This window comes from Anguilla rostrata, chromosome 17 (assembly GCF_018555375.3).
Source record: "Anguilla rostrata isolate EN2019 chromosome 17, ASM1855537v3, whole genome shotgun sequence".
NCBI lineage: Eukaryota > Metazoa > Chordata > Actinopteri > Anguilliformes > Anguillidae > Anguilla > Anguilla rostrata.
The window spans coordinates 800,408-872,496 of NC_057949.1; the positions used below are offsets into that span (position 1 = coordinate 800,408).

Genomic DNA, 72,089 nt, shown 5'->3' on the forward strand with positions numbered 1-72,089 from the left:
CGGAGCTGGTCTAGTAACCTAAAGGTCATGGGTTTGATTCCTAGGTAGGACACCGCCATTGTACCCTTGAGCAAGGTACTTAACCTGCATTGTTTCAGTATATATTCAGCTGCATAAATGGATGCAATGTAAATGCTATGTAAAAAGTTGTGTAAGTCGCTCTGGATAAGAGTGTGCTAAATGCCTGTAATGTCTTTTGCCATAAACTTTTGTATATTTTATCGGATACCTTAGCTTTCCTATCATACCTTCTTACCTTGCAATGATGAGGTGCATTGCTGCACATACAACTTAGTAATTGCACAGGCGATTATAAAAATAATACATCAGCAGTATCGAAGGTAGGTACATCCAAATGAAAATGCTGTATGTGTAACTGCTAAAGAAATAATGATTATAATTATATACAATTTTTAAAAAAAATACTTTTGCCTATTAGTGGACAAGATACATACATAAACATATGTATTTTTTATACATATATGAAAATATATTCGCAATACATTTATCAAATAAATGCATTTTAAATATATACACTGGAAATACATTACTAAAATATATGAAATGGCTCATTTTTACATATTTTGCCATGCATTAAAAATGCATCTTAAAATGTATTTTTTTTCCCCAATATGAGTTGGGGCCAAGGACTCACAGCCCCCTTATCTATTAGGAGCAAATCTGAGAAGAGGACACAACTGAGCAGGTATTATGAAAACTTGAGTAAAAAGCACATCTTAACAGTACATCAAAGTAAATTGCAACATTGCAATTTACAATTAAAACAAAATTTGCTTCCGCTGGAGAGGATAAGACACAGCTGATGGGACAGTACCGCAGAATGTGCTGCACTGCTAGACACCATCGGAGGATAACGGGCTGCAAGGAGAACAGAATACGGGAGTTGGGCTGCAATTACGCTAATGATGCTTCGCCAGCTCTTTCAAATTGGACAAATCTGTACCAATTTTCAGCAATTAAAAAGGAAATTGGTCTAATGTTGCAGGGAGATGGTGTCTTTGCACAGGGTCCTGCATTAACAGAATCACATTTCCCTCCGACTGTGTCCACTGGAAATAATTAAATAACAGCAAGCAAACAGCATTGGGCTGAGTCAGCCTCATTGCACCGACAGAAGTGCTTATGTGGTAGGGAAGGGGGGGGGGGAGGAGGGGGAGGGGAGGAAGGGAAGGGGAGGGGAGGAGGGGGAGGGGAGGAGGGGCATACCAACGGGAACATGTTTACAGTAGGGGGTGCTGCGCTGTCAACCGCCCCCCCCCCCCCACAGTATCACCCTCCTTTCCTTTTCCGCTCCACTTGTCGTTCACTTGTCACCAGACCACAACATTAGCTAGATAGCTAGCTGACTGCATACAGTGACTGTAACCATAGGCGATTTTAGACAAATCAGTCAGGGGTGGCCAAGTCTGGAGTCGGATCATCACGACGAAAAATATCAGCATAACAGCGCAGAAAAGGGTCGGAGGCTGTACTGTAGGAGGCTCCATACAACATTGTAAATCACAACGTGACAGCCCGATGTCAGCCAAACAGTATGACGGCATAGTTAAGAATGTACTTTAATAATCAGGATGAACACGCTGGCATAGCGTCGAGTCGTCACCCATGACAACCCACACACCGTCGCTGTAGACCGCACAACAACAGCAATATCACGGGCTCCAGTGCATGTCACTGTCAGCGTAGCTACAATGTCAACCATGTACAATATTATCGCAGGTTTAAAATATGACTAAATAGAAACAACTCAAAGCCAAGGAATAACAAAACATCCAAGCAGGCAAAATAATCAACTTTAGCCCTACCTTTAGATGGTAAACTGGAGCTTCCTTCTTGGTTGCTGCATACTTTTGAATTACTTTTGATGTTGATCATATATGGGCCTTTTCAATATGAAGGATTGCCAGGTTTGAGATGCGTGTCTGTCTTTGTAGTGTGCAGAATCATTGCAGCTAACGTTGGCTGTGCTGCTATCCTCTGTGCTTGAAGTAGCATTGACGATGGCATTGTATTGTTGCTAATTATTTGGACCGAAGTAGATGTAACTTTACTCACAACAGCTGCTACTGCATCACCGGCAGGGGTTCCCGGTTTCACCTTTTGTTTTGTTTTTTTATAAATAATTGTTGTGTGGATTTTGGGCATTTTGCCATCATGTATAAGAGTAACTAACGTTAGTTAAACTGCATGCGTAGCACCCATGGATGTATTATTGAAGGTAGCACCCTATTTTTATACAGTCTCTGGTAGCACCATGGTTGAATTACAGAAGCTTAGCACAGGTCCACTGTAACAGCAGCAAGCTCGCGAGAGTTCAAGAGGTCAAAAGTTCAACAAGTTCTACAACACAGTTCCTAGCCATGCTTGTTCCGTCCAATGCAAACAAAGATCCTGACGTTAATGAAATACTATCCTAATTTACTTCTTAAAAAAGAACAAAAATAAGCTTTAAAATTCGTATTATATTATTATTATATGATCAATAAAGCCAGGATACTGTTTTGAAACCACCATTTCAAATTTTGTAATGGCAGGCTACCACATAATGACATATATTGTGTTTCTGGTCAAAACTGACCCCACCGCCCTAGTTGTGGTCACAGACGTCGTCGATCTGTCCCGGATATCCTCCAGGGCTAGTAACGACTTGCTCTGTGTCACAGCTGATGATGAGCCAGTTGGGGTAGTAGTTTCAGTGCTAGTCGTAGTCGCAAGTTTTTTTGATTTGGGCTTACTGAAAAAATCTGACTAGACTGAGCCTGAGCCATGGTGTTGAACTTGAGGTTCCTTCACCTTGATGCTAGCCATAGCCAATGACCGGAAACAGTCACAGTCGCCGCTCGCGATACATTTAAAAAAAAAAAGATTTGTCAGTCGTACAGTTTAAAATAAATATATTTATTTCTCTTAAATATGCAACATGCAATGTGTTTTTTAACTCCCACATCCTACCCTGGCACCTGGCTCGGTTTTGCACTGGGAGTGTAATCCTACGGGATAGTGGGAAACTCGGTTTTGCACTGAGAGAGTACTCCTTTGGGATAGTGGGAAGCTCGATTTTGCACTGGGAGAGTAATCCTTCAGGATAGTGGGAAGCTCGGTTTTGCACTGGGAGAGTAATCCTTCAGGATAGTGGGAAGCTCGGTTTTGCACTGGGAGAGTAATCCTTTGGGATAGTGGGAAGCTCGGTTTTGCACTGGGAGAGTAATCCTTTGGGATAGTGGGAAGCTCAGTTTTGCACTGGGAGAGTAATCCTTTGGGATAGTGGGAAGCTCGGTTTTGCACTGGGAGAGTAATTCTCGGGATTGTGGATATACAGTTAGGGACCAAAGTATTAGGGACCGTGACACAACTTTTGTTGTCTTGGCTCTGCAATCCTGCAATTTTGATATCAAATATAACAATGAATATGAGGCTAAAGTACTGACTTTATTTGAGGGTATGTACTGTACATCCATATCAAGTGATCCGTGTAGGAATTCCTGCCTTTTTTATACATACATAGCCCCCCTAGTTTATGGGGAGCAAAACTAGGGGGGCTGCTCAGCTGTTTTTAGGCCAGCATTGCATTTGCAGTTCAAGCATAAGAAGGCTGTCAAGAGTTGTCTGGAGTTGATTCAAGGTGTGGCATTATTTTGCTGCCCACTCTGAATATGAGGACCAAAAAAGAATCAATGCCAGTAAAGCAGGCCATCATGATGCTGAATAATCATGTGACCACTTGCCTCTTTTAGGAAACAGGGAAGGAAACAAGGCAAATTGTCTTCATTAAGTGGAACATATTTTATTTTTACTGAGATATTTCAGTTTTATTTATTGATTTGGTTCAGGTTAGAGACCCCTTGAGGTGAAACATTGAAAATTTGAGGGGGTTCTGTTAGGTTCAAATACATGCAGTACCAAAATAAAACAAATTTTTAAAAATCAGACAAGCAATCAAAAATGAGTATAAGAGCTTGGTATAAAAATAATACCACAAATAAAATCACAATTTATCCACAATCTTCCAATAAGCATAAAAATAAAATAAAATAAAATAAAACAGAATTTAAATTTAACAAAATAGACTATTCACAAAAAATAACATTAAAACATCTTGGTAAAAAACAGGAAAATGAAAATTGCAAAAAACACATATCAATACAATAAAGAGCGGGCTACATGAAAGCATGAACAATTGGAAAGGGCATGTCCAGTTAATGGTCATGTGTAGTGTGTGTAAGGGCATGTCCAGTTAATGGTCATGTGTAGTGTGTGTAAGGGTATGTCCAGTTAATGGTCATGTGTAGTGTGTGTAAGGGCATGTCCAGTTAATGGTCATGTGTAGTGTGTGTAAGGGCATGTCCAGTTAATGGTCATGTGTAGTGTGTGTAAGGGTATGTCCAGTTAATGGTCATGTGTAGTGTGTGTAAGGACATGTCCAGTTAATGGTCATGTGTAGTGTGTGTAAGGGCATGTCCAGTTAATGGTCATGTGTAGTGTGTGTAAGGGCATGTCCAGTTAATGGTCATGTGTAGTGTGTGTAAGGGTATGTCCAGTTAATGGTCATGTGTAGTGTGTGTAAGGGCATGTCCAGGTAATGGTCATGTGTAGTGTGTGTAAGGGTATGTCCAGTTAATGGTCATGAGTAGTGTGTGTAAGGGTATGTCCAGTTAATGGTCATGTGTAGTGTGTGTAAGGGCATGTCCAGTTAATGGTCATGTGTAGTGTGTGTAAGGGTATGTCCAGTTAATGGTCATGTGTAGTGTGTGTAAGGACATGTCCAGGTAATGGTCATGTGTAGTGTGTGTAAGGACATGTCCAGTTAATGGTCATGTGTAGTGTGTGTAAGGGTATGTCCAGTTAATGGTCATGTGTAGTGTGTGTAAGGGTATGTCCAGTTAATGGTCATGTGTAGTGTGTGTAAGGGCATGTCCAGGTAATGGTCATGTGTAGTGTGTGTAAGGGTATGTCCAGTTAATGGTCATGTGTAGTGTGTGTAAGGGTATGTCCAGTTAATGGTCATGTGTAGTGTGTGTAAGGGCATGTCCAGTTAATGGTCATGTGTAGTGTGTGTAAGGGCATGTCCAGGTAATGGTCATGTGTAGTGTGTGTAAGGGCATGTCCAGTTAATGGTCATGTGTAGTGTGTGTAAGGGCATGTCCAGTTAATGGTCATGTGTAGTGTGTGTAAGGTTATGTCCAGTTAATGGTCATGTGTAGTGTGTGTAAGGTTATGTCCAGTTAATGGTCATGTGTAGTGTGTGTAAGGGTATGTCCAGTTAATGGTCATGTGTAGTGTGTATAAGGTTATGTCCAGTTAATGGTCATGTGTAGTGTGTGTAAGGGCATGTCCAGTTAATGGTCATGTGTAGTGTGTGTAAGGACATGTCCAGTTAATGGTCATGTGTAGTGTGTGTAAGGGCATGTCCAGTTAATGGTCATGTGTAGTGTGTGTAAGGTTATGTCCAGTTAATGGTCATGTGTAGTGTGTGTAAGGACATGTCCAGTTAATGGTCATGTGTAGTGTGTGTAAGGGCATGTCCAGTTAATGGTCATGTGTAGTGTGTGTAAGGGCATGTCCAGTTAATGGTCATGTGTAGTGTGTGTAAGGACATGTCCAGTTAATGGTCATGTGTAGTGTGTGTAAGGGCATGTCCAGGTAATGGTCATGTGTAGTGTGTGTAAGGGCATGTCCAGTTAATGGTCATGTGTAGTGTGTGTAAGGGTATGTCCAGTTAATGGTCATGTGTATTGTGTGTAAGGGTATGTCCAGTTAATGGTCATGTGTAGTGTGTGTAAGGGCATGTCCAGTTAATGGTCATGTGTAGTGTGTGTAAAGGCATGTCCAGTTAATGGTCATGTGTAGTGTGTGCAAGGGTATGTCCAGTTAATGGTCATGTGTATTGTGTGTAAGGGCATGTCCAGGTAATGGTCATGTGTAGTGTGTGTAAGGTTATGTCCAGTTAATGGTCATGTGTAGTGTGTGTAAGGTTATGTCCAGTTAATGGTCATGTGTAGTGTGTGTAAGGGTATGTCCAGTTAATGGTCATGTGTAGTGTGTGTAAGGGCATGTCCAGTTAATGGTCATGTGTAGTGTGTGTAAGGGCATGTCCAGTTAATGGTCATGTGTAGTGTGTGCAAGGGCATGTCCAGTTAATGGTCATGTATAACGGGTCAGCTACACATAATACCTTTAATCAAACAAATTCACAAATCTGGCAACTGCATTACCGCAACAGTCCACAACCCATTCAAAACATTTAAATACGTGGATTTCATGATATTTACCTTTGAAGGCTATCCCGGGTACTCCAAGAAAGTGCATGTATTTCCTGGGTGTTGTGCATGTTTCCATCTAATAACGCGGTAAGTGGTAGGCAGAAGTGAACCACAAAATGCCCCCACCCTCCTCACACCTTCAGATCTGCCCACTGTGTTCTCTGACCCCATGGCCTTCTGCTACACCAGTCAAGAGAATTTCTACTTTTATTTACTTCCTGTATTTAGACTAAATTTTGATGGGACACATGTCCTATCCAGTGAAGCCTTGACCACTCCACTCTGTAGGATGGTCAGAAGAGTTAAAAATCTCTTTAGAAACTTACCTTGCAGTGACATCATATTCCTCTGGCCCTGCATCACCATCGAGGAAGAATGTTATTTGGTCAGATGAATTTAAATGGAAAAAATGAAAGATAATAAAGCTGGTGCAGCATTGACTGTTATGTGCAGTTGGAGGGTTTGACCCAATCAATCTGACCCACATTTACCTTTTTAAAAACTTTTAGGTGAGGTGACAACATAATTTAAGTGACTTATGTTATTTTTCTATAAATGTATATACATGTTTTACCCATAATATAAAAATAAAAATCTTAAAATCAGGACCAGAAGTCATGCTATATCTCAGAGCAGGAGTGCTGATCTATATCCTAACTTTTTTAGATGTGATTTCAATGCTCTGTTCGGAGTGTAAGGACTGAATCCATTCTGCCATGAGCAGCATGCCACCACCACGTAGCATAGCTTCAACTCATAAGTGATAACAGTGACTAATAGCTAGTTATTCACCAACTACTGACTATATTAAGACAATTAGTTATGCAAAGAGGTCAAGGGTTAGCAGGAAGGAAAGATTAACACACAGATGCATGATAATCTCATGTAACCCTATGGTAAACTGTAGCTACTGTGTTACTGAGAGCCTTCCACACGCACTGTTCTCTCCGGTGGATGCTGTTGGACCCATGGTAGCATGTGGTTCTGGAGCTGTGAACTGTGGAGGTTTTCCAGCGATGATGCACTCATGCCAGGGTCCTTTTGTGGTGCAGAAGGTGATGTTGTCTTGTCTTGTGCAATCAACTGAAGGCGTCCCTTTCGCTGGGAAAGTTTGTTTTATTGCCGGTAATTGAGGTAGACTAGCACAGCACTGGACATCTGTTAGTCTCCATGTGGGATGAAGTAGACCTAGCAAAGCGGGCTAAGACAGCAGCGCCTACAGTACATGGCCAAAAAGTATGTGGACACCGTTTCTAATTAGTGGGTTCAGATACTTCAGCCACACCCATTGCTAACAGGTGCATAAAATCAAGCATACAGTCATGCAATCTCCATAAACAAACATTGGCAGTAGAATGGGTCATGCTGAAGAGCTCAGTGACTTTCAGTGCTTCTTCTCTGTACTATGTGGTCAGTATGCCCTAATCCTTCTCCTCTGTACTATGTGCCTAGTGTGCCCTAATGCTTCTCCTCTATACTATGTGGTCAGAGTGCCCTAATGCTTCTAGTCTGTACTATGTGGCCAATGTGCCCTAATGCTTCTCCTCTGTACTATGTGGCCAATGTGCCCTAATGCTTCTAGTCTGTACTATGTGGCCAATGTGCCCTAATGCTTCTAGTCTGTACTATGTGGCCAATGTGCCCTAATGCTTCTCCTCTGTACTATGTGCCTAATGTGCCCTAATCCTTCTCATCTGTACTATGTGCCTAATGTGCCCTAATGCTTCTACTCTGTACTATATGGTCAGTATGCCCTAATGCTTCTCCTCTGTACTATGTGCCTAATGTGCCCTAATCCTTCTCCTCTGTACTATGTGCTTAATGTGCCCTAATGCTTCTCCTCTGTACTATATGGTCAGTATGCCCTAATCCTTCTACTCTGTACTATGTGCTTAATGTGCCCTAATGCTTCTCCTCTGTACTATGTGCCTAATGTGCCCTAATGCTTCTCCTCTGTACTATATGGTCAGTATGCCCTAATGCTTCTACTCCATACTATGTGCCTAATGTGCCCTAATGCTTCTCCTCTGTACTATATGGTCAGTATGCCCTAATGCTTCTACTCCATACTATGTGCCTAATGTGCCCTAATGATTCTCCTCTGCACTTTGTGCCTAATGTGCCCTAATGCTTCTCCTCTGGCCATACAGACATAGGCTATTGTGTGTGTGTTGTTTTCATGACTGGTGTGCCAAGATATTTAAAATTATTTTACATTTTATATCATTGTGTGACAGTGGGTATTTCCATTGCAGCCTACAATAAAAGCCAATGGGCATTGTATGCAATACTTTTCAGAACTTGATTGTGATTGGCCATAAACCAACCTAATTATTTTAGGCCCACCCACAGACACATTTCTGGCCTCACCAGTGCTCCCCAGCAATAATGCTTTGAAAGTCTCTGTTTTAACAAAGAGTTTAGAAAATGTCTTACATCGCAAAATCAAAGGTCATCTTAAACAGCTACCCTTTCTCTAGCACTGTTGTGCTTAATCTAATTTCATTTAACTCAATTATGCTGATAGATCATTTTAATTGCTCTCAGCAGTACAACTGCAGCAAAATAATACCCCTGGTGTCTATCTCATAAGTGGCACCATCCATTTAACTAAATCAAATTTTATATGTATAGTGTGTTTACAGAGACAGTCACACAGATGCTTTACTGAGGAACCGGAAAGGATAATTAAGCAAAAACCAGGCCTGAACAACGAAAAAGTGAGCAATTGAGGTAAATAAAAAAAAAACTCCCCAGTTTGAAGAAACATCAAGAAGAATCCAGCTGTAGAGGGGAGCCCATCCTCAGTGTAAAGATGCAGTAGTCGAGATAGAATGAATGGTAACAACAGTAATGAGGGATCTATCAGAGCAAATTATAAAATAGGGTGGACAGGTTAAAGCTGGTAAAATAGGCAGACCGAACAGAGAGATGAATATTAATATTTTTATTTTTATTTATTTAGGATCCCCATTAGCAATACACAGTGTGCAGCTAATCTTCCTGGGGTCCGAACATAAAATACATACAATACATACAAGATTATATAGTGAGACATAAAATCAAACAAACAGACAGGATAGTACGAAACAGTAACATTAGAACAAATAAAATAAAAATAGAAATAAATGAAGAATAATAATAATTTTTATTTAAAAATATATATATACACTGTTAGGATGCTTACACAAGGACAAATAAGTTAAGCCACCTTATGTAAAAAATGAAAGAAAAAAAATCTTGTATATTTAATAACAATTAGAGTTCATCTTCAAAGCTTGGAGCTGTGGTTATAAATACCTGAGTGCAGATTACAGACATGAAGGTTGTATTAATGTGTAAGTATGTGTGTGTGTGCGTGTGTGTGTGTGTGTGTGTGTGTGTGTGTGTGCCTGTCCGCGTGTATGTACGTGTGCGCGGGTATGTACGTGTGCGCAGGTATGCTGCTTATGTGTGCATATAGGTTTGAGTACTGTCCAGCCATTTTTGCCAGATGATTTTTTACATGCTTTTTAAAAGTATACTTGCTATTGACACTTGAAATTATATACTTTGGCAGTGAATTTCATATTGAGATTGATCTGTAACTGATGGTCTGTTTAAGTAGGTTAGTTCTTGGTTTGGGTAGCGCTAGGTGACCATCGCTTGCGCCTCTTGTGCTATAACCATACTTTTTAGATACGCTTACTAACCGTCCAGCAAGGCCAGCAGGTTCATCAGAGCTTATTACTGATCTAAGGAACATCAGGAGACTTAGAGAAGCCTCTTTAAGAACCGAAAGCCATGAAAGGCGTTAGTGCGTTTGTATGGTACTAGTATGAATGGAGCAGCCCAGTGCCAACCGGGCTGCTTCATTCTGAGCAACCTGAAGTTTTTGCAAATCTTTTTTTGTTGCTGATGACCAGATGACTGGACAATACTCGAGTTGCGATAAGACCAGTGAATGTATAACTTGTTTCAGTATAGTGGGTGTGAGATAGGATGAGCATTTTCTTTTCGTACCAATCCCTCTACCCATTTTAAAGATGATGTTGTCTGTGTGATCGGACCAAGACAGCGAGCTTACAATTGTGAGACCCAAAAGTTTTATTGTCTTAACCTGTTGAATGATTGTGTTACCTATTACTGAGTTTAACTGTGGTTTATTTACCAAGGAATGTCTTGATCCGAACACAATAGACTTTGTTTTGGCAATATTAAGTACCAGTTTATTGCTCTCAACCCACTTATACACATCTGTCAGTGTATTATTTAAAGTGGCAGTAAGCTCATTAGTCGATGCGGCAATGAATATTAATATGCAGTTCAGAGGGGCGAGATGATGTATCTAGGCCTCAGCTGCATCATGGCGTGGGCTTGAACCAGGAGAGAGACGGAGCTGGAGCGGTCTGTAAACTCAGGAGAGGGAAGGGCTGGAGTGGTCTGTGAACCAGGAGAGGGACAGGGCTGGAGCGGTCTGTGTACCAGGAGTGGGACAGGGCTGGAGCGTTCTGTGTACCAGGAGAGGGACAGGGCTGGAGCAGTCTGTGTACCAGGAGAGGGACAGGGCTGGAGTGGTCTGTGAACCAGGAGAGGGACAGGGCTGGAGCGGTCTGTGTACCAGGAGTGGGACAGGGCTGGAGCGTTCTGTGTACCAGGAGAGGGACAGGGCTGGAGCAGTCTGTGTACCAGGAGAGGGACAGGGCTGGAGTGGTCTGTGAACCAGGAGAGGGACAGGGCTGGAGCGATCTGTGAACCAGGAGAGGGACAGGGCTGGACTGGTCTGTGAGCTCAGGTGAGGGACAGGGCTGGAGTGGTCTGTTTACCTACAGAACATCTTTTCTCATTCTGCATTAGCTATTGCAATACCATCTGTCAGTAGATGGCAGTAGCCATCAATCAACAGGCACAGGATACCTTGCTTAGTAGCAAGTTTTGCCAGATACTAACTAGCTAAGCAAGTTAAAAATGAGTGTCAGCTACAAACAGTTTTATATTTTACTTGCAGGTAAGAACATATTAAGCATGAATTTCTCATCGTTTTCATTACCGTTTTATATGTACAAATTTCTGTTGACTGTTTTACATGGTTATAAGTGGAAATGTTGTTAGATGACCCAATTAGTAACATAACTAGTTTGCATTGTGGTAAAATTAAAAAATCGTAAAAATTGAAGAATGCCTGACTTGTTTACATTCTGTACAGATCTGGCTGCTAAGTAAATCTATTGCTGTTTCTGTCACAGCACTTTTGACATATTCAATAACGGAAGTGCTGTCCTAAAATTTCTCCACTGTGGCATTATTATATCAACAAATAGCACATTTGGAAAAAAAAATGTTGTAGCATTTAGATCAAACCAACTATGCATCAAAAAAAAAGAGAATAAATTTTTTTTAAATCACACTCAACATGTTTATAATGGCATCAGAGTGCGGCGTGTTTAAAACCATAAAGCGCTGCACCCCTTTGGAAAAAAGGTAAAAGAAAGAAAAATATAGGCTACATGTGAACCTTAAATATTCACCCAGTAGTCTGAGTTTGATAACTGTGGGACTAAACTGACTCACTTCCTAGTTCATAAAACTTAAAAGTAACTGAAACATCCCATCAGAACTCGAGGCTTTCAACTACTTCAGTATTATAGCATCATTTACTGGAGTATACTTGATGTACTAAAAGTTGTAAAGAAATTCAAGCATGAGCTTAAGTATATTTTCATGTAGTGCATAGGCCTAATAGTTCACATGTTAACCAAGTACACTTTGTTTTTTTTAGAAAGTATGCTATATTAGTGTGCTTATAAAATTGCTTTATGATTGACTACAAAACAAAGTGGGCAAAGGCATATCCACTAAAGTCTAAGCAAGCAGAATATGTAGCACAATGCTTTGTGGAATTTTTCTAAAGGATTGGGGTTCCTAAAAGAATACTCACTGAATAAGGAGGGCAATTCAGAAATTAGGTGCTGTCCTATTATCAAATCAAATCAAATCAAATTTTATTTATATTGTGTATTTCACAGACAACCCGGACCTAAATCACCACAGGAGCAGGCCTAAAGCAACAATGGCAAGGAAAAAGCACATGGCTCTTAAAGGGAATTTAAAAAGGTCATTTGATTGACTACAAATGACTCCAGCAACACACCCACTAATAATATGTTTAGTATAATCCAGCCCATGTTCCACCTGTGCCCTGCCCTTTGAGCTGTGCGCTCCTTGCCTCTGGTCACCAACATACCAACAGACAATAGCTAGGGCTAGTGTGCCCACCCACTGCACCACTGACTGTGCCGTGTCACATTGATTCCAGAAAATAGAGCCCTAACAGTCAATCCTAAATTTAACAGGCAGCCAGTGAAGAGAAGCGAGCCCTGGACTGATATGCTCACATATCTTATTTCTTCTTAGTACCCTAGCAGCTGCATTATGTGCAATTTGGAGACATTTTAAGGCTGAATTAGTGAAACCAGACAATAAAGAATTACCGTAATCCAACCCAGAGGCCTGAGCCCTCCAGCACCCTGCAGGGACAACAGTTTCCCTGGTTTAGATGTGCCTCCGGTAAAAGGAGGCTACTTTTGTGATAGTATCAATGTGGACCTGAAAGGACAGATCTGAATCAATAGTCACACCAAGGGTTTTAACAGATGCATTGGTTGAGACAGTGAAGCTAACTAGATTTAATGGAAAGTTCAAGAATGTATCTCTAAGAGATTTGGGGCCAACTACTAATTGCAGTCTTATCGGATTTCAGTAAGAGGAAATTTTGGGTCATACAGGCCTTTATTTTTTAATACAGGGCTTTTGTTTGGCAAGCTGGATAACTTTGCTGGGTTTAAATGATATATAAAGTTGTGTGCCATTTACATAGCAGTGGTACCTAGTGGTTATGCTGTGGTTATGATGTCCCCAAGGGGGAGCATTTACTAAGAAAAGAGGATGTGTAAAATGCTGCCAGAGAGCAGTGAGTAGCAGGGCTGAATGTGACATGCAGTACACAATCCACCGGAACTGTTTGATCTCTCCAAACCCAAAGAATGGCCAAAATGGACTCAGAGGTCTCAGCATCCTGCATGAAAGCTCAGAAGAAAATCAGGTGAATGCTCTCATTTTTTGTCTGGGAGACGAAGCAGACGATGGTCTGCAGGGCTTAAATTTAGTCGCGGATGAGGATAAGCAGTAAAGATAAATGGCTTCCACTTGTTTTTTTGTTGTGAAAAAGAATGTGATCTACAAACGTGTAATTTAACACATGGAAACGAAGAGAGTGAAATTGTTGATACAATAAAACCCTTTTTGTTGCTTTTATTGTACCTCCTGTGTTATAATTTTATACCTTATTTTTATCTGTTTTGCGAAGCATTTTGTGCTCTATGCTTGTAAGGTGCTGTATAAATAAAATGTATTGTATTATTATTATATAAATATTATTATTATTATAGCAGGACATTGCCAGTATGGAACTTTGCACGATGAGCTAAGAAGGGATGGGGCTGTTGGTTTCCCTGACGTCAGGCTTTCAAAACGCATGCAGCCAGATAAAGACTTACCCTTGAAAAAGCAATTCATATGGAGAAACAGAGGGAAAATGAAATGACCGCAGAAGAGATGGGGGGGGCAGGTAACTGAAGCATGGTAGCTAAACCAGCTCCGTAGACAGAGTGGTTAAAGCCAAATGGCGTGGGGCTAAGTTTCAAAAAGCTAGAACCTCTTCACCCAGCTCAGAAAGCAACCAGCAGAATTATCCTCAAAGCACACAGTGCCGTAACTGTGGAAGCTGTCCCCAACACCCAAAGCGTGAGTGTCCAGCACAGGATGTGATGTCATCCCGGGGGGAAAGCATCTGCACCTTGTCCAAAGCAGTGCGTGAAACTGAGGAGGGAATCACATTTTCCTGGGGTCCATGATGGCCGACAGCTATCCATGGATGGTCGACATTGACATTAGGGGAACCAATGTTTCCTTTAAGACACAGGCATGGACGTTACTAATCTTCCTCTTCGGAAAGTCCTGTTATGGCCAGGGAGGGCTCCTTTAGAGATAACACGGGTGACCAGCTTCATGCTTAAAAGGGGAAAAAAGGAATTGTTAGAGAATGTCTGAGATTAGAAATGCACAAGCTTTCCTCGGCACACCAGCCGTCACAAAGCTCGAACTAGATGCACATCTTAATACCAATAACATGGAGATGCTGAAAACAAGCTACCCAAAGCTCTGCAGCGGGCTTTGATTGCCTCATGCCATTAAACCTGTTGCCATGCCCTTCTGACTAAAGCCCCCAGGTGAATTTTGTTTCCATTGATGGGAAAAGTCAAGGAAGACCTCCGACGTATGGACAGCAAGGGAGTGGTCAGCAGGGTAGAGGAGCCCACAGACTGGTGCGCTGGCATTGTTGTCGTTCCTGAAAAGACAGGAGATATGCATGTATTTGTGTATGCATCGACCTGATCAAGCGGAACGAAGCAGTTGCGAAAATGGAAGTATATATTAGTATATATTGCCATCAGTGGAACAAACTCATGGAATGCTGGGTCGAGTTAAGGTCTTCAGTAAATGGAATGCCATCATGGGATTGTGGCACGTTCCCCTGACTGAAGATTTGGCAAGCTACACAACTTTCATCACCCCCTTTGGGCAGTTTTTCTTCAGCTGTCTTCCAACACCTTTCTCTACACAAATTGCAGTCTCATCACCCACAGTGGCACCGTTGTTCATCCCTGAATTACCCTTATCCTCCCAGAGTCAGGTCTGGAAGACCTGTATTGAAACCAGTAAGATTAGATCTGTGAAAGAAAATGATCCTTTTATAATATGGGAAAAAGTCTGATCCTGTTTAGAGGTGCATGGGAATAAAATGGTTTGAGTTTAATATTCTATGATTGAATGAATTTAGCATATTTTCAGGATTCAGATAGGAACCAGCCTTCCTGGAACAGGGTCAGAATAATGTCCTGGTGTGAGACAAAGGCAGTCGACCCTTTGTTCTCGGGAAATTGGAGATGCAGTTTTGGTAAAAATGCAGTAGCCAATCATATGCGGCTAGTTTTGTGGCGACATGTTTAATGGAGGCTGGTGAGAAGGATGCAACAGTTAAACATGTAGTTGTTAAACATGTGGTTTATTAAAGAACTGTACTCCACACTTAAAACTCATGCAGGATGCTTTCGATAACATGACGTGCAATTTATCTGTATAAAATAATTTCAAGGGAAATTGAATTTTAATTTACATGCCTCTGCATGCAAAATTAAAACATAGATATTAGCCAAATAAAGCTGACTTCAACGTGCTGCTTACTGGTATCTCCCAGGCAGTCTGACTAAATAGACTGAACTAAAGTATCACCTGCGCATTTGCAGAAACACAATTAAACACATATAAATCTCTTTGTTTTTGAACATAATGTACTGATTATAATTATAGTGTCTGATTTTTCATAAATTGCAAACAAAAAAAACAATGTAGCAATTATTTCTGTTAGGGTCATACATGAGCCTTGTAGAAATGTCCTTTGTGTGTTGGTGTGACCATAGCCTGAATGCTTAGGCCTGGTTAGAGACTGTGAGCTGAACACTGGTTGGTTTAGATGCTGTAAACTACACTGAGGACACAGGCCAGTATAGAGACCGGAACACACAGGTCAGTGTATTGACATTAAACTGGGTCATGTCTCTGCACATATCAAAAGCAGGGCCAAGCAAATAGAGTCTTGGCTGAACAAGGTGCAAGACGACCAGACGTGTCCCTGAGTTTCCCCCAGACAGCGGCCCTGTGGAAGCACTGACTCAGCAGTCAGCGGGGTCCTGTGCTGTCAGCACACATTAGGCCCCAGTGTGTCTGATGGCCTCAGGTCCCCGCCGCTCTTCCACGAATCAGCCGCATCTGGGCCGACGGCATCCTGTTCAGGTCCCACAGATCTGCACGTGTCTTACCCAAGAGAGGAGTCGTGCATAAACTGCATAAACACTGCATAAGGAAAACAGCATAAACACTGCATAGGAACACTACATGAACTGCATAAACACTGCATAAAGAAAACAGCATAAACACTTCATAGGAACACTGCATGAACTGCATAAACACTGCATAAGGAACACTGCATAAACTGCATAAACACTGCATAAACTCTGCATAAACTGCATAAACACTGCATAAGGAAAAGAGCATAAACACTGTATAGGAACACTGCATAAACTGCATAAACACTGCATAAACTGCATAAACTGCATAAACACTGCATAAGGAAAAGAGCATAAACACTGTATAGGAACACTGCATGAACTGCATAAACACTGCATACACTCTGCATAAACTGCATAAACACTGCATAAGGAAAAGAGCATAAACACTGTATAGGAACACTGCATGAACTGCAGAAACACTTCAGAGACTGCTGTGTCTGTGTGCTGTGTGTTCTGTGCTGTGTGCTCTGCACTCTGTGCTGTGTGTGTGCTGTGCTGCATGCTGTGTGCTCTGCATTGTGTGCTCTGTGCTCTGCACTCTGTGCTCTCTGCTGTGTGTGTGCTCTGTGCTGTGTGCTGTGTGGTCTGTGTTCTGTGCTGTGTGCTCTGCACTCTGTGCTCTCTGCTGTGTGTGTGCTGTGCTGCATGCTGTGTGCTCTGCATTGTGTGCTCTGTGCTCTGCACTCTGTGCTCTCTGCTGTGTGTGTGCTCTGTGCTGTGTGCTGTGTGCTCTGTGTTCTGTGCTGTGTGCTCTGCACTCTGTGCTCTCTGCTGTGTGTGTGCTTGTGCTGCATGCTGTGTGCTCTGCGCTGTGTGCTCTGTGCTCTACACTCTGTGCTCTCTGCTGTGTGTGTGCTGTGTGCTGTGTGCTGCATGCTGTGTGCTCTGCGCTGTGTGTTCTGTGCTCTGCACTCTGTGCTCTCTGCTGTGTGTGTGCTCAGTGCTGTGTGCTTGTGCTGCATGCTGTGTGCTCTGCACTGTGTGCTCTGTGCTCTGCACTCTGTGCTCTCTGCTGTGTGTGTGCTCTGTGCTGTGTGCTCTGCACTCTGTGCTCTCTGCTCTCTCTGCTGTGTGTGTGCTCTGTGCTGCATGCTGTGTGCTCTGCGCTGTGTGCTCTGCACTCTGTGCTCTCTGCTGTGTGTGTGCTCTGTGCTGCATGCTGTGTGCTCTGCGCTGTGTGCTCTGTGCTCTGCACTCTGTGCTCTCTGCTGTGTGTGTGCTCTGTGCTGTGTGCTGTGTGATCTGTGCTGCATGCTGTGTGCTCTGTGCTCTGCACTCTGTGCTTTGTGCTATGTGCTCTGTGCTGCATGCTGTGTGATCTGTGCTCTGTGCTGTGTGCTCTGTGCTCTGCACTCTGCACTTTGTGCTCTGTATTCTGTGCTGTGTGCTGTGTGCTCTGAACTCTGTGCTGTGTGCTGTGTGCTGTGTGCTGTGTGCTGCATGCTGTGTGCTCTGTGCTGTGTGCTGTGTGCTCTGCACTCTGTGCTCTGTGCTGTGTGTGTGCTCTGTGCTGTGTGCTCTGTGCTGCATGCTGTGTGCTCTGTGCTCTGCACTCTGTGCTCTCTGCTGTGTGTGTGCTCTGTGCTGTGTGCTCTGTGCTGTGTGCTCTGTGCTGCATGCTGTGTGCTCTGTGCTCTGCACTCTGTGCTCTCTGCTGTGTGTGTGCTCTGTGCTGTGTGCTCTGTGTTCTGTGCTGTGTGCTCTGCACTCTGTGCTCTCTGCTCTCTCTGCTGTGTGTGTGCTCTGTGCTGCATGCTGTGTGCTCTGCACTGTGTGCTGTGTGCTCTGTGCTGTGTGCTCTGCACTCTGTGCTCTGTGTTCTGTGCTGTATGCTGTGTGCTCTGAACTCTGTGCAGTGTGCTCTGTGTTCTGTGCTGTGTTTTTCCAGAAATCCAAGGCTTAGGTTCTGCTCAGTAGCTCTCAGCGAGAGTTGGGGTAAAGCAGGATGGCTGCTTTTTAGAGCTTGGCTAATTAACATCTTTTTTTCTGTTCACCCCCACCACTGAACCATGCAGCAAAGTCAACAGAACAGTCACAGTCTGATTCCCGCAGAATACTCATTGTAACAGAATGTACTACTTGTAAAAATCTCATACACAGCTTTATGCAGGATGTGTTGCTGTTTTACTTGCATAAAGCATAATTAAATACTGAAGATAATTTGTCCTTTTCACTTGCAACACGCGCCTCTCAGCCCCTCGCCCCATCACCCCCCCTCTGGCCCCATCTCAGCCCCCGTCTGGTCCCATCTCAGCCCCATCTGACCCCCCCTCTGGCCCCATCACCCCCCCTCTGGCCCCATCTCAGCCCCCCTCTGGCCCCATCTCAGCCCCCCTCTGGCCCCATCTCAGCCCCCCTCTGGTCTCATCTCAGCCCCACTCTGGTCCCATCTTAGCCGCCCTCTAACCCCATTTCAGCCCTTCGGCCCCATCTCACCCCCTCTGACCCCATCTCAGCCCCTCTGGTCCCATCTCAGCCCCCCTCTGGTCCCACTTCAGCCCCTCTGGCCCCATCTCAGCCCCCCTCTGGTCCCATCTCACCCCCCTCTGGCCCCATCTCAGCCCCTCTGGCCCCATCTCAGCCCCCCTCTGGCCCCATCTCAGCCCCATCTGACCCCCCCCCCCCCCTTGCCCCATCACCCTCCCCTCTGGCCCCATCTCACCGCCCCCCCCTCTGGTCCCATCTCAGCCCCACTCTGGTCCCATCTCAGCCCCACTCTGGTCCCATCTCAGCCCCCCTCTGGCCCCATCTCAGCCCCTCTGACCCCATCTCAGCCCCCCTCTGGCCCCATTTCAGCCCCCTCTGGCCCCATCTCAGCCCCTCTGACCCCATCCCAGCCCCTCTGGTCCCATCTCAGCCCCCCTCTGGCCCCATCTCAGCCCCCCTCTAACCCCATTTCAGCCCTTCGGCCCCATCTCACCCCCTCTGACCCCATCTCAGCCCCCCTCTGGCCCCATCTCAGCCCCCCTCTGGCCCCATCTCAGCCCCCCTCTGGCCCCATCTCAGCCCCTCTGGCCCCTCAGCCTGCTAGTTGTTTTGTAGGGGGTTTCGAGACCCTGGAGATTCATGCTTAATTGAGCGAGACCAGCTTTGAGCACTATTAGAGATAAGTCTGTTAATTGAAAAGGAGGCCGTTGTCATGGGCACCCTGCCCGTTTCAGCAGATGGGAGCGACTCCATTCCTAAGAATCATGGCTCCCGTCAGATTGCTCTCTGGCTCTGTAGTGTAGACCTGAGTTATTTTCATTGCTTGCTTTTATTTGTTCCTTTCCTGATTTTAATTCCTTAATTTTGTACCTCTTTGTACTATTCTTCTTTTGGCACATTATAATTTCTTTTAAGTTTTCATTCTGTATGAAATGTCGTCTTGAATGGATGCTTGTCGTGTTTAATATGTCCTCTGTACTGCTTTATAGGCTCAGTGCTACAATATGCTGCTCTGTGCTGGTCTGTGCTGCTATGTGCTACAATATGCTGCTCTGTGTCTCTCTGTGCCCCTCTATGCTGCTCAGTGCTGCTATGTGCTGCTCTATGCTGCTCAGTGCTACAATATGCTGCTCTGTGCTGGTCTGTGCTGCTATGTGCTACAATATGCTGCTCTGTGCTGCTCTGTGCTGCTCTGTGTCTCTCTGTGCTGCTCTATGCTGCTCAGTGCTGCTATGTGCTGCTCTATGCTGCTCAGTGCTGCTATGTGCTGCTCTATGCTGCTCAGTGCTACGATATGCTGCTCAGTGCTGCTATGTGCTGCTCTATGCTGCTCAGTGCTACGATATGCTGCTCTGTGCTGCTATGTGCTGCTTTATTGTGCACTGTGCTGCTTTGAGCTGCTCTGTGTCTCTCTGTGCTGCTCTGTGCCACTCTATGCCGCTCTGTGCCACTCTGTGCCGCTCTGTGTCACTCTATGCTGGCCTGTGTCATTCTGTGGTGCTCTGTGCCACTCTGTGGTGCTCTGTGCTGCTCAGTGCTACAGTATGCTGCTCTGTGCCACTCTATGCGGCTCTGTGCTACAATATGCTGCTCTGTGCCACTCTATGCTGCTCTTTGCTACAAAATGCTGCTCTGTGCTGGTATGTGCTACTCTATGCTGCTCTGTGCTACAATATGCTGCTCTGTACCACTCTATGCTGCTCTGTGCCACTCTATGCTGCTCTGTGCTACAATATGCTGCTCTGTGCCACTCTATGCTGCTCTGTGCTACAATATGCTGCTCTGTGCTCCTCTGTGCAAATTTGTGCTGTTCTGTGTAACTACTGAGTTGTGTAACTGTGTTGTGGCTGAGGCTGATAGGCCTATCAGTGTTTGAATGGGCCCCATAGTCAGGCAGACTGAGGCTGATTGTCCTATCAGTGTTTGGATGAGCCTCACTGATCTCACCCCCACCCCCCTGAGGTCCGCCTCAGCCAGCGCCTAACACACCATCATCAATCCCACCCATCACCGATCTCAGCACCCGAGCTGCGTCACCTAACACACCATTATCAATCCCACCAATCCCCAATCTCAGCCCACCCTTCTGCGACAGCCTGCGTCTAACACACCATCATCAATTCCACCAATCACCAATCTCAGCCCCTGAGTTGAGTCACCTAACACACCATAATCAATCCCACCAATCACTGATCTCAGCCCCTGGGTTGCGTCACCTAACACACCATAATCAATCCCACCAATCACTGATCTCAGCCCACCTGTTTGCGTCAGCCTGCGCCTAACACACCATCATCAATCCCACCAATCCCAAATCTCAGCCCACCTGTCTGCATCAGCCTGTGCCTAACAAACCATCATCAATCCCACCAATCCCCAATCTCAGCCCACCCGTCTGAGTCAGCCAGAACCTAACACACCATCATCAATCCCACCAATCACCGATCTCACCCTCCATGTCCTCATCAGCCAGAACCTAACACACCATCATCAATCCCACTGACTCAGCTCTGAACTCTTCTCTGACAAACCAAAGGGCTAAGCCAGAGCCCTATTGATTCATTGATTCCTTACAAACAGACCTATGACCCGTGGACCCTGCAAATGGATCAATGATGCGCAGACCATGCACTTTACATAAAGTTTACACTTCTTTCACTCTGTTGTAGAAAATGTAGTGGGAATCATGAATATAGAAACAGAGCTGAGACAAGTTTCTCATTCCTAAACTGGATATTGAGTTTTCAACTCCCAAAACCAGAGGAAAAGTGTGGCAGGAACTTCTACTGAAATGTCTCAGAAGATTACACTGAATGCATTCAGAACCTTCGTTTGGATTCAGATTAAAGTGTGTCAAGATCAGAGGTACGAACATCAGGAGACTTGAGAATGGTTACAGACAAATTTAGGCACTGTTGGAACCAAAGACTTAGATGTTTATTTCAGCATTTATTCTTGTTTAGAATGCATTCTCCTGAGATTCAGTCTACATGCAGTGAAAGCTCTGCAGTCAGTTTGTTCAGCAAGGCTAAAACTTCATGGCTAAAACCTGACCCTTTGCTTCATGGGCTTTGTCTTTCTGTCTTGTGTAACTTAATGCAGATGTCTGCAGATTTTTTGGGGTATATTTGTAAAATAATTCTCAGTGTACTTATTGTTTGCAGGTAGAGGCATAAAAGAGAACAGAGGTGATCAGATAAGAGAAAAAGGTGGGTAGCTGAGGATTGTATGCAGTGGTGTTGGCTGTTATTTAGGGATGTGAAAGACACTGAATGAAACCTAAATGTAATAGTAATATTTAGCATTGAATATGCTTATGCACTGATTATGTTTCTTTTGTCCTCTTATAAAGCGCAAGTGCTAATCAGTGAGAGGGACCTTGCAATGGTTCCACTAGCCCATCCCAGCCCAGCCCCATCCCAGACATTACAAAATCTGCCTTTTTCACTAATTCATTTAGTTCTGATAAAAATAGCTTTTTGCCATAACATGCCAACTCTAAAATAACACAATGAATGTATGGCCTTGATCATTTTATTATGAGACATGTATCGGAAGTGAGATGAAACCTCAGGATTATCAGAAGGATGAGATAAGATACAAATGTTTGGCATTCTGATCAAAATTAATCTCTGAAAATCGATTGGTGGTTCCAGCCTGGGTCATCACCCGTTTTAATCTTAAAAAACAACCTTGGAATGCCTGTGTTTATAACACACAGTGTATTTCTTTCCCTGCGTATTGAGTTAATGTGACTACTGACCTTGGTTTGGTAAGAAGGTACAGCAGAAAAAGTGACATTGGTTTCAATTTCCTGAAATACAATGCAATCATATATTTATATGACCAGGACACTAGGGCACCTTATGCTGTTATGTATAGGTTAAAAATGTTAAATGTTAATGGACTGCATTAAAGTTTTTCCAGAAAGTCCTTTAGAGTGAAAGGGAGGCAAACACACTTCAATGCCATTTTTTGCTGGAGGAATAGTATTTCGCTAATTAAACTGGGGGGAAGAATTTGATGGACAGATTGAAAGAACGAGGCTGTGAATTTGTTCCAGCATAATGGGGAGTCATATCACAGTGTCCCCACCGTTGACACGGGTATCGGTTCTTCTGCTTGGTCCAGAAGGAAGGCCATCCCCTATTGAACCACCAGCACTATTTGCAGCAGAAACGTAGTGATTCCTAGGAGTTCCTACCCCAGCACTACCTGTGCCTGGCCCTGCTTATCTTCGGCTTTAAAACAGCGACAGCAGTGGGCACACTGAAGCCATCCTGAGCAGGTGCTGGAGCAGCAGGTGACTGAAAGAAGCCATGGAATAAAAGCAGTTGTTGGATCCCTTGCTTTAATGGGTCTGCTGTTTCTACCGGCTGCTGAAGACACTGCGAGTTGCAGTTATTAGAAAATCTTCATATTGGGATGGGACCCCAAGGAAAGATATTTAACCTGATTTAGCTCATTTCCTTCCATATGAAGGCTAACAAATGTGTTTTACCAGGACAGAGGTACCAATCAGCAAAGCCAGTCGGGGGTGAGAAGCAGCCCTTCGGTGTGCATAGCCAGGGCTGACCATAAAAGACCAACCAATAAAGGCTCTTACAGGGATGGGGTCAACACCATTTCAATTCAGCAGAGCTGAATTTCCAACTGCCAGCTGATTTCACTATCATTTCTACCTCCTGGCTGAAGAATTGTGCTCAGAAAATCCCGGTGATAATGGGTGATAATAAAAAACTAATGGGCAGGACTTGATCTTTCTGATCCAGGATTTATCACCTTTGCTATTCAGTCAATTCAGGAAATTCACCTCTCAAACTGACTGGATTAAAATGAAACCCAGCCCTGATTGTGATACAGGTACATCAGTGAGGCTTTTTATGGGGTAATTGGGAGTAACTCAGCCACTTCAATTTTCCAGTTCCATAGAGGATTTAAAAGGCTTATCTAGCAGTGGCGAGGTTACATTGGCAGAAGTAACTGCGATTGGCTGCACCAGCTGTGAGTAAGTTAATTCATAGCCTGGTTATAATGTAAATGTCTGTTGCATGGAGGTTGCGTGCTGCAACATCCAAAATAGGTCCAATTTATGATCTTTCATTGAAAACTAATTCCTACAAAGCACACCACCTGTGTACATCTGCGCAAAGACTCAGGCAAAGCATGCGAGTATTCTGGGGCGGCATGTCAACATTTGTAAAACAGTGTTTAAATACAGCACTGACATGGTGCCCTAGAATACTGGTGTACTTTGGTGGAGACAGTGCAGATGTGCACAGGTGGTGTGCTTTGTAGAAAGTAGATTTCAATGAAACCATGCCCAAATTAAGCTCAGTGGATGTGTGTGACTAAGTGTGGCATTATATTTGTAAAGAGATGTTGTTTTTGAGTTTTTGAATGTACATTTTGAATGCTTTGAGACCACAAAAGCTAGGGACAATGTTGAGGTCCGTTGTGTTAGGGTGAGCTGTAGTGGATATCTGGAAAACAAAAATTTTAGGGAAACTGTCTGGATGGATAGATAGAACTCTGGGTGGAAACAAACAGTGCTTTAATTTCATTTTTGAGTGAACTGCCCCTTTAAGATTACTGTTCATATTTCATATATGCACAATTAAAAAAAACATAATTAAGAATAAAAGTTACTGATAATACAACTTTATATCAGTTGTTAAGAAGACCAAGACGCTCATATCATTAATCAACTGTTGAAGTTGGAGCAACTGGAAGGAATTGTAGTTTAACTCAAAAATAACAGGACTGAATGTAGCGGTTCGTCTTTTTTTTTGACCATTTATGTGATCTTATGTTTTGATTACACATTATACAAAAAGTGGCCTTTCCATAATAAATTGCCAAGTACAGGTCTTCTTTGTTCCGAAAAGTTTGGCGCCAAGATGTTAGGTGACTGTGCAAAGTCACAGTACCTAGCAAGCTACAGCAGAATTTTAGCATGCTAAAAGTATGGGAGTGTAAACTAAGCAAGACGTCACTGTGATAATGGATTTTTACAACTCAGGCATGTCATAGATCTAAAAGCATTTACTACCCTAAAAGACAAAATTATACTCTACATACTCACAATGATTTTCATAGAACTGCTACACTCCACAATTTACTTACCATCATTTTGTCACAATTTTCAGATTATGGAGAATCCTTCCTTGTGCATGCATTGTCTAAAACTGCAAGCCAAGAACTGCGGCTGTCTAAAATTCATTAACCCCACACTGGACCACCTCACACCCACCCCACACTGCACCACCTCTCACCCACCCCACACTGCACCACCTCTCACCCACCCCACACTGCACCACCTCTCATTCTACCCCACACTGCACCACCTCACACCCCACCCCACACTGCACCACCTCTCACCCCACCCCACACTACACACCTCTCACCCACCCCACACTGCACCACCTCTCACCCACCCCACACTGCACCACCTCACACCCACCCCACACTGCACCAACTCTCACCCACCCCACACTGCACCACCTCTCATTCTACCCCACACTGCACCACCTCTCACCCCATCCCACACTGCACCACCTCTCATTCTACCCCACACTGCACCACCTCTCACCCCACCCCACACTGCACCACCTCTCATTCTACCCCACACTGCACCACCTCTCACCCACCCCACACTGCACCACCTCTCATTCTACCCCACACTGCACCACCTCTCACCCACCCCACACTGCACCACCTCATCACACCTGCACCCTCACACCACCCACACTGCACCAACTCTCACCCACCCCACACTGCACCACCTCTCACCCCACCCCACACTACACCACCTCTCATTCTACCCCAAACTGCACCACCTCTCACCCACCCCACACTGCACCACCTCACACCTACCCCACACTGCACCACCTCTCACCCCACCCCACACTACACCACCTCTCACCCACCCCACACTGCACCACCTCTCACCCACTGCACACTGCACTGCCTTACACCCACCCCACACTGCACCACCTCTTACCCACCCCACACTGCACCACCTCTCACCCCACCCCACACTACACCACCAATCATCCACCCCACACTGCACCACCTCTCACCCCACCCCACACTGCACCACCTCCAACCCACCCCACACTGCACCACCTCACACCCACCCCACACTGCACCACCTCTCACCCACCCCACACTGCACCACCTCTCATCCACCCCACACTGCACCACCTCTCACCCCACCCCACACTACATCACCTCTCATTCTACCCCACACTGCACCACCTCTCACCCACCACACACTGCACTGCCTTACACCCACCCCACACTACACCACCTCTCATCCACCCCACACTGCACCACCTCTCACCCCACCCCACACTACACCACCTCTCACCCACCAAACACTGCACTGCCTTACACCCACCCCACACTGCACAGCCCCTCACCCCACGGTGCACTACCTCTCACTCACCCCACACTGCACCACCTCTCATCCACCCCACACTGCACCACCTCTCACCCCACCCCACACTGCACCACTTCTCACCCCCCCCCACCCTCACAGATGGAAATCTCTGTCAACCAAACTTCTCTCCTTCATTTAAAATGCCTATTTTTATTGAGTTCCCACCATTTTTTGCCAATTCCTGGAATTGATTCATATTTAGAATGTTTCCTTCTCTGCTTTTGTTTATTTTTTCTGAATATTTTGAGATCCATAACACCATGCATACTTTCACCTGATGGGGAAGGCTCTCTTGTTCTGCCCTGCTCCCAATATGTCTAATGATATCAAGTAATACATTCTATTTTAATGTACCTTTCATATATTATTATTGTATTATTACTTTTTGATTGATTTGTATTCTATATTTGTGACCAAAATTTCAGTTTGAGCAAACAGAAAAGCCATGGCAATTAAAAAAGAGTTTGTTCTGTGGTATAACAACGACAACAACAACAACAACAACAACAATAATAATAACAACAACAACAATAATAATAATAATAATAATAATAATAATAATATAGCCATCACCAAAAACTCATGAAATGGACTGCAATTTCAAAAGCATTTGTTATTTTTGTTCTCATACTGACACAAATAATTCATTAGAGGAAAGAAGGTCCAAAAAAATCCCATTTATTTAAATGTATTCAACAAATTTTTAAGACAAAATAATATTTGCAAAACCAATGTATTTAATCTACAAGCTGTTTGCATATCTCTGATCACTCGAAAGCTGCTCCACCTCTTTCTGCTTGCTGAATGAAATATATTTGATACATTTTTTGAGCTGAATGAAATATATTTGATGAAGCCTTTGGGCTGAATAAAATATATTTGATAAATCCTTTGAGCTGAATGAAATATATTTGATAAAGCCTTTGAGCTGAATAAAATATATTTGATAAATCCTTTGAGCTGAATGAAATATATTTGATAAAGCCTTTGATCTGAATGAAATATACTTGATAAAGCCTTTGATCTGAATGAAACATATTTGATAAAGCCTTTGAAAGTACATTTGAAAGTAATGAAAGGAGCAATGGCACATGCACACACAAAAAACACAAACACACATGAAGAATACACATATATGCATGCACACGTGCACACACACATACATGTACAGATGCACACACAATCACATACACACACATCCGCACACGCACACACACACGTGCGCGCTCACACACACATAAATGTACAGATGCACACGTGGTCACACACACACGTGTACACACGCACGCCTGCACACACGTTCAGATGCACACATGGTCACATACACATCCACATACGTACGCACGCGTACACACACACACACGGTCGCATGCACACACACACACACACATACGCACGTACACGCACACACACACATACAGATGCACACATGGTCGCATGCACACACACACACACGTACAGATGCACACGCAGTCACATGCACACACACACACAAACATACAGATGCAGGCATGCACTGTTGCATACACACACATGCACACACTTGCACACACACACACACACATACAGATGCACACGTGGTCGCATACACACACACAAACGTACAGATGCATGCATGCACGGTTGCATACACACACACACACACACACACATCATGAGATCTAATTCCTTGATCAGTGTGCTTAGTGTTAAAGGCTTAAACCTTCAGGCATGAATAAACTCTAGCAGAATGCATCTTTCAGACAATATGCAGCCTATGATTGCTGTGTGCTAGGGTTGCAACCATGTTGGGTCTTAGTTTCAAGTGCCATCATTGTCTGAAGCTTATAAGTTACATCATTACAAGAACAATACTGTCAAGGATTTATACATCAAATGTTAACATCTATTGTATATGAAGTCTCCCACAAACCCATTCGGTAGTTCTGCATTAGACACAACAAACAGGTCCAAACCTCAAATAGAAAGGCCAGGACTGATGGGCAAGACTTGGCCCTTGTTAAAATAAAGTCTGGAAAAAAGAGTTCCCGTTATGTTTCCCTCAGTTTTTCGTAACCAACATTCAGCTATGACATCATGTGTTCACAGGAGACAAGACAAGGACAATGCGGATCCAAGAGGTGGCCCTGTGTCCAGTGTAAAATGGGAAACGTGTGTCCCCTCTGCAACACTGCCACGCACGTTACTCAATCTTAAGGGTCCAGATCTGAAGCTCCGTCTAATCCCCAGCCACAAAAATGACTGTGCTAAAGAAACAGGTTATTCCCACAAGAGACCAAGAAGCAGAGGAATTAGAGGCAATGACTTTCACCTCCTCATTTAACATGTCTGGACATATTAATACACCGATACATTAAGTAGTATACAATAATACAAACACATCTCAGTAAATCAATTGAGCGTGGGATGAAATACTTATGTCCCTTTTTGCATTTGAAAAAAAAACAGCTGACTTTTTTTTCTCAAAACCAAAAGCAGAGCTGAGAAAAATGGAAAATATCTGGGTGTCAGCGTACAGTGTCTGACCAGGATGAACCGCAACACTGGACTTCCCGCCATTTTGTTGGAGAGAGAGGCCGATGGAGCAGGTGTAGAGAGCCGGGCTGAGAGTCTCACAGAGGCCTGCCTTCAGTCCGCGTACAGGATGAACCCAGAGAAGGTGCTGTACTTGTTGCTGTTCCCCCCGTGGGCCTTTCCGCCGTCCAGCTTGATGTAGACCTCGTCCCCGGTGTCCAGGTGCAGGATGACGCTGTTGCTGGCGTAGTCGTAGTTCTGGTCTGCATCCTGAGCGATGGCGCTGGCTCGCACCTGGGGAGGGGGGGGGCGGTCAGCAGGTCAGACTCAGAACGCAGATCTCCAGAGATCTTTCACCTGATAATCGCACACTTACTGCAGAAGCCATAGGCATGCCAGAGACATGCCAGTGTAGACACTGCTCAGATTCTCAGAGTGAATCACTTTTCAATCATTCCTTGTGTGCTAGAGTTGAATCACTTGTATGAATCACTCACCTTAGAACCGCCTTGAGAGGACAGGACATATTGGTAAAGCCCTGAACAATAGGGGATGTTTATGGTTCTGAAAGGTACTGCTGTCGGCAGGCTTCTGCAAGGCCTGGGTGAACTGTAGCATGTATCTAATTATGCACCTGCTCCCCTTAAAAAGCGCTCCCTCTCTCTCTCTCTCGCTCTCTCTCTCTCTCTCTCTTTCCCCTAAGACTCTTTACTCTTATACTCTTCCTCTTTGATAGTAAGTGAAAAGTAACTGAACTTTTAATTGATTTTGAATTTATATAATTCATCAAGGTCTTGAGATTAAATGAACTTCACCTAAAAACATTAAACGAGCATGAACAACTTCAGCCCAGAAATTGGAATTGGAACCTACAAAATTAAGTGGTCTTTAAAATGCTTTTTTTATGTATGCTGTGTCCAACTAAGTGCTTAATACCCAGAGAAGAATGCTTTATGTCCTGCATGACATAAGAGAGAATAGTCTGAAAAATTATGACATAATTCTCTGCATTTGAATTTCAGAGGCCATAATACTATGCAGACCTGGGTCAAATAACTATTTGACCCAGGTCTGGTACAATGTCTTCTCATATAGAAATACAGTATCACAACAAAAACGTTTTCAATGAAAAAATGTTTTCAAAAGTTACTCACACATACAAAGCACTGTCTATAACTCATTAACTAAAACTTCCAAAATATAGGCCTGCCATTAAAAGGATTGATATCAAAATGAGTTACAACAAACAATATTGATATTATAGCTCACACAAATTAAACAAGCTATATTCCAAAGTGATGTTTCCTAAATTTTTAAATGTAACTTGGCCCTGTGTTTTTTCATCTTACCATCTGAAGAGAAAGTGGTCATTCAAACTTCATGTGTCGCATTATGTGTCGAAAGTGTAGCGTAACTAGCTAATAGTTTACGTTAGCTAATGTAGGTAGTGTTTGAAAGAATAAATTACTTTGCTAAGCTTCTCCAAATGAGTAACATGAGTGTATGAGGATGAGTGTGCTTAGTCAGGGTTAGGGAATGTCAGTATGAGGGTGCGTAGTTAGGGTTGGGAAGTGTCAGTATGAGGGTGCTTAGTTAGGGTTAGGGAGTGTCAGTATGAGTGTGCTTAGTTAGGGTTAGGGGTTCGGGTTCGGGAGCCTCAGTATGAGTGTGCTTGGGTAGGGTTAGGGGTTAGGGTTAGGGAGTGTCAGTATGAGTGTGCTTAGTTGGGGTTAGGGAGTGTCAGTATGAGTGTGCTTAGTTGGGGTTAGGGAGCGTCAGTATGAGTGTGTTTAGTTATCGTTAGGGTTGGGGTTAGTGTTAGGGAGCGTCAGTATGAGTGTGCTTAGTTGGGGTTAGGGTTAGGGAGCGTCAGTATGAGTGTGCTTAGTTAGGGTTAGGGAGCGTCACTATGAGTGTGCTTAGTTAGGATTAGGGTTGGGGTTAGTGTTAGGGAGCCTCAGTATGAGTGTGCTTAGTTAGGGTTGGGGTTAGGGAGTGTCAGTATGAGTGTGCTTAGTTAGGGTGTGTCAGTATGAGTGTGCTTAGTTAGGATTAGGGTTGGGGTTAGTGTTAGGGAGCCTCAGTATGAGTGTGCTTAGTTAGGGTTGGGGTTAGGGTTAGGGAGTGTCAGTATTAGTATGCTTAGTTAGGGTTAGGGTTGGGGTTAGATCTGTGGCTCAGCAGGTCAGCTGTGTGTACTGTGCAGAGCACTGAATGTTCCAAACACACAGCAGGCCTGTCTTTGTTACATTTAATTAGCCTAATTGGTTATCGAAATGGAGACTAATAAGTCATAGCTTATAGGTACCCTACTTAACACTTGATACAATATTGTTCAAACCTAGGTCAGGGTGGAGCACAAATGTACTACAATTCATGCTCTAATTACATTTGGATTGAATGAATGGGCTCAATTGTGACTAATTAAGCTACATAATAGTTTCATGATGTCGCTTCTGTAAAGCAACATTATGCTCTTCTTATTGACAGGGCAATTAACCATTATTGTTACATATCCACAGCAGCGTTAGCACAGGGAACAGTGGCTGAGTGTTCTCAAAGGATGTGAATACTGCCATTAATTCCTAGGAGCTTCTAAATGTGTTAAGACTCTCCCCTTCCTTTTAAATTCAGATTACTTCATTGTTCTGAAGTGTTTACGTCTCATTTTATTCACTAAAACCGACTAAACTGATTTTATTCCAAGCCCAGCATGTTTAGAGAATGCAGATTTCTGACTATGCTCACTGGGCAAGGAGGGTCGTACCAGTTTTCTGGATTTCATGCAAACTTCTGCTCTTAATTATCACAAAAATATCTTGACAAGCCTGTGGATGACAGCTGCATGCCATGGATGTCACATGACCATATGCCATGGATGTCACATGGCCGTATGCCATGGGTGTCACATGGCCGCATGTCATGGATGTCACACGGACATTACCAAACTTCAAGGGTGAAAGGCAGAGCTGCCAAGCGCATTGGGAGGTTAAAAAGGCACCGAGCATCTGGGAGAAGAGGAATGGCTGGGCTGCAGAGTTCGTTTCTGGAGTCTCATCCCAGGTGATATCTGACATCAATGAAACGCATGGTGAAATGGTGAAAATGCATTATGGTGCTTGCACAGTCTGGAAGATAACACAGGTAACAAGCAAGTTTTTTCAATAAAAATGACAACAGTAAAAAAGATGTCCTGCCAACTGTCTTGACATAATTTGCCTGTGGAGGCTTGTTTGAAGTGTCATAAATGTACGTGTTGTGACTCTGCACCTTGCAGATGAGTGTATCAGTTTCCCCATGCACCTTGCAGATGAGTATATCAGTTTCCCCATGCACCTTGCAGATGAGTATATCAGTTTCCCCATGCACCTTGCAGATGAGTATATCAGTTTCTCCATGCACCTTGCAGATGAGTATATCAGTTTCTCCATGCACCTTACAGATGAGTATATCAGTTTCCCCATGCACCTTGCAGATGAGTATATCAGTTTCCCCATGCACCTTGCAGATGAGTATATCAGTTTCTCCATGCACCTTGCAGATGAGTATATCAGTTTCTCCATGCACCTTACAGATGAGTATATCACTTTCCCCATGCACCTTGCAGATGAGTATATCAGTTTCCCCATGCACCTTGCAGATGAGTATATCAGTTTCCCCATGCACCTTGCAGATGAGTATATCAGTTTCCCCATGCACCTTGCAGATGAGTATATCAGTTTCTCCATGCACCTTGCAGATGAGTATATCAGTTTCTCCATGCACCTTACAGATGAGTATATCACTTTCCCCATGCACCTTGCAGATGAGTATATCAGTTTCCCCATGCACCTTGCAGATGAGTATAACAGTTTCCCCATGCACCTTGCAGATGAGTATATCAGTTTCCCAATGAAAAAAGTTCTCCTGAAGAATCCTTGGTGCTGGCTCATCATCAAATCGCCAGGATGCTATGGCACTGACGCACTGATAACTGAGAAAATGCAGCTGATCTATCTATAATGAAACAAAACTCTTTCCACACTAGAGCACCAGTATTACGTTACATTGTCATCGGAGTCTGATAAAGTGTGATCTCGATCTGTAAAGCCATACCAATGACAAACATGTTTGAACATGCAAAGTTTTGTTTGGGACTTCTTAGATATTTTTAATACCTTTTTGGCACTGGAGGACCAACTAATATCAATATTTAACAGAATTTCACCTATTTTTACACAACTATTTTAATTTTGAATTTTGGTAAATAGTAGATTTGATATTCAGGAATGTGATCTTGGTATTAACTCCATTTCGACTGGATAGTGGTTTTGCAATGCTTCTGGCCTCTCGAGCAAGAGAAAAACATGTATCTCAAGCCCAAATAGGCTGACATTTATTTTTCTTAAACCAGCCTCTATGAAACTGTAGGACGTGCTTCTGTGTCTAGAAACCAACTAGAAACTGAGTTGGACACAGTGTAATTCACCAGCACCTAAAATTTGCATCAGTGGCTAAACTCGTTTCAAAAAGCCATGCCCAAACTTAAAATAGGCTTATTTTAATACAATCTGCTTTAGTGAATCACAAAGAGAAAGCAAGGTAACACGAAAGAAAATAACAAAAGATTCTACTCACCAGGAAGTTATGCATCTACCCTGATCTCAATGTAATACAATATTTTGAAGAGAAATATTGGCACTTACATTACATGGCCAAAAGTATGTGGATATGTGACATCCAACATCTCATCCAAATTATGGGCATTATTATGGAGTTGGTCCACCCTTTGCTACTATAATGACCTCCACTTTTCTGGGAAGGCTTTATATTACATGTTGGAGCATTGCTGCAGGGACTTGCTTTCATTCAGCCAGAAGAGCACTGGTTTGGTCGAGCACTCATTGGGCGATTAGGCCTGGCTCGCCATTGGCTTTCCAACTGATCCCAAAGGTGTTGGATGAGGTTGAGGTCAGGCCAGTCAAGTTCTTCCACACCGTTTTTGATAAAAAAAAATTTAAAAAACATTTCTAAATGGACTTGGGGGCATTGCCATGCTGAAATAGAAAGGGGCCTTACCCAAACTGTTGGGGAAGCACAGAATCATCTAGAATGTGATTTTATGCTGTAGCATTAAGATTTGCTTTCACTGGAACTAAGGGGCCTAGCCCAAACTATAAACAACAGCCCCAGTGCATGGGTTTCCAGATAATTTTGGTCATACTGTGTACATACCCCCATAAAAAAAGTATTTACCCACTTCCTGATTTCATCTATTATTGCTTATTTGTCACCAGGGCTTGACAACTTTCTGGCTCAGCAGCCAGTGTAGCCAGTGGCTTTCCAATGTCACTAGACACTCAGAATTTTCACCAGATAAACCAATTTTTTTTAAATTAAAAAATTATATTATATTGGGGAATGTAATTGCATGGAATGTAACTGCACTTGTATGGACAGAACATTTCATTTGAACAGAAACTATTATTGCTATCTTACCTGAGTAAACTGTGTGTGTGTGTGTGTGTGTGTGTGAGAGAGAGAGAGAGAGAGAGAGAGAGGGTAGACAAATCAGTTTTAATCACTAGACTACACTTAAAAGCAGAACCTACAATAAAGGCTGTCTTTAACTGATAATTTAACTTATAAAACCTGCAATATATTGCCATGAGTTGCCATCAATATTCTCCAAGTGTTAGTGCAGAGAACAAAGAATACAGTACATGTATACACAATTTTACAGAATAGCAATAACGTGGCACGCCGTTTTAGCTTTAATTCATTTCTAGAGGATATCGCAAATTCAAATTCTAACTAGTTAGAATGCAAATTCTTGATATCAGAAATTCAATTGTAACTAGTTATAATGTGTATTTCTGATATCAGAAATATCAGAAAATGAATATTATTGATATCGGAAATCATATTTTAACTAGTCAGATTGAAAACATTTTTCTCATCATTTCAATGGAAGTTGGAATTTCACCTAGTTAAAAAGCCAATTTCTGATATCATAAAATCAATTACTGATATCAACAATATAATTTAAACTACTTAAAATACCTATTTCTGATATCATGAATTCAGTTTTAATTAGTTAAAATTGGAATTTTTGATATCAATAATAGAATTCCAACTAGTTTTAATTATAATGTCCAATGTTAACTAGTTAAAATACAACTCTTGATATCAAGAATTTCTATTTTAACTAGTTAAAATTTAATTCTTGATATCAAAAAAGATAGGTCCCATTGAAATGAATGGGGAAAACACTTGAATTTTAACTAATTACAATTGAATTTCTGATATCAAGAATTTGCATTCTAACTAGTTAGAACTGTATTTGTGATATCCTCTAGAAATGAATTAAAGCTAAAATGGCTTGCCATACAATTAAACGTGCAAATTTGCGATGTTAATCAAAATTATTTTATTACTCGCCTATAGCGAGGAGAACTGGCTATATTGGATGGTATTGAGCATTGTGTGAATATAATATGCTTATATTAATTTAATAATGCCAGCATTGAAGCTCTGCAGATGGATTTTTTTTTTTTTTTTTTTTTTTTTTTTTACTTTAAAAAAAAAAATTGCAATTGCAAAATACCATTGGCAGCAAGAGTGGGCAGTGTAGGCTCATGCAGCATATGCCACAGGGTTAAACTGAACCCTGCAACAAACCTGCTTTCTTCTTTTCTTTTTGTGCTACTGAATAAACAAAAGCAACTCCGAAATTATGGAAGTCCATCTGTCAAAGTTTATGCTCCTTTGCCAAGCTTTTGCTGTTTTTTGTGCTTAGTGAAGTAATTGTTGTCACTTCCTTGTTTTCGGATCACAACTGCAGAATCTGAAACTGTGCTCTCCACTGGCATGCAGTGTCTAAACATAACATTACATTTATTTGGCAGACACTTTTATCCAAATGAATGGTTTCAGATCATTGACAAAATTCAGTATTAGACAAAGGGAACAAGAACACAAACACAAAAACACATTTTTGTCAAAACAAAACACATTTTTATAAATATTATTTAATTTATTTTATGAAAAAGTTTTCTAACACCCATATCACCCATTCGAAAAAGTAATTCCCCCCTAATTGGTTGCACCACATAGCAGATATAACTGCGACCAAATTTTTCTATATAATTTTATATGATTCTTTCACATTGCTGTAGACAAATTTTAGCCCACTCTTCTTTGCTGAACTGCTTTAATTTAGACAAAATGGTAAATTTTCTAGCATGAACTGCTGGCTTCAGGCCTGCCACAGCATCATTACTGGGTTCAAGTCTAGGCCACTCCAAAACTTTAATTCTGTCTCTTTTTAGCCATTCAGACGTGGACTTGGTCTTTCGGGTTTGGATCATTGTCATGTTGCATGACCTTATTACACTTCAGCTTCGGCTAATGGAGTGACTCCTTAAGAATTTTCTGGTACAGGGCAGAATTCTTGGTTCCTTCAATATTGGCAAGTCATCCAGGTCCCGAGGCAGCAAAGCATCCCCATGCCATCACACTACCACCACCATGTTTGACTGTTGTTATGATGTTCTTACTGTGAAATGCAGTTTTTTTTTCCTCCGCCTCCACTCAAAATCTGTGAGCCAGCTGTTCTAAATGACAAGCACCACATGCCAGTCACATTACATCATCAGCGTACAACAGATGACCCTGTAGCGTCGCTCAGTCTGGACTGCTGCACAATGAACACAGCGTTCAGTTCAATTCAATTCAAAGAACTTTATTTTTCCGTTTGGAAGTTCACTTGGGAAACAGCATCAGTGCACACACACACACATAACAGGGCAGACAGTAAACACAACAAATAGACAGCACACAATGCAGCTTAAACGCACATTTGAAAAAAATCTGAGAGCAGTTATGTCCGGTAGGCTCGGATAACCAGACTGACTCAGCTCAGGAATTCAGGAGCCGGACAGAGGTGGGCACAAACCTTGATGTGGCCCGTTTGCTTTTGAATGCTAGGGATCTGTGTCTGCGGCCTAATGGAGCAGTGCAGAGTGTGTGTCCAAGACTATCTGTGAGCCTTTGCTCCTTGTCCGTTTGTTGCCAAACGGTTCTTGGTCTTGGTTCTTCTATTGCTGCTGATTCTGATGATCATATGACGTGAGTTCAGATGGACCCTGCTCATTGCTCCAAACCAGGCTGTTATGTTGAGGGTGAGGGTGGATTTAATGAATCACTTGTTGAAGGCCTGTAAGACTGATCTGATTGATTGAATCTGGACTTTATGGAGTTTTCTGAGAAAAAAGTGTTGACATTCAGGGATGATTACACTGTTTACCTTTAAGGTGAGTTTATGGTCAATGGTGGTGCCAAGGCATCCCTCAACCCTATCAGGGCTGAGATGGTGGAATGTCCATGGTGATAGTCAAGGGCCAGTTCTTTGGCCTTGTGAATACTGAGGAACATTTGTAAGGTCCCAAATGATCAGATGCAGATGTTGGTTGACATCCATTTGAAGCAGTTTTTGTGCCACCAGGTGAGGCTCAACCTTACTGAAGGCGCTTAAGATATCCACATAGATCAACCTGACGTAGGCCTTGTGCTTCTCTATGTGGATATAAGCAGCATACACCAGTGACAGAACTGCATCCTCGACTCCCGTATGTTATGTTTATAAAAACTGCAGTGGGTTGGTGTGCTTGCCTACCTCCTCCAATACGCTGGGAAAGAACACGATCCTGTCAGGTCCAGGTGATTTGTTTGGGTTTATTCTCTTGAAAACGCATTCCTCTTTCACAGGTGAGCGACATGGCAGTCAGGTCAGAGATGAGCTCCTCCCTCTCCAGTGTAAAGCTATGCTGGTCGAACCTGCAGTGGAAACTTCAGCTTTCCGCCCTGCTGACGCAGTGTTCTGCCTTGGAGTTAGATATGATGGGGTTTTAGGAGGGATCTGCCAGGGTCATATCATGTCGCCAGTGATGTGTTAGTATCACATTAGTGCATTCATATCAGGGGAGTATCCACCTCTTGTCAGGCATTAAACAGATGGATGGATGGATGGATGGATAGATAGATTATTTGTAGTTAAAAGATGGCATATATAAACACTGTGCCATGTACCTATGTAAGCAAATATAGTAATCTACAAGTTCTTATTTATGTACTTTTCACCAGCCAACCAACCCCACACTAAAAACTTTGCATACACAAAACTGTGCTTGCGCAGTACAGCAGCTTGGTTTTCTTGCGGAAACATTATTCAACGAGTCATACATTTTCAATTTATACAGACTAAGAAGGTTTGAGACACATTTCAGACTCAATAACTTCAAACAATGGTAGTACTCTTGCCATTCCCACCCTTAATGAAGGTTACTGTACACTAAAAAACATACTTCATAGCACAGAGGCACTTATCAAAAACAGAAAGGGTTTTCTAAGTACTCCTGGGAAAGATTCCCACCCGTGTTCTCTCAACCTGCCACTTCATTCTCCAGTTAAATTTGTTTAATACTTCTGTCCTCTCCTCTATGTTTAGTACTTCTGTCCTGAGCAGAGCCTATCAGGTGAATTCGCATGTCCACAACATAGGGGATGAAGTGGACAACATTATTTATTCGCTTCCCCTATTTCTTGCATTAACTTTGTTTGAAAATTCTTCGGTAACACAAGCTTGACTGAAAAAATGCTGGAGTACAACGTTTGTCTAAAAAGTAACTAAAAAGTTATGAGAACTATCTTAAATTTACATTAATTCATCTTTAAAACCAACCCGTCAATTTAATATGAAAAGTTTCAATAAAAATCCAACAGAACTGAGAAACCCAACTATAACTTTATAATATGTACGGTATGAAATTAAACACACGAGAGTATTTTTTAATATGAATATGTTCTCGATGGCTACATTTGGGCTGCTCTGAGACACGGGCTGTGTTTGCACATCCGTATGAGACTCGCTAGATTTAATCTGGAAGGTAAACAGTGTGGCTCACTGATCTCCATGGCAACGCAGAGCCAAACAGAGCCGCTTCCCTTCGTGGGTTCCGCACACTATTATCAGCTTCCATATGTAAAAAATACACAGTATCACCTGTTACCATAATCTATCTACAGAAAGTAATGCAGCATTTATGGTTAATAATAATAATAGTACTGACTATTTACTTTACATTGACAATTTGACCAAACATTTGACTAAAATATTTAAATTACGGTGCATTTTTTGTACACACTTTGCACATCAGAAAATAAAAAATACTGAAGCTTTATAATGAAACAGGTATGTGTGTCTTTCAGTGGGAGTGTCAGTGTGATGGTGATAATAATAATAATAATAATAATAATAATAATAATAATGAAACAAATTGTTAATGATAACATTAACACTGCAGTATCAATGATTAATAAAGCAATAATAACTACACTGTACATAATTTACATTAAAAAAATACAAAGTAATTATTCATCTAACATACTCAATTATATATATATATCATAAATACTAAATATTACCAAACAACATTACTGAACAAGACATTTAGAAAGGGCAGGCTTTCCACATTTCCCCATTGCAGGTTTGAATTTGCGCTGTTGCTATGTTACACTCCCCATGGTACAATCTCAAAAGTTATGATCTTAAATGAAGTTCAAAGCTTCCCCCGTCTCCTTCTTAATGATACGTTTATATATATTAATACCAACTAACCAACAAAGTATTTCTTAAACATTAATAATGCAGCTAATAACTTTGAGCATTAATACGACATGGTAATCTAAAGTGTGACCAGTCGTGTTCTGCTGAAAGACTGCAGTACCTCAAGCCAAATACTCCTTCAGTACTTACATTAAACGCGATACGTTTTAGAGTTTCAGGAACATATTTTGTTTTATCTGATGTAATCATGATAGTTGGGGTCAGCCTGCAAAAACACATGTTTTACCATTTCCATTTGGAATGGTTATCGATTGATGAGTCAAACAAAATATTTTCTATTTTTGTACATAATCAGTGCCATAATCATTGTGTCTGAAATAAATATGTTTTGCTAATGTACTTCAGTACTACCGGAAAACATGCAACATTGAGTTTGGGTAAAATCCATGGAACATGATCTAGGCTGCATCAAAATTCAGCCTATTTTTTTTTTTTTTTTTGTCATGTATAGCTTGTGTGAAGATGAAGAAACTATATAAATAAAAAATGTAATTAATCTTTTAAAAAAAATTTTAGGGAAGGTGGCCTTTAAGGAAACTATAGGTCAACAGAGCCATTTTGCACACATTCTAGGATAACTAAAAGAGATGTCTTAGTTTTCTTTTGTGTCAAGGCTGGTTTTGTGCATCGATGTCCAGCCCACTGTTTGTATTTGCTAGTATGCTGTAGGGGTTTTAATATTGACACGAGGAAAACAGAGGTACATGTGAGTTTGAGTTTGCATATATGCACATTGACTGAGGTGTGATGTTAAAACAATACCCTGTACTCTGGAGACTGATTGAGAGACAGCAATGGTTTAAAGAACAGTGCAGTCGTTGAACTTGGGGGAGTGCCATTCCCTTTGTATACTGAAATTCAAAAGCCACCCCCTTGTTAAGGGGGGGGGGATTCTGTAAAACATAATGATTCACATAAATTAAAATAAATTAATTAAAATATTCACAGGAGAAAAGAAAATCTTTCCTGTCGACTGGACATTTTCACATGATTGGCTTTTTTCACATGTGACTGACTTTTTCAAATGTGAAAACAAACCATGTGACTTGAAATAGCATAGGTTTCTTTTTCCAGCTCTCTTTCCAGTTCACATGTTTCTTACCTTTATGTTAATACACAAGAGCACAGTACCTCTATGACAGACACAGCATCATTTCATGTGTTTCAACAACTTGCAAATGTCCACTGATTTCTGTTTTTACATCCCACAGCAAGAGTGCATCAGACCCAAGGGAAAGTGGTGTTGTACAGTGTGCCACTATTAGAACACTGTAGTGCAGTAGGTAGTGTTCTGGATTCATGGCCTAAGGGCTGTGTTTTCAAATCCCATCTGAATAACTTCTGCTGATGCTATAAATTTTAGTGTGTTGATAATGTTGCCGTGCTGTGGCACTGCAGACAAATAGCATGCCTAAAGCACACACTTACCTACAGTGTGCATGTAGACTGCCCGACACTTACCTACAGTGTGCACATAAACTGCCCTACACTTACCTACAGTGTGCACATAGACTGCTCTACACTTACCTACAGTGTGCACATAGACTGCTCTACACTTACCTACAGTGTGCACATAAACTGCCCTACACTTACCTACAGTGTGCACATAAACTGCCCTACACTTACCTACAGTGTGCACATAGACTGCCCTATACTTACCTACAGTGTGCAGATAAACTGCTCTACACTTGCCTACAGTGTGCACATAAACTGCTCTACACTTACCTACAGTGTGCACGTAGACTGCTCTACACTTAATAATAATATCTTTGCATTTATATAGTACCATTCTGAATGCTCAAAGTGCTTTACAGTCAGAGGGAACTCACCTCACCCACCACCAATGTGTAGCACCCACCTGGGTGATGCACGACAGCCATTTTGCGCTAGAAAGCTAATCACATATTGGCGAAGGTGAAGAGGGAGAGAACATATTTTAGCCAATTACATCTGGGGATGATTTTGGTGGCAGTTTGCGAGAGCCAGATCTGGGATTTAGCCAGGACACCAGGGAACCCCCTACTCTTTGCGATAAGTGTCATGGGATCTTTAATGACCACAGTGAGTCAGGACCTCGGTTTACCTTACAGTGTGCTGCAGAGGTTCTTACATTGTGCTGCAGAGACTCTTACAGTGTGCTACAGAGACTCTTACAGTGTGCTACAGAGACTCTTACAGTGTGCTACAGAGACTCTTACAGTGTGCTACAGACTTTTACAGTGTGCTGCAGAGACTCTTACAGTGTGCTGCAGAGGCTCTTACAGTGTGCTACAGAGACTCTTACAGTGTGCTACAGAGACTCTTACAGTGTGCTACAGACTCTTACAGTGTACTGCAGAGACTCTTACAGTGTGCTACAGACTCTTACAGTGTGCTACAGACTCTTACAGTGTGCTGCAGAGACTCTTACAGTGTGCTGCAGAGGCTCTTAGAGTGCGCTGCAGAGACTCTTACAGTGTGCTACAGAGACTCTTACAGTGTGCTACAGAGACTCTTACAGTGTGCTACAGACTCTTACAGTGTGCTGCAGAGACTCTTACAGTGTGCTACAGACTCTTACAGTGTGCTACAAAGACTCATACAGTGTGCTACAGACTCTCACAGTGTGCTACAGAGACTCTTACAGTGTGCTACAGACTCTTACAGTGTGCTGCAGAGACTCTTACAGTGTGCTGCAGAGACTCTTACAGTGTGCTACAGACTCTTACAGTGTGCTACAGAGGCTCTTACAGTGTGCTACAGAGACTCTTACAGTGTGCTACAGAGACTCATACAGTGTGCTGCAGAGACTCTTACAGTGTGCTGCAGAGACTCTTACAGTGTGCTACAGAGACTCTTACAGTGTGCTGCAGACTCTTACAGTGTGCTACAGAGACTCTTACAGTGTGCTACAGAGACTCTTACAGTGTGCTACAGACTCTTACAGTGTGCTGCAGAGACTCTTACGGTGTGCTGCAGAGACTCTTACAGTGTGCTACAGACTCTTACAGTGTGCTGCAGAGACTCTTACAGTGTGCGACAGACTCCTACAGTGTGCTACAAAGCCTCATACAGTGTGCTACAGACTCTCACAGTGTGCTACAGAGACTCTTACAGTGTGCTACAGACTCTTACAGTGTGCTGCAGAGACTCTTACAGTGTGCTGCAGAGACTCTTACAGTGTGCTACAGAGGCTCTTACAGTGTGCTACAGAGACTCTTACAGTGTGCTGCAGACTCTTACAGTGTGCTACAGAGACTCATACAGTGTGCTACAGAGACTCTTACAGTGTGCTACAGACTCTTACAGTGTGCTGCAGAGACTCTTACGGTGTGCTGCAGAGACTCTTACAGTGTGCTACAGACTCTTACAGTGTGCTACAAAAACTCATACAGTGTGCTGCAGAGACTCTTACAGTGTGCTGCAGACTCTTACAGTGTGCTGCAGACTCTTACAGTGTGCTACAGAGACTCTTACAGTGTGCTACAGAGACTCTTACAGTGTGCTACAGACTCTTACAATGTGCTGCAGAGACTCTTACAGTGTGCTACAGACTCTTACAGTGTGCGGCAGAGACTCTTACAGTGTGCTACAGACTCCTACAGTGTGCTACAAAGACTCATACAGTGTGCTACAGACTCTCACAGTGTGCTACAGAGACTCTTACAGTGTGCTACAGACTCTTACAGTGTGCTGAAGAGACTCTTACAGTGTGCTGCAGAGACTGTTACAGTGTGCTACAGACTCTTACAGTGTGCTACAGAGGCTCTTACAGTGTGCTACAGAGACTCTTACAGTGTGCTACAGAGACTCATACAGTGTGCTGCAGAGACTCTTACAGTGTGCTACAGAGACTCTTACAGTGTGCTGCAGACTCTTACAGTGTGCTACAGAGACCCTTACAGTGTGCTACAGAGACTCTTACAGTGTGCTACAGACTCTTACAGTGTGCTGCAGAGACTCTTACAGAGTGCTGCAGACTCTTACATTGTGCTGCAGAGGCTCTTACAGTGTACTACAGACTCTTACAGTGTGCTACAGACTCTTACAGTGTGCTACAAACTCTTACAGTGTGCTACAAAGACTCATACAGTGTGCTACAGACTCTCACAGTGTGCTGCAGAGACTCTTACAGTGTGCTACAGACTCTTACAGTGTGCTACAAAGACTCATACAGTGTGCTACAGACTCTCACAGTGTGCTACAGAGACTCTTACAGTGTGCTACAGACTCTTACAGTGTGCTGCAGAGACTCTTACAGTGTGCTACAGACTCTTACAGTGTGCCACAGAGGCTCTTACAGTGTGCTCCAGACTCTTACAGTGTGCTGCAGACTCTTACAGTGTGCTCCAGACTCTTACAGTGTGCTGCAGACTCTTACAGTGTGCTGCAAAGACTCTTACAGTGTGCTGCAGAGGTTCATACAGTGTGCTACAGACTCTTACAGTGTGCTACAGAGACTTTTACAGTGTGCTACAGACTCTTACAGTGTGCTGCAGAGACTCTTACAGTGTGCTACAGACTCTTACAGTGTGCTGCAGAGACTCTTACAGTGTGCTACAGAGACTCTTACGGTGTGCTGCAGAGGCTCTTACAGTGTGCTACAGACTCTTACAATGGGCTGCAGAGGCTCTTACAGTGTGCTACAGACTCTTACAGTGTGCTACAGAGACTCTTACAGTGTGCTACAGAGACTCTTACAGTGTGCTACAGAGACCCTTACAGTGTGCTACAGAGACTCTTACAGTGTGCTACAGACTCTTACAGTGTGCTGCAGAGACTCTTACAGAGTGCTGCAGACTCTTACATTGTGCTGCAGAGGCTCTTACAGTGTACTACAGACTCTTACAGTGTGCTACAGACTCTTACAGTGTGCTACACACTCTTACAGTGTGCTACAAAGACTCACACAGTGTGCTACAGACTCTCACAGTGTGCTGCAGAGACTCTTACAGTGTGCTACAGACTCTTACAGTGTGCTACAAAGACTCATACAGTGTGCTACAGACTCTCACAGTGTGCTACAGAGACTCTTACAGTGTGCTACAGACTCTTACAGTGTGCTGCAGAGACTCTTACAGTGTGCTACAGACTCTTACAGTGTGCTACAGAGGCTCTTACAGTGTGCTCCAGACTCTTACAGTGTGCTGCAGACTCTTACAGTGTGCTCCAGACTCTTACAGTGTGCTGCAGACTCTTACAGCGTGCTGCAAAGACTCTTACAGTGTGCTGCAGAGGTTCATACAGTGTGCTACAGACTCTTACAGTGTGCTACAGAGACTTTTACAGTGTGCTACAGACTCTTACAGTGTGCTGCAGAGACTCTTACAGTGTGCTACAGACTCTTACAGTGTGCTGCAGAGACTCTTACAGTGTGCTACAGAGACTCTTACGGTGTGCTGCAGAGGCTCTTACAGTGTGCTACAGACTCTTACAATGGGCTGCAGAGGCTCTTACAGTGTGCTACAGACTCTTACAGTGTGCTACAGAGACTCTTACAGTGGGCTGCAGAGACTCATACAGTGTGCTACAGAGACTCTTACAGTGTGCTGCAGAGACTCTTACAGTGTGCTACAGAGACTCTTACAGTGTGCTACAGAGACTCTTACAGTGGGCTGCAGAGACTCATACAGTGTGCTACAGAGACTCTTACAGTGTGCTGCAGAGGCTCTTACAGAGTGCTGCAGACTCTTACATTGTGCTGCAGAGGCTCTTACAGTGTACTACAGACTCTTACAGTGTGCTGCACATGCTCTTACAGTGTACTACAAACTCTTACAGTGTGCTACAGACTCTTACAGTGTGCTGCAGAGGCTCTTACAGTGTACTACAGAGTCTCTTACAGTATGCTACAGACTCTTACAGTGTGCTGCAGAGACTCTTACAGTGTGCTACAGAGACTCTTACAGTGTGCTGCAGAGGATCTTACAGTGTGCTGCAGAGACTCTTACAGTGTGCTGCAGAGACTCTTACAGTGTGCTACAGAGTCTCTTACAGTGTCCTACAGAGACTCTTATATTGTGCTGCAGACTCTTACATTGTGCTGCAGAGACTCTTACAGTGTGCTACAGAGACTCTTACAATGTGCTACAGACTTTTACAGTGTGCTGCAGACTCTTACAGTGTGCTACAGAGACTCATACAGTGTGCTGCAGAGACAGTGTGCTACAGAGACTCATACAGTGTGCTGCAGAGACTCTTACAGTGTGCTGCAGAGACTCTTACAGTGTGCTGCAGAGACTCTTACAGTGTGCTACAGAGACTCTTACAGTGTGCTGCAGACTCTTACAGTGTGCTGCAGAGGTTCATACAGTGTGCTACAGACTCTTACAGTGTGCTACAGAGACTCTTACAGTGTGCTACAGACTCTTACAATGTGCTGCAGAGACTCTTACAGTGTGCTACAGACTCTTACAGTGTGCTACAAAGACTCATACAGTGTGTTACAGACTCTTACAGTGTGCTGCAGAGACTCTTACAGTGTGCTGCAGATACTCTTACAGTGTGCTACAGACTCTCACAGTGTGCTGCAGAGACCCTTACAGTGTGCTATAGACTCTCACAGTGTGCTGCAGAGACTCTTACAGTGTGCTACAGACTCTTACAGTGTGCTATAAACTCTTACAGTGTGCTACAGACTCTTACAGTGTGCTGCAGAAACTCTTACAGTGTGCTGCAGAGACTCTTACAGTGGGCTACAGACTCTCACAGTGTGCTGCAGAGGCTCTTACAGTGTGCTACAAAGACTCTTACAGTGTGCTGCAGAGACTTTTACAGTGTGCTACAGACTCCTACAGTGTGCTACAGAGACTCTTACAGTGTGCTACAGGCTCTTACAGTGTGCTACAGACTCTTACAGTGTGCTGCAGAGACTCTTACAGTGTGCTACAGAGACTCTTACAGTGTGCTACAGGCTCTTACAGTGTGCTACAGACTCTTACAGTGTGCTGCAGAGACTCATACTTGTGTGCTACAGAGACTCATACAGTGTGCTGCAGAGACTCATACAGTGTGCGGCAGAGACTCTTACAGTGTGCTAGAGAGGCTACTCCACACTACTTCATGATAAACAGAAGATTACTTATAAACATTTTTGTGGCTCTGGACAGCTGACAGAGACACTCACTGACATTAGATTTCTCAAGCAGATCTGAATATTTCTCTGTTTCTCTCATTATACATAGGTGTTATGTAGGATTCAAGGCAAGATCCTATAAAATCAGTAATGAATTATTAGCATTATTAATATATGTGTTAAATTAGTTTGGCTGATTTCATGTATATGACTAAAAGTATCTGGACACCCTTGGTCTGGGGCTGTTTTTCATGGTTTGGGCTAGGCCCCTTATTTTCAGCAAAGCCAAAACTTAATCCAATGACATTCTAGATGATTCTGTGCTTCCCCAACAGCTTGGCGAAGGTCTTCTCCTGATTTCAGGGCACACAGCGAGGTCCATATAGAAACAGTTTTGTCAAGAACGGTGTATACCAACTTGACTGGCCTGCACAGAGCCCTGATCTCAACCCCATCCAACACCTTTGGCATTAATTTATACGCCAACTGCAAGACAGACCTAATCGCCCAATCAGTGCTCGACCTCATTAATGGTCTTCTGGCTGAATGAAAGCAAATCCCTACTGCAATGATCCAACATCCAGTATACAGCCTTCCCAGAAGAGCAGATGTTGTTATAGCAGCAAAGGGTGGACCACCTCCATATTAATGTCCATAATTGTGGATGAATGTCAGGTATCAACATACTTTTTTCCATGTTGTGTATATTTTTGGTTGGATTTGCGTATATATACCATTCTAAAGAAGAGGGAGACATCAGGCTTTTGGATGGATGGAACTAAAACTCACTGAAATGTCCAGAGATTAATACAGTGGCTTTGGCAGTGTTGTCGTTCATAATTAAACCCTGATGTTCTCAAAAATCCATACCAAAGTTCTGCTGGAATAGTTATTTTAGTCCATATGCTGTTTATATGCATTATACTTTTAGAGTGTTTCTAAATAATATGCACTGCACAAGCTGAACAGATGTGTGAAAATCCACCAGATGAGATGGCCTGTTGTGTCTTTGAGACATGATGCATGATGGGAGGGGGATACAATTCATATTGTGCAGTGTTTTTTTACATTTCGAAAACCTCACCAATAAACTAATTATGGCACCCGCCCACCATTATTTATAACGGCCAGCTAGGCCTGGCTTCTGCGACCTGTTGGAATTTCAGACAAATGTGTTTCACTACCTAATGGCCCTGCTTCCTAAGCAGGCTTCCAGTAATGTTCCATTTGACAGAGTATCAAATCTAACGTCCAATTATACATCACATCCAGGCTAAAGCACTGATTTTGTGCCATCTCACTGGGGAACACACAAAGTGCCATTCATTATGTGAGCTCTGCGACTCCATCTGGTTCTGTTAAAGGATCTTTCAGTTTAAATGAGTTATGGGTTGCCAGTTAGCAAGCCAATCCACTCTGTTTTCACATGGGCTGAGGCCACTGTTTTAGATCCACCAGTCTCTCAGAGTGTCCTTCAACAGTTTATTTTCTTCAGCTGTCCTTACAATGGTGCTATCCTGTTTCCCTATATACATAAATGTATTAAAGATGGCCAATTTTATGTTTAGAAATAGTAAGACATTGCATCATGTAGTCTTTCTTTGTTACATTCTTTGTGTCATACGCTGTGTGATACAGTTCAAAATGCAATTGCAAATATAACTGAAAACAGTGATTCCCAGCATCAAGCAAGCCACAAGTGATAATTTGTAAACACACAGAATATATGATGGTATGCGCCAACTTCAAAAACCAGTGATTTTAAGTGAATTTTCTTTTTCAAAATAGGGACCTCTATATGAATCTATACACCAAATTTCATCATATTAGGTCAAGCCATTAATGATTTATATGCACCTGTGAGAAGCCAAACCCTCTCAAAATTAACTGGCTTATCCTTTCGCAATAAAACCACAAACAATAATACCTGTATAGAGGCTGGTCTGTAAAGATGCACCATAACAATTAATTTGTGTAATGGTCCATTTTTGTACGATCAAAAGCATTTAAGTCTTTTTCAAAAAAGAAAAGGCACATGTGGGGCACTCATAAATCTATACCTCGTGACGAGAGGGACCTACATACCAAGTTACTGTCTAAGCTTGTGAAGCAGAAACGATTTTATGTGTACACTATAGCACCACCAGGTGTCCAATATGGCCCATATTTTACAGCATCCAAGAGCTCAGACATCCAAACAAGCCAGCCTCAGACTTATCAGATAAAAGGTATGTGGGATCAATATGGGCAAATAAAAATGAACAAAAACAGTAGGGTTCCAGTACTTAAAGAGCTTGGGCCCCTAAAAATGCTTAATATTTTACTATAGCCAAGGCTGGAGAGGGAACCAGTTCTGTTTCAATTCAGTTTATTTGAAAGTCAATTAATGGCCTGAAAAATGTCCATAATGTTCCAATGAATGAAGTGAATGGAGGCGCTGGAACAGGCAGGCTGGCCTGCATTTCAGTTAAACTACGCAGAAATAGCAGCTGCTCAAGGCTGCTAGCATTGCGGCATGCCAACGACTGAAGTGGCACAGGGGACACGTTGAACACCGAGCCTGAATGAACAGGGGAAGGGAGGAGAGAAAAGGAAAGGAATGAACAGAGGAGAATAGGCGGGAAGCGAAAGAGAGTGGGGAAGGGATCGGGAGATTTATAAAGGGGCAGGGAGAGAGAGGAGGGAGTGAGCAGGGGTGGCGATAATTGCTGGGGAAGAGTTGTGCACAGGAACTTATTAAAGGCAGGAGGAGGCGTGATTACTCACCCCAGGCCCCCAGAGACAATGACGCTAACATCATCAGTTTTAATTAAGCCGGAAATGCGGCTCAGATTAATAAGAGTATTATAAAGGAACTTAAGAAGAAATACATACAGATTCTGGCTCCAGTTCAAAGTTTTTAAATTACAATTAAGCAGACTGCCTAAACAAAACTTTCTTTCCCAGGCGCACAGAAATTGGTTTGGCTTCATTAAACGGCCTCGTCTCCCTGGGTGTCTGGGCACCGTGAATGCACATAATGGGAACTCGCTGGATTATTTCCTAACTGACAAAAAGCAGCCTGTGAAATGCAGCAGCTATGCCATACGAAGTGTATTGCTGCGTTGAACAAAAAAAGAAAAAATGGCCGCTGACTATCAAGAAGGGATTTTGTGTATGAAACCAGCCAAGGTGATTCACTCATCCACAGGAAGCCTCTGAGGATGGGTTTGTGTGGGTAGACCCTCCCTCTGAGGATGTGTCTGTGCGGGTAGACCCTCTGTGGATGTGTCTGTGCGGATAGACCCTCCCTATGAGGATGTGTCTGTGCGGGTAGACCCTCTGAGGATGTGTCTATGTGGGGAGACCCTCTGAGGATGTGTCTGTGTGGGTAGACCCTCTGAGGATGTGTCTGTGCGGGTAGACCCTCTGAGGATGTGTCTGTGCTGGGGAGACCCACTGAGGATGTGTCTGTGCTGGGGAGACCCACTGAGGATGTGTCTGGGCTGGGGAGACCCTCTGAGGATGCGTCTGTGTGGGAGACCCTGAGATGTGCTGTGGGTGACTTGTGGTGTGTGTCTGCGGGAGACCCTTATGGTCTGGGTATGTGGATGTGTGTCTGGGGTAGACCCTCTGTGGATGTGTGTCTGCGGGTAGACGCTCTGTGGATGTGTGTCTGCGGGTAGACCCTCTGAGGATGTGTCTGTGTGGGGAGACCCTCTGAAGATGTGTCTGTGCGGGTAGACCCTCTGTGGATGTGTGTCTGCGGGTAGACCCTCTGTGGATGTGTGTCTGCGGGTAGACGCTCTGTGGATGTGTGTCTGCGGGTAGACCCTCTGAGGATGTGTCTGTGTGGGTAGACCCTCTGAGGATGTGGGCAGGGGTGAAGTGTGACTGACAGCTGGCTGCGAGGGCAGAGTGTTTGAACATAGACTGCCATAGATGATAAAACACCCTGTGCTATGTGTGTGCCTGTCCACAGCTTCCCGCATAGGGGCCATATCCTTCACTCTCTCGAGAATGAGATACGCAGCACTTCGTTTCAGGGCCAGTGGCTTTTCCTCTTTCTTCATCAATGACACATGGCAAGGCCCACCACATTAACTGTCATGACAGACAAGTCAGGAGGCCTTCACAACCTCTAAAACTCACAGCACCTATCTGACTTCTCTCTCTCTTTCAAGGATAAACAAACAGCTGTGCTCTTTCCTGTGCTGCGATCACAAAATCAAAAAAGTATGCCTTGTGAAACCGTTAATCAGTAGAATATTACACTGTGGAAATGTACATACTACTCTTACATTTTCAACAATGTTTGGCATTGCATTAATGTAGATGAACTATACATACTTGTCTGGTTTAAGACTTCACACCAAGTGCAGTTATTTTACATAAAGCAGAGCTGTTATTGTTATTCAGGTAGAGGAATGTATGAGCTCAACCCACAAACAGAAAACAGCCTGCAGCAATATTTTAAAATTTGTCCATCTGGGTGGCAAACATGTAGAACTGGCAACACCACTGCCAGAAGCCTGCAGTGGTGGGATGCACTATGAAACTGCCTGTGTCGCTGTGGGCATCACATCATCACACTGGTTACATATACTAACACTGTCAAAATGGTTATTAGCTTTACCCCAGTGTGTACACTAAACACTGTTGCTGCCATTCATTATATTCAGAAAAATCTTCCACATACTGTATATTGCAGACAAACAAGACAGTCATCTCATTCACTTCTTCCGTTCTCATTTTCTTCTTAACTACAGGAAGTTCCCCTTTGTTTCCATTGCTTATTGAAACTACTGTATCTTGTCACGTCCCTGAATGAATTTTCAGGAGGTGCATCAAACTGGGGTGTTTCAGATTCAGTGGAAAACAGAACTTTCTATGGCAAGAATACAGAGCTGACAATGCAGTTACTGTACAATACCGTCTGTGCAACCATGCTGTAGCAAGCCAGCTCAATTAATAATGTTTATGATATTTATCCAAGTGCTACTTTCGCTGAGTCAAAAGAGTGTGGTAACAAACTCTCAGCCTTTTTTTAAAAAAAAGGCTGCTCAACCCATTTGATTATTTGTTTTGATGGATCTCTCACTAGCCGCTTTCAAAGTCACTTAGATCTTTTCCTCTCGCCGTCTTGATCCAAAATCAAGGTAAACTGGGCTCAGCATTTTTATACATGTGACAGAGTATGATAGGATGTTAAATGCTTAATTGTATCACGCAGTGTACCATGGAAGCATCTGCATTCGTTATGTTCTCCACTCATTTATTGAGGTTTTTCCTTTAATTTGTCACCAGTCTGTGTGTGTGTGTATATATATATATAATATACAGTGCTTTGAAAAAGTATTTGCCCCCTAGTTTTCTCTATTATTGCATATTTGTCACATTGAATGATTTCAGATTTTTAGGCAAAATGTCATATTAGACAAATGGAAACTGAGTGAACATAAACCACATTTTTAAAATGATTTTATAATTTAATGAAATAGTTATCAAATACCCATGTCACCGATGAGAATAAGTAACTGTCCCCTTAACTGCTTGCACCACCATCAATACTGCAACCAAACGCTTCCTGAAATTATTAATCAGGCTTTCACGTTGCTGTGGAGGAATTTCAGCACACTCTTCTTTGCAGAACTGCTTTAATTTAGACTAATTTGTACGTTTTCGTACCCTGCCTCAGCACTCCTATCCGACCCAAGTCAGGACTTTTTGCACTGTAGTTTATTTTAGTGCGTTTCCAGCATATTCCATTAGGTTAGGGTATATTTTTGGTTAGGGTAAATGTTCCCAGCACACACATATGTGCACTTTTTTGGATGTCCCTTTAACATTATTTTTAAGTCACAAAAAACACTGCAGGAACAGCTTTCAATAAAAAGTTGTTTTCCTAAAGATTTTGAATTGTGGATGGTAATTTAAGTTAATTTTATCAAGAATTTTAGCAATTTCAGTACTCAGACTAAATAACCACCAGGGGATGCAACATATCTGGAATATTTCTGTGACCGAGCATGTTTAGAATAATTAAATGTTTCAAAATATTTGCCTGTTCTTGGACCATTCTTGTCATAATGATATCTCACAACCAAATGGAAATATAACCTCAATCTTCACCAACATTCTGGAAAAAAACATTAACTGAGTTGATGGTTCTATGCAAACTCATGGAGTTGTGTATTTTGTGTTTCCATGACAGCAAACACTTCCCAGGATTTCATACTACCATGATGTGTGGAATGAAGGGCTCTGCTGGTCCTGAAGAGCCTGTTGTTTTGTAGTTTCCTTCTTAGAATCAACAATCAACTCATACCCAGTAAACCAGATAAGCTGATTTAACTGTGTAATCAGGTGCTTTAATCGAGTAGTTAAATACTGAGTAACAACAAACACCAGCTGGAGATTGGTAATGTGGTAGATTTATGGCTGTGGTTTGAAATCTCAAGTCAGTTACACCGGCAATCAAAGATTAGGACATGTCACTATACCATAAGAGTACACAGTTTGTGACACAAAGTTCTTGAAATGGGGAACAATAAGTGCCGGTACTCATAAGGGCAAAGCGTAGAAGACCCCGACCGGCACACCGGTCTCTTCCAGCCCACTCGAAACACTGGCTACACAGATCTCTAAAGCGACTGTTTGAGCGACCCAAGTTAAAATGAGTGAACGGTGTTTGTCCAGCATAAATCCAACTGCAATTTTATCCACCGCCTTCAAATATCCTGTGATGACAGTCTGGTTGCTCAGGCAACATCACTGCCTTTGATGAAAGGGCATGCAATAGAGAGTGTCTGCCTCTTCCTTCAGGTACAGGTATTTAATTTCAATTACTTTTCACACAGAATTATTAGGTTATAGAAGCACAGAGAAATGCTTTTTTTTCCCTTCAAATTGGCAGTTTTTATGAATTTGAAGTATTTCAAATGATATTGTATTGTAAGGGAACAGTATTGTAAGGTATGAGGTTTGTTGTGTTCTGTTCAGCAGGTCCATGTATCATTAACAGTTTTAATGGTAGATATGGGTAGGATGTTCAACAAGTGGCAACAGAAGTGTAAACCACAAAGCCAAAAAGCATGTGATTCATTTCTGTTTATTGAAAAAAAAAGTTTTTTTTTTGTTCTGGGGCAGGAAGACTTTTTGCAATTGCATGATGATCTTGGTGCAGTTGACGGTGGTGAAACAAATGCCTATAATTCTGTTCAGATTTAAAGATTTTTTTCCTACAGAAAAATATCGATGGGGCAATATTCGCAAGTATAAAGAACGGCGCTGGAGGCTTAATTCAATGTGCAGAAAAACGGTTTGTAACGCTCACTGTGACGCGGAATGGAGCTTGAAACCTAGCCTGTAGGAAACTACTGTACATGCATAAAATCACGTGTGATCTAAAGACCAAAAAAAAAATCTGCCATACATGGTTTTTTTTTTTGCCATACAGGCTATCATCTATGATAATCTATGAGAATTAGTTAAGTCAAATACGGCTTCCCTTGAGAAATAAACGACCTGATACATATTCTACGCTGCCCTTTTAATTATGATAATAATGGTTATTATTGCAACTACTCTTACTGAAATTACTGCTATAATCATTGTCCTAAATAATAATAATAATAATAATAATAATAATAATAATAATAATAATAATAATAATGTTAAGAAGAAGACTACATGTTACAATAATTATCATTATATTAATATTACGTGATCCGATACGGCGGATGGGGAAAATAAATAAATTATATGCACACACATACAACGACATATACCGAACCATACATAATAATATTTAAAACATGAAAAGCCTCAAAGCCCCACAACAAGCTTCAGGAGTAAGACGACACTCCTTAGGCTGAAGGTGCCTATTTGTCAGTCAGGATGTCGCTTCACAATGCACTGAATGTAGTGTAGTTAGAATCCGTTTCTGGTTAATTTGAACTGAATTTTGAGATAGTTGTGGCTGTGTTCGCACAAGTATTATTCATCGTCTGTAAAACATGGGTATGTCTAATGGCTGAACAAGTGATGCATTCACTTCGTGCGTGGGCTACTTGATACACGCTTAAACCTTGCGAGTTTATAATATTATTCGAAATTACACAAGTATTGACGAATATTGAGTCAGTATTAATTATCTTACAGCGCGAGCAAACACACCTTGCTGAGTGTGACTTCACCCCATATCCTTCCACATCTCCGCAACTTCTATCGTAGAAAAACGTACGCTGTAGAAACAGCGCTTTACTTTTATTAACGTGTTTACTTTTGTGTACATATTATAGCGATCGTCAGGTAGGCTATCCTTGCAAGTGTACTCACAGTCGAAAACAAGATTCAGTAAGATAAACTCAGCCAAGCTATCAAGTCATAATAGTTAACACAATGCAAATATATGACATTTGTGAGACGAGTATAAAATGAACATCCAGTGTTTCCAAGATAAACACATAAGCAAGATGAGACGAGTATAAATGAACGTACAGTGTTTCCAAGATAAACACATAAACAAGAAGAGACGAGTATAAAATGAACGTCCAGTGTTTCCAAGATAAGGACGTTAGGAGATCAGGATCGCCTGTCAGGGAACTGAGCGCAGCTCATTGTGTTAATGCTTTCAAATCAATTACGGAACTACTGGCTATTCAAACGTCATAAACACGCGAAAATTCAGATTCAGGTGATAGCCACGAAAAGAGTCGGCTACAGTACAAATCAGTAGATGAAGCAACTGACTTTCCTTGTGGTGCTTGGCATTTAATTTACTTGCAGTTAAATGGCAACACGGGCGCAACTCATGTTTCACCAGCAATAAAAAGAAAAATGAAACTCTCAAAACTATCTCTCTCTCTCTGTTTCTGTTTTCAAATATTAATCGTACAGAGTTTAAGTCAGGGACGTACCCAAAACCAGCTTGTATTTAAAATGAGTGAAAGTGTATAAAACTTTTGCAGGCATTTCAGCTGCAAAAAAATGTAATATGTTGCGTCAAGGAGTTTTTTTTTTGTTGTTGTTTAACGATAAAGAAAAACCATCTCGACAACTACAGGGAACGTCGTATGTCAAAAGCCGTAAGAACTTCATCAAAGGATTGCTAAACACATATAAATGAGCGAACAGAAAGGCAGTTGCCCTGTTTCTTCCTGAAAATCCACCTCTGCTTTCGTTTTTCAGGAACTTTTGGCACAGCGTGTTTAATCCGGAGGAGTGTGGAGTGCGCATTTATTACACAGCCTTCTTTCAGGTCACATGTGGCGGTGCAGCTGCGTGAAACTGAACTGTGGGGATTTCAGAAGGTACCGCTGACAGGCAGGTGCCTCCCCCACTGCATATATACACACAGAGGCATTCATTTTCTCAATGCAGCAGTGATATTTAACTATGGATCCCTCAGGTGGCTTCCACCAACAAAGCCACCTGTGTCCAAGCAGGGCTGTCAGAGGTATGCATAAAGAGAGAGAGAGAAGGAGAGCTAGAGAGAGAGTGAGAGAGAAAGAGAGGGAGAGGAAGGCAGTTTCACCCACCTGTCCATTCTTGCAGAGGTCTGCCCACATGCTGGTGCCATCCCCACCCCTCATTAGCACATGGTAGATGAAGAAGTAGGTGCCGGGAATGCTGCAGATGAACTTTCCTGAGGCGCCGTCGTAGTCATTGCCCAGGTTTGTGACGACGTCGTCAAACTTGAGGATCTCATAGCCCTCGTGGGGGTTCTTCAGCCCGGCATAGAAGGCCACCCGGGGGACGGTGGTGTACGTGGCCGTGCTGATAGCTCCACTGTATACCCCCGGCCCCATTATCCCGGGCCTGCCTGGGTCCCCCCTCTCCCCCGGGGGGCCCCTGGGCCCCGGGGGACCCGGTTCTCCTGGAGGTCCCGGGGGTCCGGGCTTCCCCGGCCGGCCCGGCTTGCCCTGCGGGCCTTGCACCAAGGTGGAAGGGGGGGGTGCCACGCCCCGTTCGCTCAGGGCCTCGGCCTCAGCACCAACCCCGTACCCAGAACTGGTGCTGGCGCTGGTGCTGCTGGCGGCTTCCTTGTTCAGGTACGGGTCGCAGACCATCCGGCACGTGCCCAGCATCTCGTAGGACCCGGCGTCGGTGCCCACGGAGCTCACCAGCACGGGAATGAGGACGACCAACACCAGGATGAGCATGACCCCCACCGCCGCTACCACCAGGGTCTTCCTCCCCAGGCTGAGCCGGGGGAGGGGCTGCGAGGCCAGCGTGGGTCTCCCTGGGACCGAAATGGCGGCTGCCGGGCGGGGGGTGGGCCAGCCAGCGGCGGTCGGGATGAGAAGACCCCAGGAGCGGAGACGGGAGGCGTCCGAGGGAGCGGGACCCGCATGCACTCTCAGCACACTCCCACGAGCACTCGCACCGTCCGCACAGGAGGACAGGACTGGGAGGAGAGAGGAGGAGAACTCACACAGGGGGAGGGAGAGACAGAGAGAGAGAGGCAGGGAGGATGGCAGAGGGAGAGAGAGGACGGGCAGAGACAGCAGAGAACGGAAAGTGGAGAAGTGCAGAAGGAGTCAGAGAGTGGGTTTGAGCTGATTGATTCTTGGGCAGCCCTTTATATAGAGCAGCCGCGGTGGATCCACCCTCTGGCACAGAGCAGCATGAGGATGCTTCAGCGGCACGTCCTCCGTGCCAGCCCTTAGAGGAGAGGCGCTCTGACACCGGTTTGTCATCACACTGCTTCATACTATACTGCTGGCGGTGGTCCGTTCTGCTTCCCTCTCTCTCCTTTCCCTGTATTTATTTTCACTGCTTTCATACACAGGTGTGGTTCGTTATGAACCAAGACCAGGCTATGGAAATTTTAGGCAATAAAATAATAAAAACTATAAAAATAATTGTCAATAACTAAATAAGATTATTGAATACATCTAGATAATGATGTATAAAAAATGAACGGCAAAGTAAAATTAAATTAAATATACACAAAGAATGAAAATCATTACATTCATCATACACAAAGCATTACAAACTAACAATATGCATAGAAAATAAACTGTCCCGTCAATTGTAAACAAACTACCTTTTATCTCTGACAAATTAAAGGAAGAAGGCTTCCCAGAGGCTCTTTTGAAAGGGGGCTTTCACAGATGCACAGTAGGGGACACAGGGGCATAATGGAGGTTGTGTACCAAGCAAACCCTGATGTATACAGAAGCTAATCCCAAACTCCCCCTGCTGTGACATATCTGTGTGGCAGCTCTTATGATCGCGCATCAAGAGCACAGTGTGACTCTCAGTGAAGGGTTATTTACTCCACACGGCTCTTATTCAGGGACCTTTCCTTATCCCCTGTTCTATCTGCAAACATTCTACTCACTTTGGTGCTCTGGGTCAAATACTTATTCAAAGCACTTTAAATTGTTAGATGTTTCAGCAACCCTAATTTGCTAACAGAAAATGGAATCATATGAAACAAGATTTTTGCTCTGAATATTGATGGAAATACATGTTTTTTTATCATAATCGATGCAGGAATGGTTCTGCTGGCTTCAGGCCACTGTCGCTGAATCTGGGCTTCATTCATATTACAGTGTTTCACTGTTTGGATCCCGTGTTTTACCGGCTTCCTCCATCTCCCCCACCTCCACTTCATGCCATTGTCACTTATTGGACTCTTTCCAATATAGCTATTGATTTTCAGTTTTTAATAAGTGAGGGCACCACCTGGAAAACATCCATCAGCAAGGCTGGCATTTCACCTCAATGCCGTAGGGAAGGAAATGACAAATATGCAAGCCCACAAAACACTGGACTCGCGACACCAGACACTTCAGACTCCAGATAACATGTTAAGTGCCCATTAACAGAAAGTGGTATAAGCCCCAGTCTGTTTGACTGCAGGCACCAGATCTGAGTTCTCAAGAAGTAACCATGACTGGCAGCAATGCTAAAGGTCTCTCTTTAGTTTTTCGTATTTGTAATTTCAATGTGTGTTGTGTTCATAAAGACATAAAGAATGTTAATAAGACAGTAGATGAGCCAGGTGTTGGTGAATTTTGGAGGGGGTGGGGGGTGCCGGTCCTGCTTAAGGCACCTGAGCTTGGGCTGATACTGAGCTGCTGGCCTGAAATTGTCTCGTAAGTTTCACTGCATCTTATGATCTGCATTCGCTGTGTCGCCTTAGACTCCTGCAGGTGGCTTGTCAGTGCAGTTTTGATGTGATAGAAATAGTTGTTTCTTGCCAGAATAATAACAATCATATGTTGCAAATAAGTGAAATGCATATTTTAAATTGTAATGAGATTTTACTTAATTGCTTTATTTATTTTTCTGCCAGCCAGAATTTGTAGAAGGCTTTAAATTTCCCAGACTTCAATCATTTTACCTGTGAAAAGCGAGCACCTGCTAGTTACTCCAAACGGTGCCCTGGCATGCACAGACAGGCCTCTGCTTCTGTAAACAGAACAGTACTCAAAGATGCTTCACTCTCACACAGTCAGGCCTTTTTCCATTTCACTTCTCATTTACCTGTGACATCTGAGAGTCTCTGCTCTTGTTACGTGATGTTCTTCGGTAACACTGAAAGATAAATTGGTGGATATATGTCCAATACATGGCTAGATTTCCTTTTTATTTTCTGTGGAACTGCAATCAATTGCTTTGCTACAGAATACAAGGCCCTACATGCGTTTTTCCACTATTGACTGTTTTATACCACAGGGTTTCTGCTGCATTATAATTAGGGCCAGTATTTTCAGGATTTTACACATTGAAATTCAGCTGAGATCTACCACGTGTGTCAAGTTGAACACATAAAATTACAATCTGTAATTATAGCTATTAATTAGATCTTATGAGACAATAATGTATCTGATAAAATGCAACAATTTGTTGTTTTTATTGTGAATGGATAAGGATTCTGTTAAAAAAGTAAAACCAACCATGTCGAAAAGCAGCAGCATCTCCCCGATACACCATACAGAGATGAATGCATCTACAGTGCGTTCTGTGTGATATTTTATTCAAAAACACTGAAACAGGAAATTAATAATAATCAGGAAATGGAAGCTGCATCACACCAGACTCTGCCTAGAAAAGGCCATCCTTCAAAGCTCAGCATCGGACCCAGGAGGAGATTTGTGAGGGAAGCCATGGCTTTAGGATGAAATACAGGAGAATGGGAGAATGCTCACCTTTCAGCAGGACTATGATCCCCAGCACAAGGTCAAAGCAGCAGTCAAGTGGCTCAAGAACAAAAAAATGTCCTACAGTGGCCCAGTGAAAGTCTTGATCTCAATCGCATTGAGAATCTGTGGCACTATTTGAAAATTGAGGCCCACAGGCACCATCCAACCCACCGGAACAACCTGGAGAACATATACCAAGATGAATGGGCAAAAATTACTTTCAAACAGTGGGCAAAACTGGTAGAAGCTTACTCTAAAAAATCTAAAACTCATATTGCAGTTAAAGGTGGCTCTACTGATGGGACAATGGACAACAATTATATTCAGGAAGCCCCTCTGCATCCACATTCAGTGCTGCCTCCAACCATCATTTCAAATGGGCTGAAATCCAATACTGTAAAAGGAATTATGCAACACATTTGCCTACAGAGAATCCATGAGAGAGCTATTTCTTGCTGTTAGCTCTAAAGAGATCCAATAACTAGAGAACTGCTTTTTAATTTGAAAGTAACAACTTTGTGTCTGAACCCCTGATTATGGTTCCTATCATCAGGCTTTTAATTTAAAAACTTGTTAATTATACTTGCAAGGACCTGATATTACATTGGAGGCTGTGTACAGGAAGTGTGACTCTTTAGCTTCGGAGAAGACAGCCAGTGAGCAACGCCTTCCCTGAGTCAGGACCGGATTAAGCCTACACGAGCCCTGGGGCAACGGCAACCTTTAGCCACCCATCCCCCACCACTAGCGTTGTCAGATTTAGAATCTGCCAAAATTTGGTGGACAATATGCACTGCTGGAAGCTTAACCGCGAGCAAGGTGGGGCTGTCGTGCTTCGGAACGGTGGTTGTGAGGAGGGGGTTTTTAGGAATGGATCACATGGACTGGGGGGGTGATTGGGGTGATTTGTAATCAATTACAAAGTACCGGTACAGTTTTTCCAACAAATATGCAGCAGTAGCCGACCAAACGTGAAAGCAGAACCAATACCCTGCCATGTGTAACCCTTCTAGAGATGGGCCTTCAGTGCCTGGGGGGAATTTTCTTTGATTACTCGAGTGCTTGTTCACTTCAGAAGGGGGGGGGGGAGTGGGAGGGATTCCTTAATTATTCCCATTTTTGCCAGTTCATTCCCCGTTTTTTTTGTGATTTCCACGACTTCCTTCATTTTTAATGCTTTCCATGACTTTTCCGCAGTTTTGGGTGGGAACTGTCAACCTTAACATAGTCTACAGCAGGGGTGGGGAACCTCTTCCTGTCTGAGGACAGTGACAATATGTTTCATCAAAGAATCAAACCTCGCAATGTACAACATGCTGTCCCAATGGAAACTTAAAACAATAAAAATGGATGCACGGTAGCCCAGCCCTCTATTATTGGCTGGACCGCAACAACAGGGCCAGCCCTACAAACGCGAACGTCTGTGACTGAGTGAGTGAGTGATGAAGTTACACCATTGGTCGGCCGGATCACCTGTGTTATGTCCAGCCATATACTAGGTTTTAACCTGGTCTTGTTATTTTAGTAGACCTGATGCAATTTGGGCATGATGTGCTTCACAAAGGCAGAAAAGCAGGCTTTTGTTCCGTGATGAACCAACGTGATTAAATCTGCATTGCTGTATCAATGCATTTGAATGGAATTTATTCCTAGAGCAGCAACTGCCCGCTGATTTATTTTTTAAAACTCTGTGCACTTGTTACTGTTGTTGTAGTTATGCATGTTATTTCAGTCTTTTTGGGCATGAGACCTAATTTAATAAATTAATGTTTTTAAAAAACTGCTGCTTTTTCAGTTTTCCTTGATTTTCAACAACTTTACCATGACTGCTCCATTACTTTAACCAATATTTTCCATAGCATACATCCAGCCTTAATTATATATTTTACTAGGCATATATTATATATCCTATTTGTATGTAGGTAGGCTATGTAAGCTCAATACAATGTTACAGAAATGTGACAGACCAACGATTTGTCGTTATTTTTGAGGGGCAAGTAGCAGATGTCCGGTTCATTCAATCTCGTTCAGTGAGTGCAGTCTGTCTCAAGTCAAGTTCGATTCAACCTATAGTTCGAGACAATGGTTTATTCGATCTCGCTCATTCATTGGTTGTTCCGCTTGCTATGTTTGAGCGCTGCACCTACCGTAGCAGGCTGCAGTGTTGAGTGGAAAAATGCAGGGAGAGGCCGATTCATGAGCACTCTGATGTTTGACAGGCTGGCCCGGTACATACCGGACACTAAAGAGTCGTTCAAAAAGATTTGTTCGTTCATTTTCGCACATCGCTACTCAGCCATGCCTCAACCCTAAAGTGCAAAGAATTTGCTAACAAACACTTACGTTGCAGTGTGAAACATCTTCATTATAAAATACCACTAATCTATTTAAAGACACTCAATTTCAAAAATATCGTATATAACCAAAAGCAGTAACACTTACATATCGATGAAGAGATCTTATCTGTGTTCAGTAGATAGAGACAAAGAATCAATGCTATCGTTCTCCTCTTCTGACTTGGTCCGGAAAACAGTATCAGCTGAGTCTGCCAGCAAACATATGCCTTAGCCATGCTGAGAAGTTCTCAAGAATAATAATATTATCCAAGAATTGATGAAACACATTGATAAAGTTTCACCAGGTGCAGTGTCTTACTGCTACCACGGAGTGAATGCGTAAGGCGGAGATGATGATTCACAACTTTCGGTCACGCTGAGCTATAAAACGCTATTCCAAAAGTAAAATTAGATCTATTATACATTGTAAGAAAGCTTATATGGTTACCTACTGGATAGATTAATTGTCAATCAAGCCAAGCTTTTACTAAAAAGGGCATCAACACCATAAACAACATGTGTGGTATTACACACAGCTATTTTGGAAGGTACGCAGGCATCACAAATGAACATATATTTCACAAACGAACGGTTGAAGACAATAAATGACCACTGAATCTCGAAAGGAACATCTTTATGTGTAAAACCAAAAGTAATATTTTATATTTATTACGTATTTAGTCACAGATATTGAGAGTAGAATGTCATAATATAAGTATACTATAATTCCTCTTGTTTATTTCAGTGTTCAATGAGCTGCATTTTTCATGGCTGTACTGGCATACCTTCAACTATTGTTGGCTTTATCTTGTTGCTATGATGGAATACAAATTCTCAGTGGTGAAAGAATGTTTTTATGAATGCCCAGGTAGACACTATTGTCCAGTGTGTCATGAATGGGGGGTGTAGTCACAGATGAGACTGCAGGGAGGGGGTGCTTGGTAAATAGAGGACAGGCGCCACAACGGTGGCGTTTAGAAACTCCGTCTTTAGCATAGTTGTCCTGAATCTTCTACTAATAAAGCTAGAACACAGAGTTTGCGTTTTAAACTCATAGTTTGATTGCAGGAGCACAGAACATCTGAGTTTAACAATCTCATGACGCCGGTGGCATGGTCACTAGGGGATTGCACCAACAAGTTAAACCCCCTATTCCGATGAAAAGATAATTCACACTTGGAAATGATGCAAAAGTGACTTTCATGAGTCAAAACAATTAATTTCTAGTGAAATGTATGATTATGTTATGGTTTTCAACAATGCAAAATTTAGACATTTTGGATAGATTTGAGGACACTAAGGGACACTAGGGTAAACTGCCTTTGAGCCACTGCGCTGCAAAACGTTTAATAAGTAAGATCTATGCGTCAGCCATTATGTTTCTTCAAATCGATTCATATCATTGTGGATGGCCACTAGATAAAAAATGCCCATTCTGTTTGCAACATAGAACTTTCACTAGCTAGTCATTTCATTTACTACACATTATTGAAAAGTCATCGCTATATTCTGTAGTCGCCCCCACCGAGTCAACGCACAGCAGGTAGCGGGCTGAGAGCTGACCGTTCCTGGGTATCACTCAGGGAAACTCTTGCATCGAGGAGGAGGTGCGGGAGCTAGCGAGACACAAGCCTGGTGTGGCAGCTGGATTTCTTTCAAACCCCCGCAACCTATACATCAAAATCAAGCTTAGAACCTGTAGTGTTTAGCTGTAGGTTATTTTCCTCCATTTAAAAAACCCAGTCAAAATATTGAAAAAAACCACGTTTTACCTTGTATTTCAGTCAATATTCATCCGTTTAAGATGTAACATGCTGTATGTATCAGTCATAGGTCTTGGCTATAATGAGCACGAAATCCATTCATGGTAACAGTTGCCACCAAGGGAAAATATGAGGACATCAGATGGTTTGCAGTCTATCCAAACTTAGTTCAGTAGGGGAAAAAATAAATAAATAATAAAAAATAAAACAGCCAAAAAAAGTTCATGTAGGCTATTACTGTTATTGTCACGGTGGGGCGAGGGAATGGACCCAAACGCAGAGTCAAAATCACACAAGACCAAGGTGAATCAAACTGGAGTTTACTTTAAATAAAAAAAAAACAAGGAGACAAAAACAAGCCAGCAGGGCAAGTCTCAAAACACAAACAAAGTTCCTCACGCGGGAAAAGAAAAATCTCCATTAATAAAACCAGCAAATATGAAAACCACGTTACTGACAGTCAATATACACGTAGAGAACATGACTGAACACATATTGGCAAATGACACAAATCCATCCTGGTACAGTTGCACCAAGGGAAAAATAGACACGATGCACTATCCAGACTAGTCAGAGGGAAATAATAATACAATAAACAGCCAAAGTTATGTAGGATTAGTAGAGGGCGAGGAATGACCCAAAGAAGCAATACAGTCAGACAGTTCAGAAAACTTAGTTTCGTTAAAAATAAAAAAAAGAGAGAGAGAGATGAAAAGTACAGTATGAGGATGTGGAAATATATTTCATAATTAATTATATGCCATTGCATTGCCAATGAATATTAAGTTAGAAAATACAACATTTGCCTGATTCACCGTGACTTCTGGTATAAACCACACCCACTTCCGGTATTCTATTCGAATACAGATACAGATACAGATAATTTTGTTGGTTGAACGGATACAGATACAGATACAGATACAGATAATGACGTCTCTGCACACCCCTAATATGTATAGTGTTTCCTGTTTTGTGTATCTCTCAGTCTCTGATCTCTCAGTATTCAATTTCAAATTTGAAGAGAAACATTTAGTTTTTGCATTTTAACCAAGCTAATTGCATTTGTGATGCTTCATTACTACCTAAAGTATGAATATAAATTAATCTCATTCTAAATTATACAAATGATAGTATTGTAAATGCATATAAAAGCATCTTGCATCATTTAAGCCATTTTCCAAGTGTCTGCGATGCTCACATCTGTAGATATAAAGCCTTAAATAGAACACTCCCTAAATGGACAAGGATTGGCCAGATTTGGTATCTGCGCAAAGGGGTTAAAATGAGGGCATTAGCAGTTAAAACCTCTGGATTCTGATAATAAACATATTCACTCAATCCTCAGTGCTCCTTACAGAACCTTTCACCAAAATGAGCAATTTCTATGTTTGAGCAATCTCCCTCCACAGTCTGAGCAAGTTGAGGTGATAGATTTGATATGCTCCTACCAGAACAAATTCCCTTAAAGTCTACATCCCCTATTTGCCATGCTACCTCAAAGGGTCCTCTCCATTAATATACAATTTATATGTTGACAATTGGACTAAAACCCAAACTCTTGGTATATTACCATCTTTGATGCTCTTGGGCCTGGAGCAAATGATCACATGCAGTTTGGCCTAGTGAGTGTTGCTTTGTTTACAGGTCTTAGATGTACTGCACTTCATTCTCTTTTGGGAGACTGACTTTGCTCCCAAGTCTAGGCATGAAATGCCCATGACCTGCTGGCCTAGAAGTACATTAATGTAAAAGGAAACCATGATAATTAACTTGAAATTCCACACCCTGGCTTTAAAAAAAGCTAAACACTTTAACCTGAAAGGGACTATGTTAAGGGCTAAAGGATTGCAACTTTCGAATAGAAACACAATGACGGCTTGCACTCCCTTGCAAAGGTCTGTGGTGTCAGGAGCTGTGCAATTTGACTGTGCTTCCTGGAGGTTTGTGAGTACAGATTGCAAGTTTTTTCATTGGGCAGTGCCTGTCTACTAGTCCCAGTGTGCTCCTATATCCAGAGCTTTCTTCTGTAATTCCTCACAGGTAAAAGTATCAGCAACACTTTTCTAGTTTTCTTTTCTCTCAAGTAGTGTAGTAATACATGGAGTCTGAAAGCCTCAGCAGAGTAAGCAGAAATGATGCAAAGCTTCCCATTGTTTACACATGGTGGACAATTTGTCTTGTTTTCAAAATCTGAAAATATTGTGATTGTTAAATTTCTTCCCAGTATTGATTTCTTTAGACCTTTGCTGTAATGTGAGTCTTTGTGTGATGTTCTGGCCTGGATTGTTTGTTATTCTGACATTGTTTTCACTCAAGATTTGTGGTTAATTATTTTTAATCAACATGTGGGAATTTCACTTTTATGTCACATATGGTCACATATGGTACTATTAGTGTCCTCTATATGTTAAATTAACTTTAAATTTAACTCTCCTCTCCTACTTCACTTTAGACTTTCCTAGAGGTAGACTTACCTTTATTTTCCACCTACATGGGAATTTTCCCTTGATTCACAACATAAACTCAATTTAAAATGGACAAACAATAACCACTTGAACCACTATTTGTTAATGGTAATTAAGGCGTTGCACAAATTGTGTTATTTATGAAGATATGCTTTCATTAAAAACAAGTTAATATAGCTAGTACAGTTGGAAATTACAACATACTGGTGTTCCGTTAAAATTTCACTAATATGTTTTTCCTGATTATTTCACTCTAAAATGAAGACAAATATGTCTCATAAGCTAACAAGCATGGTATATTCTAGCTTCATTACTTCAGTGAGTTTAGGACCCAAATAGAAAATCTTATTCTGAATCACCTTACAGTATTTATTGTTTTATTGGCCGTAGCAACCAAATGAAGACCACAAATAAGCAAAATAAAACATTTTTGAAAATAAATTCCCTCCTGAGGCCATTTTGGATTGTATCACAGCCTGCAGGGGGAAAAAATCAATGAATAAAAACAGACAGGTTCATGGTTTTCCAGCCTGTGTTTTATCTCTGAGTGTTCCTTTAGGTCTCCCAGAAGGGGCTGCTGTTTTACGAGCCGCAGGAGCACAGCTGCTCCGGCCCCAGTGTGAGCTGAAACCTGCTCACCAAGACAACAGGGCTCTCCTGACCCCGCCTTTACCTTGCAGGAGTCTGTCACCCCACACGGCTCTCAGAGCAGCTCAGAGGCAGGAGTCTGTCATCCCTCTCCCCAGAGCAGCTCAGAGGCAGGAGTCTGTCATCCCTCTCCCCAGAGCAGCCCAGAGGCAGGAGTCTGTCACCCCACACGGCTCTCAGAGCAGCTCAGAGGCAGGAGTCTGTCATCCCTCTCCCCAGAGCAGCTCAGAGGCAGGAGTCTGTCATCCCTCTCCCCAGAGCAGCCCAGAGGCAGGAGTCTGTCATCCCCCTCCTCAGAGCAGCTCAGAGGCAGGAGTCTGTCATCCCTCTCCCCAGAGCAGCTCAGAGTCAGGAGTCTATCATCCCTCTCCCCAGAGCAGCTCAGAGTCAGGAGTCTGTCATCCCTCTCCTCAGAGCAGCTGAGAGGCAGGGGTCTGTCATCCCTCTCCCCAGAGCAGCTGAGAGGCAGGAGTCTGTCATCCCTCTCCCCAGAGCAGCTGAGAGGCAGGAGTCTGTCATCCCTCTCCCCAGAGCAGCTGAGAGGCAGGAGTCTGTCATCCCTCTCCCCAGAGCAGTGTCTTGCCTGACATTGCGGCTAATTGCTGAATGTGCTGGGGCCAATGCTCTGGGTCCCTGGGCACCTGGGTAATTAATGTGTGTGAGAGACTGTGTGCTCTGTACGGTCCTGGTCTGTTTGATTAAGCAGCCCTATACTGTACGTGCTGCTGAACACAAGGAGCGGCGTGCTTGCCTCAGCAGTAACAGTCTCAAACTTCTGGTTTTCAGCAATACTTAAGAGGATATGTGGGACTCTTCATCTTCATTCGTTTTTCATTTTTAAACTAAAAAGAGAAGCAGAGAATCACTGCAATGCTGACTGTACCCTGGTCATTGCATTGTTGTGAAGGCAAAGGGGCTTTACAAACACCATTGTTCAGCACCTGTACATTCATTCAGTCATCCTCATATTTTCACTTATTCACCTGGCGTTAGAGCTTTTCTCAGGCTGTGACTGGCAGTGTGTAATGTGTGCATATTTTTCTCTAATGCCGTGCTCAGCCAACAGGACACCCACCTCCATTTGAATCTGAATCCTGAATCAACAGGGTTATGCAATTCAAGGCGCTTTCCCTGAGAAATAAGGCATTTATACTGTCCCAGGGATCCAGTACTGAAGACTTCAGCATCTGCATACCAATCTACTGACACAAGTGGTGTATTCACATTACAGTACATAGACAGCATGCATTGAGTTCCACTGCAGTGCCACCTCATGTTTCCTGCATTCATATATATGGAATAACCTTTGACCTAAGATGGATGTCTCAGCTCACTGAGTCAGGTCTTTGTTTTTCACAGGCTAAAAGCTGCCGGTCTTTCTATTTCAGTATTTTTGGTTCACAGTCTAAAATCAATGGGCCTCATTCACAAAACTTTTCTTAAATTATTCTTACTTTTGTTCTTAAAAATGTACCTATGAAAGACCAATATGTGATTCATGACACATGTGCAGACCATTTTTTTTGTGCATATCCCAGGTGTATGAGATGATGAATGCTGGCTGTTCGTAAATTTAATGCACAATCCTGTTCATGTGATTAGCATAAGGAAACAGCCATGAACAAATACAGATAAGAAAAAAAAGATGAATGCCAAAATGTTCTTGGAAACAGTTTATGATCAAATGTGATCCTGCGCATGTTTTGTGAATGAGGCCCAATGGGTGTTCACTCACACATTTCAATTAAAGCAAAGCACAACACTGGCGTGATTGTTTTAATGCCTGGAGGTAATTCCAGATCAAGGTTCTCAAAGTCAGTCTCAGAGAGATCTCACTGTATGTTTTTGTTTCAATTTCACAAGTGGAATGAGTTTTTAAATGTTCTGGATTAGATGTTTTCAATGATTTAATCCAAAAATGCTGCCTGTAGTAAGTAAAAGGTATGAACATATGGGCACAGCATGGCGCATGAAACAGTCAACCCTACATCCATATTTGGTGATCCATTTAGGAAGTACATATTTTTTCATAAATAGTCTCCCCATTTTAGGGGACCAAAAGTAATTGGACAATTACATTTAAAAATGTAAATGTAAATGTAATGCAACCCTCAGTTTGTGATGTTCCCTTCCCTTCCCTCACAGCTCCAAGGTCACAGGGAACGAGGGCTCTCTGCAGATGAGTGGTGAGTCGTGATAACCTGAGATGGAGGGACTGAGTGGAAGAGACAGCGTGCCGCTGGCCAGGGGACCTAGACTTGCAGTTCTGCGGGTGGGTCAGTCACTCTACTGGTGGGGGGGGGGGGGTGCTGAGGGTGTGACTGACGTCCCTGCAGGGAGCCCAGCATGGGGTTTTCATGGGACGAGGTGCAGTCGAGGCTGACATGGGCTGCTACATTATTCCCATGGGGACCAATCACCTGTCCATCTCCCTCAGGGGGCACACAAAACGATAGCATATTTAACATGTCTTTAGCCTGGCAGGTTCCACTGTTATCACATATTTTATCTCTCTATGTGTTTTTTTGTATTTTTATTAATTGCTTGTGTGTAGATTGAGTTTGTATTCGTGATTAGCCCGCACGTTTGGAGTCATTATCCTGCTGCAAGGTGAAGCACTGAACAATGTCTTTTGAGGCATTTGGTTGGAACTGAGCAGTTAAGATGTTTCCATGCATCTCAGAATTCATTCTGCAGCTGACACCTGCAGACACATTATCAAGTGAGCCAGTTCCAGTGGCAGCCATACATGCCCATGCCTTAAAACTACCTCCGCCATGCTTCACAAATGGGGGGCGGTGGATCACATGCCGTGGCCAGAAGAGCTGGACACAGGGAGATGCGGGAATTCTGGATTACTCCAGGGTTTTATGGTTTTATTCACAGAAAGAGAGCGCTCTCCACCCACAAAAATAAACAAAAAAACTTCTTCGCCCGTCACCCTCACGGGATCTGGGTAAAAACTGAAACAACAAACACAAAATAAATGAAATTAGAAATTGTAGCTTTTCAACCCACTTCTGCCACGACATGCTCTCTCTCTCACCATCATGGGGGATCCCCAGTCTCAGATGCCTACTGTGGGAACAAGCACACTTTTAAATCCTGGACTGATTCATAACACAATTTCGGTGTGTCTACTTAACCAGTAGGCGTGGTCCTCTAATTGCCCGGAATTCATCCCGCTAGCCGAGCCCTGTCACAGGGGGCTTGGATCACAAGTTCTTTTCTTTCTCCACTCTTTCCTCTTTCCATCACTTTTGTTCAGATTACATGTGTCATCTATTCATAGGACTTTGTTCCAGAAATCTACTGTTTTTTTTGTTTTTTAGAAAACTCTAACCTGGCCATTCCATTCTTGAGGTTTACCAGTGGTTTGTATGTTGCAGTGAACCCTCTGAGGCCCTACGCATGATGGCCTGCTTTACTGGTATTGACACTTGTTTGGTCCTCATGTTGAGAGACAACAGCAACATACTCCAAATCTAAATTCCACACCTAGAATCAGCTCTAGACCTTCTGTTAGCTTTCTTCTGCATGACCTAATGATCCAGAGACACACAGCTGGCGAAGAAACAGCAGCCAATTGTCCAATTACTTTTGGTCCCCTAAAATGGGGAGACTATTTATGAAAAAGGCTGTACTTCCTAAATGGATCACCAAATATGGATGTAAATACCCTTACTACCCTTAAAGCTGACAGACTGCGCATTGACCTCCTATTCATTTGTTTAATTTCAAATCCAATTTGCTGGTGTACAGACAAAAACAAAAATATAACTATGTATGTGTACAGCATCAAATTAGGTAAGCATTATTTTTGTAAAAAGTGGTTCTAAGCATGAATACTGTTGGCATATATATTTTATTAACTTATTTAATAAATTATTGATAGTTTTTTTGTTTTTGTTGCTGTGGTTTAACATTAATTTTTGCTACAATAGCAATCATTAATCGCATTGCAGTTTGCAAGGCAGACTCGCAGAGATTAGTCAAACTTGCAGCATTGACCAGCGGGTGTAGCTGGTATGTGATGAGATGCTGTCATCCTCGCTAGCTGAAATGCTCCTAACCCTGAACAGCACTAGAGCCAGCTGTGTGCTGCCCAATGGGGGTGTTGACTGGAATTGATGCCGGACCATGAGGTCCATCCAAACGAGTGCTTTAAAAGCATGAGCTATCCAGCAATCTTCATTTTAAATCTACAAAGCAAATACCGCGTTAGCTATTTCCCCGTTTAAAATTTCTGTTCTTGGAAATTCGATCGCCTGATAGGCTACTCAGCGAAAACCCTGCTTTATTCCCCGAGAGAGGAAATCAAATTAAAGGGAAATACAGCACCAGTGGGAACAAACTCAAACACTGTTTCCCAGCAGGTAATTTCAAGTGGGAGGACAAACCATAAATCAGCGCTATCCAGACTAATGGGGCCAATGTCAAGCAAACTTCCAGCCCGTACCTGCAGACTTTGCCCTGCACGTGAAGAGTAAGGTACAGAAAAACACAGACTGCCACAAAGAGGGAAGAAACCAGTCATTTCTTCAGAGCGTTTAGTTTCCAAACCAACCTACTTCCCCAGGTTAGGACTCTGTCATTTACTCTTTAAACCCTCTTAAAACCCAGTGCATTTGGCATCTTTCTTGTATCTGTACTATGCAAAACACAGACATGGTTCAAAGCTGGATATAAAGAGCACATTTGTACCACATCCTCTGATCATATGAGAGTCTCATTCAGTGAAAAGACATATTTACTTAACAAAGAAACATTTTTCATTTTCTTTATTTTGTGGTGGTTACATGCGCTTCTGATACTGGATGAAACCAGATTTCTTTTTTTCAGTCATACCCTAGGATGTATACAACATCAGGATAAAGATTTGGAGTGGAGTGAACAAATAAGTAAATTTTGACGTCTTTTCAAAAAGTTGGCGCAAGTGTCCCTAAAACCTCTCCAAATGGCACCAAACCATATCTTATCTTTTTTCCCACCCATATTCCACTGCCAGTAACTAATTCTATTGAGGGTGATACCCTCTGGAACCCCACAAAACAAAGATTCTTTATTTACCCATTCTCTCTTTTTGGCTAACTCCTGTATTTCAGTTTTTGGAGAGCTTCTATGTACAAAACATGTTCACAGTGGTTACCCATCACACACTAAATTCACTGAGAAACAAACCCCTTGGTTTTACCGTGTGCTCTGACCTGTACCCAGCTGCTGCTACCCGCTAACATGCAAACAGTGGCTGTAAGGAAAAGAAAAGGGGCCACCCAGCAACGCCCCCCCTCCCAGCACCCCCCCCAGCACCGCCCCCCCTCCCAGCACCGCCCCCCATTCCTCCCAGCACCCCCCCAGCACCGCCCCCCTCCCAGCACTGCCCCCCAGCACCCCCCCAGCACCGC

The 72,089-nt window shown here is 42.7% G+C and overlaps 1 protein-coding gene across 1 annotated transcript; it reads right to left on the reverse strand.

Annotated features, from left to right (window-relative positions):
* Positions 1-26,756: 26,756 nt before the first annotated feature.
* On the reverse strand, positions 26,757-56,588 carry LOC135243801 (C1q-related factor-like). Its single transcript, XM_064315855.1, has 2 exons — positions 55,855-56,588; positions 26,757-28,907 (listed from the first exon to the last, which is right to left on the reverse strand). Exons 1-2 carry the CDS (start codon positions 56,476-56,478, stop codon positions 28,728-28,730), a joined length of 804 nt encoding a protein of 267 aa, XP_064171925.1. The 5' UTR covers positions 56,479-56,588; the 3' UTR covers positions 26,757-28,727.
* Positions 56,589-72,089: the final 15,501 nt, after the last annotated feature.

What these genes read in the sequence shown, in the direction of transcription:
- LOC135243801 (XM_064315855.1), bottom strand. Translation starts at nt 56,478, where the DNA reads ATGCTCATCCTGGTGTTGGTCGTCCTCATTCCCGTGCTGGTGAGCTCC. An exon ending in ACCTCTGCAAGAATGGACAG is followed by an intron (nt 28,908 to 55,854) that starts GTGGGTGAAACT and finishes CCCCCTCCCCAG; the next exon opens with GTGCGAGCCAGCGCCATCGC.